Below are 64,549 nucleotides of genomic sequence, written 5' to 3' on the forward strand. Positions count from 1 at the left end.
TTTTTTTAAAAAGAAAAACATATCTTATTTGTCAGTATGGGAAGTTTGAGATAAGGACGAGTGAGGGGTTAAAATTCAGTGGCCATTGATATTGTAATGCCAAGAACCACATAATCCAATGGTTACCGTTCCTCTAAGATGAGGTTTGCTAGCTCTTTTTGTCCGTTAGATATGAAGCCTTATCACTATATATACAGGGGTTCCTAATAACCTCTTAGTAACGAATTATTTCTGAAATGGCTTCTTCAGTAATGTCCTCAGCAGCTGTTGCCACCCGCGGCAATGGTGCACAAGCCAGCATGGTTGCACCCTTCACTGGCCTCAAGTCCGCCGCCTCTTTCCCTGTTTCAAGGAAGCAAAACCTTGACATTACCTCCATTGCTAGCAATGGTGGAAGAGTCAGATGCATGCAGGTTTGTATATACTCAAATTAAACAACAAAATTCATTGACCAAAATGTTATACTCGCTAATTTGTTTGATTAACTATTTATGTATAGGTGTGGCCACCAATTAACATGAAGAAATACGAGACTCTTTCATACCTTCCTGATTTATCCGACGAGCAATTGCTCAAGGAAATTGAGTACCTATTGAAAAATGGATGGGTTCCTTGCTTGGAATTCGAGACTGAGGTTAACATTGATCTCCTCTGTTTTTAAAATTTACTAGTTAGTACTACTAAGTGTTAATATGTTGTGTTGTGGGATATATATGTGCAGCACGGATTTGTGTACCGTGAGAACCACAAGTCACCAGGATACTACGATGGCAGATACTGGACCATGTGGAAGTTGCCCATGTTTGGGTGCACTGATGCAACCCAGGTGTTGGCTGAGGTGCAGGAGGCAAAGAAGGCTTACCCACAGGCATGGGTCCGTATCATTGGATTCGACAACGTTCGTCAAGTGCAGTGTATCAGTTTCATTGCTTACAAGCCCGAAGGCTACTAAATTCTCCATTTTTTTTAATGTATAAATGTCAACAGTGAGAAACTGTTGGCATTTTCCGTTTTCCTTTATTTTGCTTCTTCTTTCTATTCAGTGTATGTTCTTGGATTCCACTTGAATTTATCATGAGAACTAATAATAGTAATAATCATTTGTTTCTTTACTAATTTGCATTTTCAGATATGATTTCTGGTGTATATCATCATTTTCATTCCAGCGATATTAATTTCCCCCATTCAAGTTACTTATGAAATAGAAGTCCTCTGCTCCGTCTACTTTATTTGTCCGCAAGTCTTGTGGCTACTATATAACACGAAATGGATAGAGAAGATTCATTATTAAGCCCATCCTAACTAGTTTTGCATTGAGTCATATAGTGGATTGATTTGGGTAAAACCTAATGTTAGCGGCAACTTAGAGTAAAACTGTTAGCGTCTGTACATTATCTTTTCACTAATAGCATAAAATAATGCATAGTTAAAGAGAAATCATGGTACTTACGATTGGTAATCTATAAAAATGACAAGTAATATGCTATGAACAATATCTGCAAGATTTTATTATGCTATGAATTTCTTTTCCTTTATTGATTGTCATATATGTCTATATGTCATGATCGATCGACGTAACATACCAACTACAATTATTATAAGACAAGTTTTTCACTATATATGGAAGTATATCGAATTTTTTTCTGACCACAATTGAAGGATGTGGAGATAAAAGGATCATGTCCAAACCCTTTTTCGATTGAAGAACAAAATCTCAAATTAAAACGATGAAATCATAAACATTTCAATTTTCAATTAATATAATAGAGTTTCATATCCAACTATTCCATTTTTTAAAAATGAATAATATAATTACCTAACCAGTCAAACTTATACACGACACTTTTTTTAAACATAGCGAGTGTTTCTGAAATTTGTCTTGTATTATTCAAACTATCGCTAGCTAAGCTTAATAATTAAGTCTCACACTATGGTCATTTATGAAATTTTCTCTATTTTTAACCCTCCATGATAATGATAATCCTTTGCTAGCCATATAAGGCCCATAATGGCAATGGGTTCATGGTGTTGACATGTGTGGACCTGCTAAAAAATAGATAGACTTAAAAAAGTTTTGTTGTTTCCTTTTGTTGCCTTCTACTAAGTTAACGTGAAATATCATGGCCCAAAATATTGCTAGGTTTCCCTCTCTATAGGTAATATCACATTTCTCCTAAAAGAGAAACGATCCACCAAAATTGTAGTACATGTATGCTGGTCGTAATAAAACTTCTTGTTAATTAATTACTTTCTTCTTTTTTATTTGTTTGTCCTATTTTGACTTGTCACACAGTTTAAGAAAGTAAAGAATCTTTATATCTATATCTATATTTGCAACTAGCATTACACTAAAAAAGATCTTTAGAAGTAATTAATTAACGGTAATAACTTAATTGTCGCTAAATATGTTCTTTTAGAGACAATTACATTTTAGCACTCTTTATGTAAATGCCGTTAAAATCTATAGTGACATTAAGTCTAATGATAATGTTGGTAAAGGATTTAGCAACATTCTTTGTTAATATGTATATTTATTATCGCTAAAAATTGTATTTACTATAGTGTATAATTATTTAGCTTGCTTCTAAATTAAATCATTACATCTTACTTATTACTTAAATTTTGAATATTCTACTTGATCGGAATCTTGCTTATAGCTTTGATCACTTCTAACATAAACAAAAATATAGTGTAATTTCTTCTCTTTCAACCTTCCCTACTCCTTGTATTATAAAATATAGGAATCAAATATAAGTAACGCACCTCACTTCATCTTCTTGTTTTCAAATTTTCAAATTTCACAATTTAATGAAGGTTGTAGATCTATAAATATCTTTCGAATGACTTGATCGTTTGATAATTCTTCTAACAACTAAACACCACTTTTAAGTAACTATATAGGTATTTTTTTTTACTCTATTAATGCACTAAAGTTAATTAAACATTAGTTTTAAGTAAAAACATATTTTTAAAAATGTACTATTGATACAGAAAAGATAATTAGTCACCGCTTTTAAATTACTACTCCCTGATCTCATCGATCTTTTCTATCCATGCCAACTTTTTGTTGCCAAGGATTGTTGGAAGAGAAATCTTATAGGATTTCATTAATTACTACAAAAATAACAAAACCAAACCCCAAAATTTTACAAATTAAAGGTACAGTACACAAGTGTACTGTATTAATTTAATTAATATAATACAGTAGTACAACACACGCAGTAATTTAAAAAAACAAACAAATAGGTAGATAGTCAGAAATAAAAACACGCATAAATATACACATAAACAGAGAGTACTGACTTTCATCCTTCATAAAAACGGAGGAATTCTTCGTAGCTATTGGGGTGCCATATCCATTTCATCAACTCATCATCCCAATTTTTTCTGTCAGTACCCAATGATGGTTCCCCATCACCTAATTTGAACTCTTCTGGACAATCAATTTCCATATATTTCATAAAAGATGGTTCAATTATAGGCAGCACCACTGGAGGATCAAAAACATCCTTATCATCAATACCATGATAAAATTTCATTGCCAACGCCATCTCTTCATCTTCAGGGAAAAAGTCCGAAAACATAGCATTGAAATCAATACTAACATTATTTTCGTAACTATTTTCAGCTAATTCTTCGAGTTGAATTATTAGCCCCTGGTCTTCATAATCCTTGATCACGTCTAAAGAAGGGATTTCCTTCTCAGTATTTTTGTTCTCTAGTTTCTCCTCCTCTACACCGCCCTCGTTATGAAGAGACCCCATAGAGAGAAGATGAAAAAAAGGGACAAAGAAAGCAAGGAAGAAAAAGAGAAGATTATTTTGTGCTTCGAATGAGAAGGGAAGTAAGTGATTATATAGTGAGGGAAGGTACGTTATCCTTTTTGGCTTATATGGGTGCATGCATGACTCAGCACATATACAAATTGTGTAGGTGAAGGAGAAATGAGAGAGGGGATTACAAGATGAAAAATCGAACCTTCACCAACAAGGTGAAAATCAGGTGATCAACCAACTGAACTCTTGAGATTTCCTTTAGGAAGGTGTGCTTGTATTTTTTTCTCATACAAATTTAAAATGGAGATTAATTAAAACAGATCAATTAAATATACTGAGTTTTTCAACAAATATTAAATCTGGTAACCTGATAATGCATAAAATTTCAAGATCTAACTACAACAGAGTTATGTGGGATTAGCTAGTAACCTGATAAATAAGATAAATTGTTTGTTATTACCAGAACTCGACCTAGTGCTTAATGAAAGTGAGTTAAAACGTCTAAGGATCAATTTCCAACGGAAGGCAAAAACATTAGGTGGTTTATTCTCATATGTCCAAACATTGGCAGATAGAGTTAGTACTTGTGCTAGTGAGAGGTTAGGTGTGGACAAGCTGACTTGAACATCATAGTTATTGACAGTGAAAGTTATTTTATAATTACAGTATCGGAGTGTGTATATATATATATATTGTATAGTTTAATTGTTAGAGGAATTGAAAAAGGATTCAATTTTTCTTTTTTTAAAAAAGTTTTAAGAAAACCATACCAGAACCGAAAACAGCTCATAGTATTTAAGCTTGTAACACCTAGAGAAGAAAAGGTAGAGAAGTATCCAAAAAAATGCCGACCACTTTTTAAGCACCTTGATGTACTTTGCAATGTGAAAGCTTTGCTTTTAAAATTTGGTGTTTTGCTACCTATTTTAGGTTTTGAGGTTTCTACTAAGTATGGTGTCGGTTTTGTTTTAGTCTTTAGATACAAGCTAAGAGTTAACGGTTTGTTTTTATTTGAGAATATGATGTCGTACGTAGTTCACTTTGATGGTTCTCTCATCTATTGCCATGGCGTCAGTCTTTTTGGTTTTTCTTTCTCCTATGAAATAGTACAAGGTGATAATATGGTAATACCAGTCTTAATGTAGAATTATGTGTGTTGTAAATAATGAAGTTGTAATTGTAACTGTGTTGGAACATTAATTACTAGAGTTTTTTTTTTTTTTCACAATGAAACAGGAAACTAAATTCAGGGGAAGTTTATGGAAGCAATTTTGTTTACGGAAAGAATGATCAAGTCTTTTAAAGTTTGGCACTCCTGAAAAAGTATTAAGAACCCTAATTTCTTTTGCGCGGTAAAACACTTAAATTAACTTATGTTTCCCTTGTTAGAAAAATGGAACTAGCTTTACGTTCTTCGTTGATTTGGAGAAAAGGAACCTAAATCAACAGAGGTTTATTGAGTAAATGTAACTTAGCCAAGACATTCAGTGATGTGAAGGCAATAATGTCTTATGATTTAGAGATCTCTACAAAGACAAATATAAATAAATATGGAAATATCACCGCAGATGGGTGGAGAACAATCCAGTCTGTACAATGTTACATATTTTCAAATTGTCAAAAACTGTGAAAACCGGTTCAAGTGCATTTACAGAAGACAATAAGAAAAATTGATCAAAATTTCTTAAGATAGGCATCCGAGCATAACAAACATCCAAAAAAAATTTAAAAAAAGTTCCCTCTATGCTTATTAATATCCAAAATTTGTCTTCCTTTTTTTCTAGTAATTTTTTTTCCTTATAGAACATGTTTTATAGTCAAATGTCCATATTGATTATTCAGCTGACGAAGTTTTTGTTATTTACAGTTCATTAAGGATGATTCAAACCGTATCAACCAGATGAGAGTTTTGGCAATCAATTCTGGCACTTGAGTCTTTTGGCCTAGTAGTCTTGCCCTTGCACATGACCTTCCTTTACAACTCGATGATGACGAATTAGGTGAAGCTGAAGTAGATGCACTAATTGGTAATGATGATAAACAGGTTAATTGCTTGCCATAGTTTGCAAAGCACACATCATGAATTAATGGATTCACCGCTCAGCTAGGTGGTGGCCCATTAAAGAAAGGAGGGGATCGGATGATGATGCAGTTATACCACTCTGTTAGACCACATAGGAGCATGAATTATTAATTTCACCAAGAGGATTAATTTTAAAGAGAAATTTACTTCATTACACCGTCATTGGATATAAGTTAAAACACAGGAGCGTACATTTGAAGCACAGTGTATGGACACTGGCAGGACAGGTGTAGAAAGAATAGACAAGGTAAGTTGGACAGTTGGTAAGCAAACAGGTAACCTAAACACTCAAGTTTTCGGGTAGAGCACATTTAGTAAATTGATGAAATTTGATATGAAGAAGACAGTTATAAACATTTAAGGTAATGACAACAAATGACTGAATTCCTATTGAGGAGTAGGGTTTTTTATATATCGTGTGATTTACACATCAATAATTACTATATTTCGTTTTTCATATGATTTACACAGATTTACTCCACTCAATGTATTGATGTTTACCCTAAATCCCAGCATTTTTTTTAATTAAGTGCCCTACACCCCTGCATTACTCTGAGGCAATGTCAAACTAATGAAGTTCTATAAACTGATCCCTGTTCTAAGAAAAAAAGTATTAAGTAGAAACTAAAGCCTAATTATGGAAAAGATAATTACACAACAAGGTTACCTTTATACATAAGTCTCTGCGACAGTCGTTAATTGATAACGTGATAAACACAGTAACAACTCTACTAAAATAGGTTAAACTGCATTGATCATTCAAAAAATCTTTGTACTGTACTTATATTGATTAACTTAAGCATCATCACTGCTTTGCATAAACCACGGTAGGCAGTGCAACACCACTGATCAACTACCCTGAGACTAACTTCCTTGAGCTGCTAGAGACTAGATTTGTGACCTTATTAAGGCTTCATCATTTGAGATTTCTGATATACACAATAGTGTTCTTGCGCATGTAAGATTACATCTAGCTTGAAATCAACAACATTTAGTAGATGAAAATTTTGATTTTCACATTGACAATTATTTATTATTGCAACTTTATAGCAGAGATTCCAAATGTAACCAAAATTCTCCTTCTACATTTTTTTTTTTATATAGAAATGGCTAATTCATATTCTCTACCAGTATGGTATATCATATCATTCAATCTCAGATATATTAAGTAGTACCTCTTTGATAATGAGATCCAAAAATACCTCTGATCCGGCTTTTGAATCCAAGGCCTCAGCTTGATTACTGTTCCTCCATTAAAAAAGCCCCAAATTAAATACAGAATGTTAACGTCTACAAAAAAAAAATTGACCTGAGAGAAAGAGAAATCACCTGAAAGGAAACTCGGCGAGGTTTGGGACAATTCATCGCCAGAATCAGAGTTTAATCGGCCTGACAACCCAATTCAATCGACAGCACGGTAAAAAAAAATTGCTCCATGATTATTGACGATGGTCGGTGGCCATGGAAAAGGAGTAGCTAATATATATATTTTAACAAAGTTTTGGCTAAACCTGATTCCCTAATCCCTTAGGAATATATTTTGGGTAAACTAATCCCTAGGAATAAACTCCTCGTTTGGAAGAATATTTTTTATTTATTTTTTTTTTTTTTTTGGGTTAACTAATCCCTAGGAATAAACTCCTCGTTTGGAAGATTTTTTTTTAAAGTTTCATTTACATAAGTTGTACTCCAATTAAATAATGGAAAAAGCCATTAATTTTAATATATAAGCATTATTTAGGATAACATTAATTCATTTGATTTTTTTTCCCTACTTATAAGTGCCGCTAGATATAATTAATCTAACTCACTTGGAATTAAGGTGCAGTTATAATAATTTTTTATTATGAATTTCAAATTAATTTTTTATATTTAGTACTCTTTCAGTAAATTAGAATTCTAGAAGGATCTGAAAATCAAATTAATTTGGGGTTAAACTAATCCCAATCTTATATTTCTCCGCCAACCTGACGAGCGACCAAACACATCTGAATTCTCATCTCTTAAATTTTCTCGTCAAAGTTTTACAATCCCAAACACTTCTCTTCTCGTGAAGTGTTATATGTTACGCTGGGTTGGGTTGAAATTTGATTTGAGTGCTCATCAGATCAAATTTTGAATTCCTCGCCCATTTTCAGGTGTGGATGGTTTTTTGGGGAAACAGAACAGAAGGTCAATTTCAGAGAGAAGCGAGAGGGCTCTGTAATTTCTTGATCTTGATAACATGGAGGCCAGGCGCTGTGCAAGAGAGGTATAATTTTTTGATCTTGATTTATCATTCTTAATATTAACATAGGGTTTAGGGTTCATGTTTTCTTGATTTTTGGGGTATTGGTCTATGGTGCAAACTGCAATTTATTGAATTGGGTTATAGATTACATGTTTTCTTAACTTGCTAAATTATGTGCTATATGTTCTTTTGAGATTATCATGTCATATGTCAATCGTCCACGGAAAGTGCTACATGTTAGAGGTGTTCTAGATTAGAAATTCCGTGCTACATGTTAGAGGTGTTCTAGATTAGAAATTATGGCTAAGAGGACTCCTTGAGAATTCCATTGGTAATTTTACAAGATGTATTAGGATAAGGTATAGAAATAGGGTTTCAACATAAATTTGAATGTTAAAGGAAATCCTTAGTTGAAGTAAGTGCCCTGGATTTGGATTTAGGATATCTGTAATGGAAAATAACTTCCGCCAATAAGTAAGTGAAGTCATTTCCGCTCTTCTGGTGGAAAATCATGAGTAGAGAAAATATTTTCTAGACTTCAAGATGAGTAAAAAATAAAGAAAACATTATTGGAGGGAAATGTGTTTTCAGCCATACTGAACACACCACCTCAATAATCCATTGGCAGATTTAACAAACGTGTAGTTGGAGAATAAAAAAACATAGAAGATCAGAAAGAAACACGTTACTTCCACATGGAATATCACGCCCATTTGGGAACATTCCTCTATTAAAGTAGACGACAAAGGTAAAATGTGTATACAAGTCTCAACTATCAATGCTTCCAAAAACTAGAACAATCTTTACGAAGACGACAAAACAAGCTTAGGGTAGAAGGTACATTCGCAAAGATGACGTACATAAAGTGTGAATGCACTTTGGACCACTGGTAGCAGTTTAAGGGCATTTCAAGATTGATCATTCCTTTTTCTGTCAATTAGTGGTCAATACATTAATGACACATTTTCCCAAAATCCAGGTATAAACTTATGTATGGATTTAAGAAATTGAAATGACTGTCAGCAAAATTGGCTTTTTCCATCTTATGTCATCTTGAATAGCTATTAATTTTGCTCGTCAATAACTATTTTGTTCCTGAAAAGGCGAAAAGGACATTTTGGTACGTATGTTCTTGAAAAGGTGAAATCATCATCATTTTGTTCCCAAGGGTGTGGCCTAGTGGTTAAGGAATTGGTTGAGAACCCTAAGGTCTCAATAACGCCGGGTGATTCTTCCCATCTGTTCTAGCCTTGGTGGACATAGTTACGTGGTACTCCTTACTGGTGGAAGGTGACATGTATTCCGTGGAATTAATCGAGGCGCACGAAAACTAGCCCGTAAATCACGGTTATCAAAAACAAAAAAAGGTACATTCGCAAAGAGATGACCTACATAAAATAATTTTAACAAAAAAACTGCTAACTAACGAGAATATACATACCAAATGTCCTTTCACCTTTTCAGGAACCAATGTTGTACATAAATCTCCAACTTACTTTACGAGAATATGTGTACCAAATGTTCTTTCTGAACTGAATGATAATTGACGAGCATAATTAATAGCTATACAATTTGATGTAAGATGGACATTTGTCACTTGCACATTCTCGTAAAGTATGTTGGATATATTCGGATAAGGTAAGTTGAAAATATTAGTACGTCATTATTCAGATTCTGAAAATGTGAAAGGACATTCGGTACATATATTGTCGTGAAGTAAGTTGAAGATTTATGTACGTAAATTCTCGTAAAGTAAGCATTTACCTAGTTAAAAATGTTTTGTGTACGTCATCTTTGTGAATGTATGTTCTACCGTAAGCTTGTGATGTCATCTTCGTAAAGATTGTTATAACTTTTGGAAGCGGTGACAGTTGAAACTTGTATGCATATTTACCTTTGTTGTCTATTATAATGGAGGAATGTTCCCAAATGGGCGTGATATCCCATTTGGGAAATGTCTATTATGCTCTTGTTTCCTTTTTTCTAAGGTTGTTGGAAACGTGTTGATGCCTCATTGCCTAATTTTCCTTGCTTAACTGTCAATGTTCTTAGCTTGTTCTGTACTTTGTAATGTAGCATGGCTTCTCATGGCTTCTTCCTACTTTTCCTTTTCAAAATGAGAGATGATTTTAATAGCTAACAATAATAAATAAATAGAAACAAAAGCGATGGAGTTAATGCGAGAATTTTGTTTTGGCTTTGCAGTGAAGGGATTTAGTTTCCTTACTTAACTATCAGCCTTCTCTTTGATTATGAGACAATTGCATACTCATATTGGAAGGTGGAATGTTGGGTTCATAAGATTATAAGCTCCAAAATTTACTGCATGTTATCAGTAATGTAGACATTCTTGAGAAAGATGACTTGGTCCCTCAAGGATGCTTTGAGTATTAGTGCTTTTCCCTTACTTACACTAGGGCAAAGGGAGAAGAGTTTATTTTAGCGTACAAGTTATTGAAATTTGGATGTTATAGCCATAATATTGATGTGATTTACATTGTATAATTTTTCGACATTTGTTGGCAAAGTCTTATAAGGTTAATTCTCGAGGGCTTGAAATCTTCCCCAAAAGTTGTTGTAGTCTATTTTTGTCATGGTTATGGGATTCATGCACTTTTTTTGTTGAAGGTCTGTGGCTTGCAAAAGCATTTGAAGTCTCAGACAAGTTATCTTCTTATAAAAGAATTTGTAATAACTATCATTAACTGTTGGCATTCCAGGGAAATTAGCATCTTTTTTGTAGTGGAGTTGTTGCAATGGATTACCCCGGTGGGCTTTCAGAAGGCCTTCCTTCATGGTTACATACCAAGTTTTGACTCGCTGGTTGATGACGTCATTGAGCATTACTCAAAATTTAAAGGTATGACTCAATTAGATAACCTACTTCATCGTCTTCATCATTAAATTGATTCTTCTGAAAGGGTCAAGACACAATTAATATGTAGAAATTAGATTGAAAATATCTTACATGTGAAGGTGTGAACCATGTGAGCTGAAGTTTTTATTTCATTATTTTTCTATAAATTAAGTAGATGGCTCAGTTGATGCTGATGGTAAGCTGAAGATGTTTTAGGCCTGCCTGATAAAGGGCTTCAACCATCTCTAAGACCGGAGGACAGTTGTTTCTGCTGGATTAGTGAAGGCTGATGTTACTTTTGGAACCTTTCTGTAAATGTGAAGTAGCATCTTATCGGGGGTGAATGTATAAGTAAAATGAAATAATCTTTCTTTTGGGATGGAGACTTGTTTGAATGGTGAAATAAGGGCCAGTTAATATTGGTCATCTGATCGTGCTTGTGCCAGGAATGCCACTGTTATCTATCTCAAATTCTCAATTGTATTAAGTGATGTTGAATAGCTTCTAGTAGGACTATCTTGATTGGTTGAGCATAATAATTAGATGCACAGATACACCTCACCCAATTTCTCATATATGATGTAAACCTGTTTCTTCTGTGTGCAGACTGCCTATGATGTCATCTCTTACAAACATAAACCCCGTTTACAGACCGCCCTGGAGTTGCTGAATGCCACCAAAGAAGTAGAGGGACTACTAGCTAGAAAAGGTGCGTCACCTGTTTCAACTTTTTCTTTGAATTAGCGTAAAAGTTCATTGCCGTGTTAACTGTTTAAAGGTTGATATGTGAATATTTTCCATTTATGGGAGTTGCTCCACAGTCAGAATGTGTTGAATTCGGTCATATGCTGATTTTATCATGTTTTGCTCTTGTAGTTTAGGAAACACTTGGCCTCATTTAGCTTAATAAAGAGTCACGAGAACTGTCCATTACTGTGCACACAAGTTGATTAAGCATCCCGTTTAAGTAAATACACAATTTTTTTGACACTATAGATGTACAAAAGTTAATAAGTATCATTTTAAAATAATTATACAATTTTTTTTTACCTTATTGATGCACAAAAGTTAATTAAGTACTGCTTTTAAGAAGTTGTATAAATTTTTTGACACGATTGTTGCTAAAACCTTAATTAAACACCCCAATCTCTTTGATGTTTTCTATTGTTCATTCCTTACTTTTTTTGTTGCCTCTAGATCTTCATAACCCTTTTAGAGTTGCAATTTACTCGACGAGATTTGAGATAAGCTACTTGAGATATAAGAGCTGGGCATTCGGTAATTCGGTTCGGTTTTGATTTTTGAAATTGTTGTACCGAATACCGAACTGAATTAATTTGGTTCGGTTTGTGCTTTTTAAATTCGACTTGTTTTTTGTAATTCGGTTTTGAAATCACTGGGTGGCGCTCGCTGGAGGCTTAACTTGGAATTGAAATTTGGAAGAGAAGGCTAGAAGGCAAAAGCAGAAGGTGCGGCAGAAATTGGAAAAACAAAAATGAAAACCTAATGCTAACTTACCCTTCGGGGTGGCCCAATAGTTTGGGCTTGAGACTTTCATGTTAGAGGTCTCAAGTTCGAAACCCCTTGCCAGCGAAAGCAAGGGGTTTACCTTCTGGGTCGAGCTCGTCGCACCGGGCTTGCCTAGTGTGGGTTACCTCTCCTATGTGGTTTGCAAACTATTGCATAGAAGTGAGGGTTTTACCCTGTGCGCACCTAAATGGTAGCGGCTGCGGGTTTTCCTTGTCATAAAAAAAAAAAAAAACCTAATGCTAACTTACTACTCCCTCTGTCCCTATTTAGTTGTCCACTTTAGAAATGACACACATATTAAGGNCAAAAGCAGAAGGTGCGGCAGAAATTAGAAAAACAAAAATGAAAACCTAATGCTAACTTACCCTTCGGGGTGGCCCAATGGTTTGGGCTTGAGACTTTCATGTTGGAGGTCTCAAGTTCGAAATCCCTTGTCAGCGAAAGCAAGGGGTTTACCTTCTGGGTCAAGCTCGTCGCACCGGGCTTGCCTAGTGTGGGTTACCTCTCCTATGTGGTTTGCGAGCTATTGCATAGGAGCGGGGGTTTTACCCTGTGCGCACCCAAAGGGTAGTGGCAACGGGTTTCTCTTGTCATCAAAAAAAAAAAACCTAATGCTAACTTACTAGTTGCTAAGGGTAAAAAAGGAAATAAACTGAAAAGACTTAATAGTATTAATAACTATATAATATCTATTATATTAATAACTATATAATACCAAAAATATGAAAGCATATTATTGAAACCGAATCGTAATATAAAAAATACAAAAATATGTTACCGAGATCGAAATATCAAATTTTTTTTGGTTTGGTTCGGTATTTATGCGGGCTGGGCATAAATACTGAAAACCCGAAATACCGAATCGAATCGATTTTTTTTTTGTATTCCGGTTTTCTGCAACATGTTTTTGTATTTTCGGCATTTCGGACTGGTTTTCCATAATATATTTTCATATTTTTGGTATTTCGATTTAACTGAAATATACACACTAATATATATGCAATAATTAATAAATATTATATAGTTATTAATACTATTAAACCTTTTAAGTTAATTCCTTTTTTGCCCTTACCATTAGGTTTTCATTTTTGTTTTTCCAATTTCCGCCGCACCTTTTGCTTCTGCCTTTTAGCCTTCTCTTCCAAATTCCAAGTTTAAGCCTCCATCGTCAACCAGGGCAACAACTAGCGATCACGATCAGTGATTTCAAAATCGAATTTAATAAACCCAACTGAATTACAAAAAGTAAATTGAATTTAAAAAAATTAAATCAAATTAATTCGATTTGATGTTTGGTACGATAGTTTCAAAAATCAAAATAAAAATACCGAATTGACAGCCCAGCCCTATTGTTTGTGCACAAAAGTCAATTAAGCACCACTTTTAAGTATCTGCCTAATTTTTCTTTGCACTATTGATGTTTTCTATTGTTCCTGCCTTTTTTTGTTGCCTCTAGATCTTCATAACCCTTTTAGAGTTGCAATTTACTCGACGAGATTTGAGATAAGCATCTTGAGATATAAGAGCTGGGCATTCGGTAATTTGGTTTGGTTTTGATTTTTGGAATTATTGTACCAAACTTAATTAATTTGGTTTGGTTCGTGTTTTTTAAACTCGATTTGTTTTTTGTAATTCAGTTTTGAAATCACTGGTCGTGGTTGCTAGTTGCAGCCCTGGTCGGTGGTCGCTGGGGGCTTAACTTGGAATTGAAATTCAGAAGAGAAGGCTAGAAGACAAAAGCAGAAGGTGCGACATAAATTGGAAAAACAAAAATGAAAACCTAATGCTAACTTACTAGTTGCTGAGGGTAAAAAAGAAAATAAACTTAAAAGGCTTAATAGTAGTAATAATTACATATTATTTATTATAGTATGTATATTAGTGTGTATATTTTGGTTAAACCAAAATATCAAAAATATGAAAAAAATATTATCAAAAACCGAACTGCAATATCAAAAATACAAAAATATGTTATCGAAATTGAAATATCGAAAAATTTTGGTTCGGTTCGGTAACATGTTTTTGTATTTTCGGTATTTCAGATCGGTTTTCGATAATACGTTTTCATATTTTTGGTATTTCAGTTTAATGGAAATATATACACTAATATATATACAATAATTAATAAATATTATGTAATTATTAATACTACTAAGATTTTAAGTTTATTTCCTTTTTTGCCCTTAGCAATTAGTAAGTGAGGATTATGTTTTCATTTTTGTTTTTCCAATTTCCGCCTTCTGCTTTTGCCTTATAGCTTTCTCTTCCAAATTCCAATTCCAAGTTTAAGCCTCTAGCGATCCCCGACCAGGTAAACAACCAGCGACCACGACCAGTGATTTTAAAATCGAATTTCATAAATCGAATCAAAGTACAAAAACTAAATTGAATTTAAAAAATTGAAACAAATTAATTCGATTTGGTGTTTGGTACAACAATTCCAAAAATCAAAATAAAAGAACCGAACTAAACGCCCAACCCTAGTTGTTTGTGCACAAAAGTCAATTAAGCACCACTTTTAAGTAACTGCGCAATTTTTTTTGCACTATTGGTGCACACAAGTTATAATTAAGCATCACTTTTAAGTAAAAACATATTTATTTTTTACACAATTGGTGCACACAAGTAAATTTAGCGCTCTTTTAAGTAATTACACAAGTTTTTTTTTTGACTATTTTGATACACAAAAGTTAAATAAAACACTGATTTTAAGTGCACAGTTTTTTTCTCTCATAATATTGGTGCACAAATGTTAATTAAGCACCACTTTGAAGTGACTACACAATTCTTTTTGACACTACTGTTGCACAAAAGTTAATTAAGCACTTTTTTTAATTAGTGAACTACCCAATTATTTTTTCACATTGGTACATAGAAATTAATTGAGCATCGCTTTTGAATAACTACATAATATTTGACATTGTTGATGGACAAATGTTAATTAAGCTTTTTCTAAAAAATAGCTACACAATTCTTTTGGGCCGAAATCTCAGATAAAAAAACTTTTACATTAATACATCACATACAGAAACAGAAAAGAGAAAAATAAAATTGGTAGAAAAATACCAAGATCAAGAACAACATAATTGAATTTCCCAGCGATGTGAGACTTAACAAACGAAAAGAAAAATACATATACATTAATCCACAAGCTGGGGGATTTATCTATTTTTTTTTATAATAGCGAAGGTACTCTTCGTAAGTGTAAGGTGACCAAATCCACTCCATAAGTTCAAAATCCCAATTAGCTTTAGTAGCTAATGATGATCCTTCATCTGGAGGAGGAATTTCCATCAATTTTTCTAATTCCATTAATGATTGAACGGTTGAAAACAACATCACAGGAGGATCAGTAATTTCCTTCTCATCATGAACATAAGGAGTAACTTCTATCACCTTTTCTTCATCTTCAGGTAAAAAATCAGAAAACATGGCATTAAAATCTATGCCAGCACTTTCATAACTAGTTTCACCTAATTTCTCCAAATCTATGATCAACCCCAGATCTTCATAGTCTTTTACATCTAAAGGAGGAATTTCACCTGAACTTTTTTCCAATTTCTTCTCCGTCTCCTCCTCAACATTTATAATTTCTACTTGCACCTCCTTAGCACTGCCCTCGTTACGAAGAGACCCCATAACAATAGAGAGAAGAGAAGAAGAAAAAATGGAGAAAGCAAAGCAAAGGAAGAAAAAGAGAAGATTATTTTGTGCTTTGATGGAGTGATGAAGTGAGTGATATATAGTGAGGGAAGCAACTTTACTGTTTTTGGATTATATGCTAGAATGCAAGGTGGTTTCTTCTCCCACTGTATTAAAAATGTGATTATATGTAACTGTTACAAGAACCAAGTATTGTGCATTAAATTTAAACGAGAGTTGTCTACAGTATAGTACTACTACTAAACAGTAACATAGTTTAGATAATTAAATTTACAATTATTAGTATATATAATTTAAATCTTAAATATATTAAGATAATTTAATAATTTTTTGAAGAAAAGTAGTTTTTTTTCTCAAACAAGGACAAAAAGGTCATTAATCAGTTGCTAGAAAGAAAACAAGCCCGTAGAATTGTATCTTGTAACGCCAAGATAAGAAACGGTCAAGAAATCTTAAAAAAAAACCGACCACATTTTTTGCACTTGGATGAACTTTACAACGTGAAAGTTTGCTTTTTAGTTTTGGTGTTTTGCTAGTTAGAGGTTGAAGTTGCCTGCATGCATAAACATGTGGCATCAATGAAGGTTCAAGAATCATTAAAGAAGAATTATAACAAGGGAGATATGCATAGCATTGTAAAAGTAGGTTAGTGTTATGAAGTAGAACTTTGATTATATATATATTAGATAATTTAATAATTTTTTGAAGAAACTTAATTTTTTTCTCAAACAAGGATAAAAAAGTCATTGATCAGTTGCTAGAAAGAAAACAAGCCTGTAGTATTGTATCTTGTAACGCCAAGATAAGAAACGACCAAGAAATCTCCAAAAAATACTGACCACATTTTTTGCACTTGGATGAACTTTGCAATGTGAAAGTTTGCTTTTTCTATTTTTAGGTGTTTTGCTAGTTAGAGGTTGAAGTTGCCTGCATGCATAAACATGTGGCATCAATGAAGGTTCAAGAATCATTAAAGTATGTGTTAATTTTGTTTTATACTTAATATTTAAGTTAGAGATAATTACAGTTAGTTTGTATTGAGAATAAGTAGTTCAGTTTGGTGGTTCTCTTTTAGCATGACACCAGTATTTTTTTTTGGTTTATATCTCTGAAATAGTACGAGGAGATAAATTGATTGTGTGCAATGTCAGTGTTAATATAGAATTACTTATGTGTGTTAATCTAGAATTATTTATGTGTGTTCAAGAGTTATAAAAGTATATGTTAATTTTATTTTATACTTATTATTTAAGTTAGAGATAATTACAGTTTGTTTGTATTGAGAATAAGTAGTTCAATTTGATGGTTCTTTTTTGGCATGACGTTGATTTTTTTGATTTTATTTTCCTCAAACAGTACAAAGAGATAAATTGATAATGTGCAATGTCAGTGTTAATGTGCAATATCAGTGTTAATGTGCAATGTCTGTGTTAATGTAGAATTATTTATGTGTGTTGTAAATAATGAAGCTGTAATTGTAACCGTTGAAAAATTAATTATAGAATTTTTTTTTTTCACAATGAAATAGACAAATCTTCTTGAAGCAGTAAGAACCCTAGATATTTTCTTTCTCCTAGTTCGTTTCATTTTCATTCCCAAGCAGCCTCAATATAGAACTTAGCTTCTATTTCTTTGATAGAATTAATATGGAATTATCTGGTAACTTGATCTGTTTTTTAATTACATGCTTTTGATTTAAATTATAGATTTTTTTCCCTTGTGTTTTAATTCTTTAATTTGCTAAGTAGTAAAGTTAATCACATAAATATGTCATTTTCTTTAATTATATATATTCGTTTGAATAATTAAGCAGTAAACCTTCAGATATTTTTTACTTGAGTTTAGTGTACAATTTTTGTTAAAATGTTATATATATTGGATAATTTAATCATTTTTTGAAGAAAAATATTTTTTTTTTACTCAAACAAGGATAAAAGGTCATTAATCAATTGCTGAAAAGAAAACAAGCATGTAGTATTGTATCTTGTAACGCCAAGATAAGAAATTGTCAAGAAGTCTCTAAAAAATACCGATCACATTTTTTTTGCACTTGAATGAACTTTACAATCTGAAAGTTAGCGTTTTATTTTTTGGTGTTTTGCTAGTTAGAGGTTGAAGCTTCTACATACATAAACATGTGGCATCAATGAAGGTTCAAGAGTTATAAATGAATGTGTTAATTTTGTTTTATAGTTAACATTTAAGTTAGAGATAATTACAGTTTGTTGTATTGAGAATAAGTAGTTTAATTTGGTGGTTCGCTTCTAGCATGACATCCATTTTTTTGGTTTTATATCTCTGAAATAGTACAAGGAGATGAATTGATAGCGTGCAATGTCAGTGTTAATATAGAATTATTTACGTGTGTTAATGTAGAATTATTTATGTGTGTTCAAGAGTTATAATAGTATGTGTTAATTTTATTTTATACTTAACATTTAAGTTAAGAGATAATTACAGATTGTTTATATTTGAATAAGTAGTTCAATTGGTGGTTTTTTTTTTGCATGACGTCAACTTTTTTGATTTTTTTTTCTCTCAAACAGTACAAAGAGATAAATTGATAATGTGCAATGTCAGTGTTAATGTAAAATTATTTGTGTGTTGTATGTAACTTTTCTAAAAAATAATATATTTTATGTTATTAACTTAACTATTCAACAGATAAATTAAAGCACACATTTTTTTTAAAAAAAAAGTTTTCAAAATTGTCTAATTTGAACATTTTTTAATCCCCTCCTCAATGTTGATAATTTCTACTTGCACCTCCTTAGCACCGCCCTCGTTACGAAGAGACCCCATAACAATAGAGAGAAGAGAAGAAGAAAAAGTGGAGAATGCAAAGTAAAGGAAGAAAAAGAGAAGATTATTTTGTGCTTTGATGGAGTGATGAAGTGAGTGATATATAGTGAGGGAAGCAACTTTACTGTTTTTGGATTATATGCCAGCATGCATGATTCAGCACATAATCACACTCTATTAGCAAAGTGGTTTTTTCTCCCAGTGTATTAAAAATGTGATTACATGTAATTAATACAAGAACAATTATTGTGCATTAAATTTAATGGAGAGTTGTCTACAGTATAGTAGTACTACTACTACACAGTAACATAGTTTAGATATTTAAACTTGCAATTATTAGTATATATAATTTAAATCTTAAATATATTAGATAATTTAATAATTTTTTGAAGAAAAACAATTTTTTTCTCAAACAAGGATAAAAAGGTCATTGATCAGTTGCTAGAACGTAAACAAACCTGCAGTATTGTATCTTGTAATGCCAAGATAAGAAATGGCCAAGAAATCTCCAAGAAAATACCGACCACATTTTTTGCACTTGGATGAACTTCACAATGTGAAAGTTTGCTGTTTTATTTTTTGGTGTTTTGCTAGTTAGATGTTAGAAGTTGCCTGCATGCATAAACATGTGGTATCAATGAAGGTTCAAGAATCATTAAAGTATGTGTTAATTTTGTTTTATGCTTAATATTTAAGTTAGAGATAATTACAGTTAGTTTGTATTGAGCATTTGTTTTATATCTCTGAAATAGTATGAGGAGATAAATTGATTGTGTGCAATGTCAGTGTTGATATAGAATTATTTGTGTGTTAATGTAGAATTACTTATGTGTTCAGGAGTTATAAAAGTATATGTTAATCAATTGCTGGAAAGAAAACAAACATGTAGTATTGTATCTTGTAATGCCAAGATAAGAAACTGCCAAGAAGTCTCTAAAAAAAACCGATCACATTTTTTTGCATTTGAATGAACTTTACAATGTGAAAGTTTGATTTTTATTTTTTGGTGTTTTGCTAGTCAGGTTGAAGCTTCTGCATGTATAAACATGTGGCTTCAATGAAGGTTCGAAGAATTATAAAAGTATGTGTTAATTTTATTTTATACGTAACACTTAAGTTAAGAGATAATTACAGTTTGTTTGTATTGAGAATAAGTAGTTCAATTAAACTTGGACCAATGTCCATTTATTAATTGATAAAAAGAAAGTTCCAGCTTGTGCTGCAGAAAGCCCAAGAGAATTTGGTGGTTCTTTTTTTGCATGATGTCAATTTTTTTGATTTTATTTCTCTCAAACAGTACAAGGAGATAGATTGATAATGTGAATGTCAGTGTTAATGTAGAATTATTTGTGTGTTGTATATAACTTTTTTGAAATAATATATTTTTAGGTTATTCACTTAACTATTCAATAGATAAATTAAAGCACACAATTTATTTTTTAAAAAAACAAAACTATCTAATTTGAACACTTTATTGAGGTTGAGGGAACAAAGCCTACTTCATCAATTATCTAAATGAAAAATTCCAACAAATTTAAGACATATTATGTATTAAATTTTCAATTATTAGTATATATAATTTTAATCATAAATATATTAGATAATTTAATCATTTTTTGAAGAAAAATAATTTTTTTTTCCTCAAACAAGGATAAAAAGATCATTAATCAATTGTTGAAAAAAAAAAAAAAAACAAGCAAGTAGTATTGTATCTTGAAACGCCAAGATAAGAAACTGTCAAGAGGTCTCCAAAATATACCAATCACATTTTTTGAACTTCGATGAACTTTATGTGCTTTTTATTTTTTGGTGTTTTCCTAGTTAGAGGTTGAAGCTTCTGCATGTATAAACATGTGGCATCAATAAAGGTTCAAGAGTTATAAAAGTATGTGTTAATTTTATTTTATACTTAACATTTAAGTTAGAGATAATTATAGTTTGTTTGTATCGAGTCAATTTGATAGTTCTTTTTTGGCATGACATCAATCTTTTTGATTTTATTTCTCTTAAACAATACAAGGAGATAAATTGATAACATGCAATATTGGTGTTAATGTGCAATGTCAGTGTTAATGTAGAATTATTTATGTGTGTTGTATATAACTTTTTTAAAAAATAATTTATTTTATGTTATTAACTTGACTGTCCAATAGATAAATTAAAGCACACAATTTTTTTATTAGAAAAAATTCAAAATTGTCTAATTTGAATACTTTATTGAAGTTGAGGGAACAAAGCCTACTTCATCAATTATCTAAACGAAACATTCCAACAAATTTAACATATATTATGTATTAAATTTATAATTATTGGTATATATAATTTAACTCTTAAATATATTAGATAATTTAATCATTTTTTGAAGAATTTTTTTTTTTCCTTAAACAAGGATAAAAAGGCCATTAATTAATTATCAAAAAGAAAACAAGCACGTAGTATTGTATCTTGTAACACCAAGATAAGAAACTGCCAAGAAGTCTCCAGAAAGAACCGACCACATTTTTTGCACTTGAATGAACTTTGCAATGTGAAAGTTTGCTTTTTATATTTTGGTGTTTTGCTAGTTAGAAGTTTGAAGCTTATGCATGCATGTGGCATCAATGAAGGTTGAAGAGTTATAAAAATATGTGTTAATTTATTTTTATAGTTAACATTTAAGTTAGAGATAATTATAATTTATTTGTATTGAGAATAAATAGTTCAATTTGGTAGTTCTCTTTTGGCATGATGTCATCTTTTTTTTGGTTTTATTTCTCTCAAACAATCCAAGGAGATAAATTGATAATGTGCAATATTAGTGTTAATGTAGAATTATTTATTGTGTATTGTAAATAATAATGTTGTAAGTGTGACTATTGGAAAATACTTACAGGTAATTAATCAATTGTTGGAAAGAAAATAAGCATGTAGTATTGTATCTTGTAACGTCAAGATAAGAAACTATCAAGAAGGCTCCAAAAAATACAGATCATATTTTTTGCACTTGGATGAACTTTACAATGTGAAAGTTTTTATTTTTTGGTGTTTTTCTAGTTAGAGGTTGAAGCTTTTGCATGCATAAACATGTGGCATCAATGTAATTTCAAGAGCTATAAAAGTATGTGTTAATCTTGTTTTATACTTAAAATTTAAGTTAGAGATAATTACAGTTTGTTTGTATTGAGAATAAGTACTTCAATTTGGTAGTTTTTTTTTTTGGCATAATGTCAATTTTTTTGGTTTTATTTCTCTCAAACATACAAGGAGATAAATTGATAATGCGTAATGTTAGTGTTAATGTGCAATGTCAGTGTTAATGTAGAATTATTTCTGTGTTGTAAATTATGAAACTTTAATTGTGACTGTTGAAAAATTAATTATAGAAGTTTTTTTTTTTTTTTTCCACAATGAAATAGATAAATCTTTTTGAAGCATTAAGAACCCTAGCTATTTTCTTTCTCTTGGTCCTTTCAGTTTCATTCCCAATCAGCCTCAACATAGAACTTAGCTTCTGATTCTTTGACAGAATTAATATGGAATTAGCTAGTAACCTGATCCATTTTTAGCTAGTTACATGCTTCTGATTTAAATTATAGATTTTTTTTCCTTGTGTTCTCGTTCTTTTAATTTGCTAAGTAGTTAAGTTAATCATATAAAATATATTCGTCTTAATAATCAAGCAGTAAACCTTCAGACATTTTTTAATTTAGGTTAATGTAGACAATTTTTGTTATATTTTATGTTATTAACTTAACTATCCAATAAATAAATTAAAGAACACAATTTAAAAATAATAATAATTCAAAATAGTCTAATTTGAACACATTATTGAAGTTGGGGGAATAAAGCCTACTTCATCAATTATCTAAATGAAAAATCCCAACAAATTTAAGAGACATATTATTTATTAAATTTGCAATTTTAGTATATATAATTTAAATTTTAAATATATTAGATAAATTAATCTTTTTTTGAAGAAATATAATTCACTTTTTTTTAAAAAAGATAAAAAGGTCATTAATCAATTGCCGGAAAGAAAACAAGCTTGTAGTATTATATCTTGTAACGCCAAGAAGAGAAACAATAAAGAAGTCTCTAAAAAATAACGATCACATTTTTTGCATCTGGATGAACTTTGCATTGTGAAAGTTTGCTTTTTATTTTTTGATGTTTTGCCAGCTAGAAGATGAAGCTTTTGCATGCATAAACATGTAGCATCAATGAAGGTTCAAGAGTTATAAAAGTATGTGTTAATTTTGTTTTATACTTAACATTTAAGTTGGAGATAATTATAATTTATTTGTATTTTAACTATTTAAGTAGTTCAGTTTGGTGGTTCTTTTTTGACTTGATGTCACTTTTTTTCTTTTATATCTTTGAAATAGTACAAGCAGATAAACTAATAATGTACAATGTCAGTGCTAATGTAGAATTATTTATGTGTATTGTAAATAATAAAGTTGTAATTGTGACGGTTGGAAAATCACTTACAGAATTTATTGTTTTTACAATAAAATTACTTAACCAAGATATTCAGTGCACAAAAGTTAATTAAGCACTTCATTTAATTAGTTAACTACACAATATTTTTTCACGTTGGTGCAATAAAATTAATTATGCATCGCCTTTGAATAACTACATAATTTTTGACATTGTTAATGCACAAACGTTAATTAAACTTTTTTTTTAAGAAAATAACTATACAATTCTTTTGGCGCGGTAATATCTCAAATAAAGGAACTTTTAAATTGTACATCACTCACGTACAAAAAAGAGAAAAATAAAATTGATAGAAAAATAATAAGATTATTTTGTGCAGTGGTCAAGTAAGTGCATATATATATATAGTGAGGGAAGCAACGTTAGTGTTTTTGGATTATATGCATGCATGCATCACTCAGCACATACACTACTAAAAAGCTGATTTTTATTTTTCCCTGATATTATAAATCTGATTTTACAAGAAACGATTATTAAGCATTAAATTTAATGAAGAGTTGTCTCAAGTATAGTATACTACTAAACAGTAAGATAATTTAGATAACCAGAATTAGTTGAGTTTGATTTCACAATAACTACAACATAGCTAGTAACCTGATCAGTTGTTGCAATTGAACATCTTAACCTTTAATAAAATAATTTAATTGCACGCTTTTATTTAAATTTAAATTTTTTTTTGCTTGTATTCTCATTCTTCTGTTCAGTAGTTAAGTTTAGCACTAACATAGAGTCATTTTCTTTAATTATATATGTTTGTCTTAATAAGTCGTAAACTTCCAGACATTTTTTTCTTGAGGTTGATACATATAATTTATAAACAAGATAATATATTTTAATAACATAACTATCCAATAGATAAATTAAAACACACACAATTTTTTTCTTCAAAATCTCGAAATTTAATTAGAATAATGCCTACTTCATTAATTATCTAAAAGGGAAATCCCAACAAATTTAAGAGATGGATTATGTATTAAATTTACAATATTAGTATATATAATTTAATCTTAAATATATTTGATAATTTATTCATTAGAGGAAGAAAAATATGTTTTTTTAAATAAAAAGGATAAAAAGGCCATTAATCATTTGTTGGAAAGGAAAACTAGTCCGTAGTATTGTATTTTGTAACGCCAAGATGAGAAATGGTAAAGAAGTCTCCAAAAAATATCGATCACTTTTTTTATACTTGGATGAACTTTACAATGTGAAACTTTGATTTTTTACTTTTTTGTTTTTTTGTTAGTTTAGAGGTAGCTTATGCATGCATAAGCATGTGGCACCAATGAAGGTTCTAGAGTATGCATTAATTTTGTTTTATACTTAAACGTACAAGTTAGAGATAATTATAGTTTGTTTGTATTGAAAATAAATAGTTCAATTTGTTGGTTTTTTATTGACATGGCATTAGTCTTTTTGGTTTTATTTTTCTGAATTAGTATTAGTGTGCAATGTCAGTGTTACACTGATAGTGTGCAATGTCAGTGCTAATGTAAAATTAATTATGTGTGTTGTAAATAATGAAGTTGCAATTGTGATGGTTGGAAAACTAATTACAAAAGTTTTTTCTTTTCACAATGAAATTGACTAATCTTGTTGAAACATTAAGATCCCTAACTAATTTATTTTCCTAGGGTCGTTTCATTTTTCGCTCCCAAGCAGCCTCAACATAGAACTTAGCTTCCGATTTTTCGATAGAATTAACTTATGTCTCCCTCTTCTTCATTGATTTAGGGAAAAAAAAATTTAAATTTCAAAGAAAAATCTATATATTAATTGTGCAAATAAAACTTAACCTTCTTCATTGATAATTTGAAGAAAAGGAAACTTATATGTTAATTGGGTAAATAACACTTAATCAAGATACTCATCAGTGCCATGAAAATGATAATATTTTACAATCTGGAGATCTGTGCGAAATCTGTGCGAAGATGCACACGAAAACCCTAAACAGATGGGTGGAGAAGAAACCATTCTGCACAATATTACATATTTTCAAATTGTCAAAAGTGGTGAAAATCCACTTGATTACATTTACAGAAGGTAATAAACAGAACAAAACACTTATATCAACCTCCTTACATTAAAAACAAAATAAAAAACACTTACATAAGGCATATATACATAACAAATATATACAAGATTTTTTTTTTTTTTAAGAACTCCCTAGATTGCTAATTAATGTACAGCTCTTCCTTTTTGTCTTCTTGTTTTACTTATAAAACTTTGGAAAACTTTATTCCTAATAGGACAGATTTTACAGTCAAACTTTCATACTGATGACTCAGATGAGAGTTTTGAGGAATCAAAGCCCTCAATTCTAGGTGGTGCTTGAGTATTTTGTCCAAGTAATTTTGGCCTTGTAGATGCACTGATTGTTGTTGATGATGATAAACTGTTGAATTGTTTTCCATAATTTACAAAGCGAACATCATGAATCAATGGATTCATCGGTCGGCTAGGCGGTGAACCATTAAAGAAAGGAGGAGATGCTGATGCTGATAGCATTGCAGCTATAACATCCTGTAACATCACGTAAGTACACAAACAATTAAACATAAATTATTTACACCATCAGTGCAATAATGTAACTTAAATCTTTCGATTAATACCTCTGCTGTGGCTTTTGAATCCATGATCTCAGCTTGATTACTGTTAAACAAATGAAAATCAGAATGTTAACCATTTAACAATCTAGCTACAAAAAAAAAGCTGAAAAAGAGAAAGCAAAATCACCTGAAGGGACGCTGTATAACCCATTTAGAGTTGCGATTTTCTCGACGCTGTTCGGGAAAAACAGCTCGAGACGTAGGATTATTGCCGTAATTCATCGTCACAAATTTAACCTGCCGGAAACCTGTTCAATCGGCGGGGAGAACGGTGGTAGGAGCTGATGGGAAATGGAGAACTGAAGAAGGAAACATAAGAAATCTGACCCTATTAAATAATGGAAAAACCACTCCCTCCGTCGTTACTTTTCTTTTTAGTCCGCTTAAAAATAAGTCATTTTACTATAATTACAAATAGTTTAATTTAAAAAAAAATTAATTATTCTTAATGAAATGATTTATAACACAAATATCTAAAAATTGTTTAGATTAAAATTTTAAAACATCTTTCTTTTTTTTTTAAATATTATGTCAAGTCAAATGATGCCACATAAAATGAAACGAAAGATGTATTAGTAAGTAAATAAATATTAATTCATATCCATTTTTGGAATAACATTAATCCATTTGTTTTACTTATAAGTGAAGTTAGAGTTGATCTAACTTATTTAGAACTAAGATGTAGTTATTATTGTTTGAGAAAGTGTATTAGCTTTGTTTGGTATATATATATATATATATATATATATATATATATATTGCCGATGAATTAATTATAAATATTCTATTATGTATTGAGGTGTGCATTACTAATAACATGAATTTTCATGCTTTATTAATAATAAAAGAGTGTCAATTATCAGCACATACATTAAATTGATTAATGACATAACTATAAAGTAGAGTGTGGAGCTAGGGTGACTGTAAATATATGTAGGACTTCTATTTCTAATTTATCAGACCAAATAGTATATAAAGAAATAATGTCAGCGTAATTAATATCATCATTACTAATATAATGTGTTAAGAGTTATTCTTATTCATTCTATCAAACAATCCCGTTTCTTGTGGCAATAATGATTTTTATTAAGAAAAATGGAACACATAATTTGTTACTCATTCCGATTTAAATATCAAATGTGAGGTTTTTTTTTTTTTTTTTTGGATTTTCTATATTACATTCCTCTTCATGTGAATCTTGTATGAAATTTTTATTTTTTTTAAAAGCCAATTACAATTTTAAAGCGATAACAATTTAATGAGTACAACCCTACAGTTACCCATATATTTTTACTTCTCTACTTATGTGTTTGAGTAAAATATTATTTTTCGGACCCGTGTTAATTTTTCATTATTCAATTTGATGATTAATTCAAATTACCAAAATTAGAATTCGCGAAGGAAGTGATTTCTTATGAGCGGAAATCCCGAGGTATGTCTCCTAATTCCTTGGCCAATCACTTGTCAATTTGGCCTGAAATAAAGAATAGAAGAGAGTAGTACATCTGATTTCTGTTTTTTTGGGGAAACAGAAGGTTGATTTCAGTGAGAAGTGGGAGGGCTTCGTAATGGGGAATCAGGTGAAATTTCAGAAGAATTGCAGAAGAAATATGGACAATGTGGACGCCAGGCGTTGTGCTGTAGAGGCATTTAAACATATTCAACTTTCAATTTAAAGGTATAATTTCTTCATCTCGGTTTCTCATCTTTAATTTCATATATGGATAGAATTTGATGCAAACGGCAAGTGACTCAAGTATTTGTGTATATAAATTAACTTGGACACATATATTGATTTCGAAAATACCTTAACTTGTAAAAATTAGGTCTCTCCGTCTCATATTTCTCAATATTTAAGGTATTAGGTCCTGGAATTCCCTAGGTACCACCAGTTACAACGAACCTAGGTGGTGGATGCAGTGTTATGAAGTAATCACCAACTTTCCAAACAGTTTCTTTAGCACATAGCTTAGAAGTTGGAGTTGATAACATTATACTAACGTCTTGGTTTTCATGACCTCCAAGTTGCATAGTAAAAAATGTCATGGGCGTGCTGTGATCAAATTCACCAGAACTGTTGTGCACGACTCCGTTTGGGCATTTGGTGTTCCCAAGATCAGCTAAGTATACGCCTCCACCTCCCGGGAGAACACTGAGAATCATGTGCATGTCTAGTGCGGGAGGGGGTACATCATCATCATTATTATGAGTAGTTGTGGGGAGGACAGTGGGATAGTTGGAAGTGAAAGTGGTTGATGATCGAGAAAAGGCAACTAAGGGAAACAAACAAAGGGTAGTTGAAAGCAAGAGGAAGCTCAAAATAAATAAAAGAAAGAATACATACACTAGACTCCTAAAAACTTGTCTCCACTGTGTCAGTTTAACACTCCAACTTACAAAATGATCATCTAGAAACCTCTAAATCTATGTGTCACATCACGTCGGGTGTCCACAAGACACAATAGGGACTAGTTGGAGTGTTTAGTTGCAATTGACACCAGTTGAGGTGCCTTGATATGCACTCTCAAAGTTGGAGTGTTTACTTGCCAACTGAGGCCAAGTATGAATGTATGTTTATGTAGTATGGTTCTTGATCAATAACTGGAAACAATCTCTTTATGTTCTCAAGGTAAGGGTAAGGATACATATACACCACACTCCTCCCTAGACCCACTTGTGGGATTACACTTAGATTGATGTTGTTGTTGGTTCTTACTCAATAGACTGCAAATTTGTGTAATGTGTTACCTTTAGGGTGCGTTTAATATGGAGTTCTATGTCATGGAATGTTTTACCCTAAAAAATAATTTGTTTGAATCATTTTCTACTGTATGATTGAATATAGAGTCTGGTGATATATGGTAATTTTGCAAAGTGTATAAGATACGGCATGGGAATAGTGTTTCGACATAAATTTGAATATTGAAGGTTGATATAGAAAAAAACCATTAATTGAAGTAAGAGACGTGGAGTAAGATTTAGGATATTTGTAAAGGAAAATTACTTCCGCCAATAAGTGAGTGAAGTCATTTCCACTCTTCTGGTGGAAAATCGTGTGCAGAGAGAATATTTTCCACACTTAAAGATAAGTAAACAAAAAGGAATTTTTGTTTGGAGGGAAGTGCTTTCAGCCATTTTAAACACACTGCCTCTTATAACCAGTTGGCAGATTTAACAAGTGTGCAGTTGGAGATTTTATGTATACAAATCTTAACTTATACGAAGGCGATAGAACAAGCTTACAGTGGAAGGTACGTTCGCAAAGATGACGTACATAAAACTACATAAAACAATTTTAACCAAATAAATGCTTACTTTACAAGAATATACAAGCAACATACCTCATTTCACCCTTTCAGGAACGGAATGATGACATACATAAATCTCCAACTTATGTTACGATAATATACGTACCAGATATCCTTTCACCTTTTCAGGAACCGAATGATGATTGATGAGCAGAATTAATAGTTATTCGATCTTATGTAGATGGAAAAAGCCAATTTTGCTGACGGTCTTTCTGGTTTGTTAAATCCATAAATAAGTTTTTGCCTGGATTTTGGGAAAATGTGCCATTAATGTATTGACCACTAATTGACAGAAAAGGGAATGATCAGTCTTGAAATGCCCTTGAACTGCTAACAGTGGTCCAAAGTGAATTCACACTTTATGTACGTCATCTATGCGAATGTACCTTCTACCGTAAGCTTGTTATAGCTTTTGGAAGCATTGACAGTTGAGACTGCATATTCTACCTCTGTCGTTTACTGTATTGGAGGAATGTGCCAACATGGGTGTGATACCCTATGTGGAAGTAACGTGTTTCTTACTTATCTTTTCTGCTTTTTTTAGTGATTTCTTCTTCCATCTATGCATCAGGTGCCACATGTTGGATTGAAGATGGCGGAGATAAAGCTTATGCTCTTATTTCCTTTTTTCTAATGTTGTTGGAAATGTGTTGATGCCTTATTGTCTAATTTTCCTTGCTAAACCGTCAATGTTGTTAGCTTGTTCTATACTTTGTAGTGTAGCAAGTTATGACTTCTTCCTACTTTTCCTTTTCAAAATGAGCTCATAAAAATAAATAGAAACAAAAATAGATGGAGCTAATGCGAGAATTTCGTATTGGTTGAACAGTTTAAGTAAACTGAAATTCAGCATAGGAATGACAGGATTACATAAGAAGAATTGAATTGGGATTTAGTTTCCTTATTTAGCTATCAACATTCTATTTTGATTTTGAGACAGTTTCGTACTCATATGGGAAGGTAAAATGCTTGGTTCATAAGATTATAAGCTCCAAAATTTATTACATATTATCAGTAATAGCGAGAAGGTTTGCAGGTTGCAAAAGCATTTAAAGTCTCAGACAAGTTATCTTTTTGTAACAAAATTTGTAATAACTATCCTTATCTGTAGGCATTGCATGGAAATTAGCATCTTTTGGTTATGGAGTCATTGCAATGGATTACCCCAGATTTGAGCTTTCAGAAGGTCTTCATGGTTACATACTGAGTTTTGACAAGCTGGTTGATGACGTCATTGAGCATTACTCGAAAGTTAAAGGTATGACTCAATTGGATAACCTTCTTCATTGTCTTCATCATTAAATGGATTCTTCTTAATGACATGACGTCAGTCTTTTTTATTTTATTTTATAGAGAGTAGAAGAAAAAAACAGAGAAAACAAAGCAAAGGAAGACAAAGAAAAGATTTTTTGTGCTTCAATTGAGTGGTGAAGTGAGTGTAGTATAAATAGTGAGGGAAGAAACTTGGTATTTTTGGATTATATGCCTGCATGTATATCTTTCCTTGTTTTCCTATAGAGCAGCTGATACTAATGGTCAAATGAAGATGCTTTAGATCTGTCTGATAAAGGGGCTTCGAGCCTTCGACCGTGTCTTAAACCCGAGGACCGCTGTTAGCTTTTGTGTTCTGCTGAATTTGTGTAGTCTGATGCTACTTTTGGAACCCTTCTGTAAATGTGAAGCACCATCTTAGTACTGTTCATTTATGAAATTCTTAAGGCTTACAGAACAAAAGTAGTAACAAATTCTGACCAACAAAAACTTGTGGCAGAGCTGTATGAAACTAACAACCTAATTTATATTAAAAATTTCTTAGAATATTAGTGAAGTGTGTCCTCTTCATTATATACCAAACAATCACTCCCACAGCTCATTTTCTTAGTCCTACTTTGACGGGGACAGAGTATAAGGGTATAGTCAAAACTGTATTATTGTCAAGAAAAATTTGTTCCGAATTGGATATTAAGGTACCTGTTATCAACTTTTAGGTTTTATAATCTAATGTTACTAGTGAAGCATATAACTTTAAAATGAACAAAAAGTGATAGGGAGAAGCTTTCTGTCCATTTACAGTAAGTAGAGAGTATCGGGGGTTAACCTACAAGTGAAATAAAATGATCTTTCTTTTGGGAAGGAGACTTGTATGAATGGCAAAATGAGGGCCAGTTAATGTTGGTCATCTGAGTGACCTAATTAAGTAATGTCCGTGAGCTGTGAAGCATAGGGTATGACTGACCTTATTTGATCCTCCTGGTTGTTATTATCCTCATTGAATCTTTATCTGTCGACTGCAGAGTGCTATATCCATGTTTCATGCTGGAAAAATCTGCGTCCTATATTAGATAAAAATGTAAAATATTATCTAATGTAAAGCAAGTTGCTAGTTCTCCGTGTAAATGTTGGTATTCTGACTAGCATCAAGCCCGAAATGTCGAACATGATGACTTGGTATTGAATGTCATTGCATTTTCTTATTCTTCTTGACACTCTACTGGAGAAAAAATTGATAGATAATAGTTGGTTGCAGAAAAGCCAAAGTTCTGTAATCTACCAAGCTTCCTATTTGGGGAATCCATGGGTGGAGCAATAGCTTTGAAGGTGCACCAGAAGCAACCTGATGCTTGGAACGGTACTGTTCTTGTTGCACCTCTGTGCAAAGTATACCTCTGGAAATGCTTCTCAATTCTTACTGATGCCTCTGATTTTGATAGAGTGATGAGTGGTTTGTCATATAGATTGCAGATAGCATAGTTCCACCATGGTTAGTTACACAAATTTTAGTTGGCGTCGCAAAGTTTCTTCCAACAAAGAAGCAACGTAGTTCGAACACAGGATTTAGGAGAGTCGGCAGTCAGAGATGCAAAGAAGAAAGAATATGTACGTATCTCTTTGTTTTTTGTAATAAATCAGCTCGGAAAAGTAATAGGTTTTAGGAGATCAGGAAAGTGATGGTTACAGAATATTAGAGGCTAATAGTGCTTGTGTCAAGAATGCTTCCGTTACCTATCTCAATTGCATTAAGTGATGTTGAGCATCATAATTAGATACGCAGATACACCCTGCCCAATTTCTCATATAAGAGATAACCTATTTCTTCGGTGTGCAGGCTGCCTATAATGTATAACATAAGCCCTGTTCACTGACCGCTCTGGAGTTACTGAATGCTACAAAAGAGATAGAGGGACTACTAAAAAAGGTGTGTCCGTGTTTCAATTGTTTTTTTGAATTCGTGTAAAACTTCATCACCGTGTTAACTGTTTAAAGTTTGATATGTGAATATTTACCCTTCGGGGTGGCCCAGTGGTTTGGGCTTGGAACTTCCATACTGGAGGTCTCAAGTTCAAAATCCCTTGCTAGCGAAAGCAAGGGGTTTGCCTTCTGGATTGAGCTCGTTGCACCGAACTTGCCTAGTGTGGGTTACCTGTCCTGTGTGGTTTGCGAACTATTGCATAGGAGCAGGGTTTTACCTTGTGTGCACCCAAAGGCTAACGGCTGCGGGTTTCCCTTGTCATAAAAAAAAGGGTTGATATGTCAGCATTCCCTTGTCGTAGAAATGCTAACATGAAGATAAATATGTATGTGTTCATGCATAATTAGAAAGATTAGAAATTATTACATTTGACATGGTTGCAAGTAGCATATATAGAGAAGTTGTGACCATGTCTTAGACCACCAAATGCACCCTCTTTAGATATGATAATATAATGATTGAAGGTGATTAAGTGGAGGTAGACTTAAAATCACTTCGAGGGAAGCACCATGGGGTTTATATTTTATAATATTACCCAATGAAAATAAAAAGATCTATATACCAACTAGTTGAATAAAATTAGTTTCTGCATAACAATAAGTCTCCACATGACAAGAGGGACCATCAAGGTACATCAAAAGTGTAGATACATGTTTCTATCACTATATAAAATGAGTTCTTAGATACGTTTACCAAAACAAGAGGGATAATATTGACATCTTCAAGTCGTGTTTGCATCTGGACCTCCACATTTGCCAGCTGATGCTTACAGAGAGCTTGTTCTTTCGAAAAGGATAAAAAGGTCATTTTAGTTTACCAGATCAGAAAATAGCACATAGTATTTAAACATGTAACCCCTAAGAGTAGAAAAGGATAAAAAGGCCTTTTTTTACATTGTTGGTGCACAAAAGTTAATTAAGCACTGTTTTTAGATAATTGTATAATTTTTTCGATATGGTTGGTGTGCACAAAAGTTCATTATGCACCATTTTAAAATAAAATACAAATTTTTTGACACTATTAATGCACAAAAGTTAATTAAACACAAATTTTCAATAGCTACATAATTTTTTTTGACACGATTGTTGCACAAAACTTAATTAAACACTGCTTTTAAATAGCTACATTATTTTTTTTGACATGATTGTTGCACAAAAGTTAATTAAACACTGATTTTAAATATCTAATTTAGAGGTTAAATTCCTACATGCTCAATAAATGTGTCTTGAATGAAAGTTTTAGAGTACTAAAAGTGTGTCAGTTTTGTTTTATACTTAACATACAAGTTAAGAGATTATTACAATTTATTTATATTTGAGGATGAAGTTGAAAGTAGTTCAGTTTTGTGGTTCTCTATTAACATTACGTCAATCTTTTTTATTTTATTTTAGAGAGTAGAAGAAAAAAAGGGAGAAAACAAAGCAAAGGAAAAAAAAGAAAAGATTGTTTTGTGCTTCAATTCATGAGGGGTGAAGTGAGTGTATAAATAGTGGGGGAAGCAACTTAGTATTTTTGGATTATATGCCTACATGCATGACTCAACACATAATCACACACAATTAACAAGGTGGTGTTTTTCCCATTGTATTAAAAATAGTTCAATTATTTTTTCAAACAGGTCAGTAATTTGCTTGAAGGGAAACCAACACATGGTAATTGGTATTGAATCTTGTACGCCAAGATGATAAAATGAAAACAAAAAATACCAACCACTTTTTCACCTAGATTAATTTTACAATGAGAAAGTTTGCTTTTTATTTTTTGGTGTTTTGCTAATTTAGAGGTTAAAGATTATGCACGCACAGTACACCTGAAAATTTCAATTAACTTCTCTTCATCTTCAGGAAAAAAGTCAAAAAACATAAAATTTAAATTCATACCAGCATTTTCGTAATTAGTATTCCCTAGTTCGCCCAAATCGTTTATAAATCCGAGTTCTTCGTAATTCTTTATATCCAATAGTGGAATTTCCAACTGAAGTACTTTTTTCCAATTTCTCTTCATTTCCTCCTCAACATATTTAATCTCTACTTTCACCTTTTAAATAACCATATAAGTTTTGACACGACTATTGCACAAAAGTTAATTAAACACTGCTTTTAGATAGCTACATTATTTTTTTGACACAATTATTGCACAAAAGTTAAATTTAATATTGCTTTTAAATAACTAATTTAGAGGTTAAAAGCCTACATGCTCAATAAATGTGTCTTGATTGAAGGTTTTAGAGTACTAAAAGTGTGTTAGTTTTGTTTTATACTTAACATACAAGTTAAGAGATTATTACAATTTGTTTATAGTTGAGGATGAAGTTGAAAGTAGTTAAATTTTGTGGTTCTCTATTAACAATTCGTCAATCTTTTTTTTTAAATTTTATAGAGAGTAGAAGAAAAAACAAAAGGGAGAAAACAAAGCAAAGGAAAAAAAAAAGATTGTTTTGTGCTTCAATTGAGTGGTGAAGTGAGTGTATAAATAGTGAGGAAAGCAACTTAGTATTTTTGAATTATATGCCTACATGCATGACTCTGCACATAATCACACACTATTAACAAGGTGGTTTTTTTTCCCATTGTATTAAAAATAGTTCAATGATTTTTTCAAAAAGGTCATTAAATTTGTTTGAAGGGAAACCAACACATGGTAAATGGCATTGAATCTTGTAACGCCAAGATGATAAAATGCAAACAAAAAACCAACCACTTTTTCACCTAGATTAATTTTACAATGTAAATGTTTGCCTTTTATTTTTTGGTGTTTTGCTCATTTAAAGGTTAAAGATTCTGCACGCACAATACACATGAATATTTCAATTAACTTTTCTTCATCTTCAGGAAAAAAGTCAAAAAAAACATAAAATTAAAATTCATACCAATATTTTCATAATTAGTATACCCTAGTTTGCCCAAATAGTTTATAAATCCGAGTTCTTCGTAATTCTTTATATCCAATAGCGGAATTTTCAACTGAAGTACTTTTTCCCAATTTTCTCTTCATTTCCTCCTTAACATATTCAATCTCTACTTTCATCTTTTAAATAACTATATAATTTTTGACATGATTATTGCACAAAAGTTAATTAAACACTGCTTTTAAATAGCTACATTATTTTTTGACACAATTATTGCACAAAAGTTAATTTAATATTGCTTTTAAATAGCTAATTTAGAGGTTAAAAGCCTACATGCTCAATAAATGTGTCTTGAATGAAGGTATTAGAGTACTAAAAGTGTGTGTCAGTTTTGTTTAATACTTAACATACAATTTAAAAGATTATTACAATTTGTATATATTTGAGGATGAAGTTGAAAGTCGTTCAGTTTTGTGGTTCTCTAATAACAATTCGTCAATCTTTTTTATTTTATTTTATAGAGAGTAGAAGAAAAAAAAGGGAGAAACAAAGCAAAGGAAAAAAAAAGGATTGTTTTGTGCTTCAATTGAGTGGTAAAGTGAGTGTATAAATAGTGAGGAAAGCAACTTAATATTTTTGAATTATATGCATGCATGCATGACTTAGCACATAATTACACACTATTAACAAGGTGATTTTTTTCCCACTTTATTAAAAATAGTTAAAAAAAAATTCAAACAGGTCATTAAATTTGCTTGAAGGGAAACCAACACAAGGTAATTGTTATTGAATCTTGTAGCGCCAACATGATAAAATGAAAACAAAAAATACCAACCACTGTTTTCACCTGGATTAACTTTACAATGTGAAAGCTTCCTTTTTATTTTTTGGTGTTTTGCTAATTTAGAGGTTAATAATTTTGCACGCACAATACACTTGAAAGAATGATTTCAATTAACTTATCTTCATCTTCATGAAAAAGGTCAAAAAACATACAATTAAAATTAATACCAGCATTTTCATAACTAGTATCCCCTAGTTCGCCCAAATAAATTATAAATCTGAATTCCTCATAATTCTTTATACACAATAGCTAAATTTCCTCTTTCGAGTTTCCAACTGAAGTACTTTGCTTCAATTTTCTCTTCATTTCTTCCTCAACATTTTCAATCTCTACTTTCACCTTTTAAATAACCATATAATTTTTGACACGATTGTTGCACAAAAGTTAATCAAAGTTGCTTTCAAATAGCTACATTATTTTTTTGACACATTTATTGCACAAAAGTTATTTCAATACTGCTTTTAAATAGCTAATTTAGATGTTAAAAGCCTACATGCTCAATAAATGTGACTTGAATAAAGGTTTTAGAGTACTGAAAGTGTGTGTCAGTTTTGTTTTATACTTAACATACAAGTTAAGATATTATTATAGTTTGTTTATATTTGAGGATGAAGTTGAAAGTAGTTCAGTTATGTGGTTCTCTGTTAACATTACGTCAATCTTTTTTATTTTATTTTATAGAAAGTAGAAGAAAATAAGGGAGAAAACAAAGCAAAGAAAGAAAAGAAAAGATTGTTTTGTGATTCAATTGAGTGGTGAAGTGAGTGTATAAATAGTGAGGGAAGCAACTTAGTATTTTTGGATTATATGCCTGCATGCATGACTCAGCACATAATAACACACAATTAACGAGGTGGTTTTTTTTTCCACTATATTAAAAATAGTTAATTTTTTTTTTCAAACAGGTCATTAAATTTGCTTGAAGGGAAACCAACGCATGGTAATTGGTATTGAATCTTGTAACACCAAGATGATAAAATACAAACAAAAAATACCAACCACTTTTTCACTTAGATTAACTTTACAATGTGAAAGTTTGCTTTTTATTTTTTGGTGTTTTGCTAATTTAGAGGTTAAAGATTCTGCACGCACAATACAACTGAAAGAGTGATTTCAATTAACTTCTCTTCATCTTCAGGAAAAAAAGTCAAAAAACAAAGAATTAAAATTCATACCAGTATTTTCATAACTAGTATCCCCTAGTTCGTCAAATCGTTTATAAATTCGAGTTCCTCGTAATTCTTTATATCCAATAGCGGAATTTCCTCTTTCTAGTTTTCAATTGAAGTTCTTTTTTCCAATCTTCCTCGACATTTTCAATCTCTACTTTCATCTTTTAAATAACTATATAATTTTTGACACAATTTTTGCACAAAAGTTAATTAAACACGCTTTCAAATAGCTACATTATTTTTAAACACAATTATTGCACAAAATTTAATTTTAATACTGCTTTTAAATAGCTAATTTAGAGGTTAAAAGCCTACATGTTCGATAAATGTGTCTTGAATGAAGGTTTTAGAGTACTAAAAGTGTGTGTCAGTTTTGTTTTATATTTAACATACAAGTTAAGAGATTATTACAATTTGTTTATACTTGAGGATGAAGTTGAAAGTAGTTCAGCTTTTTGGTTCTCTATTAACAATTCGTCAATCTTTTTTATTTTATTTTATAGAGAGTAGAAGAAAAAAAGGGAGAAAACAAAGCAAAGGAAGAAAAAAAGATTGTTTTGTGCTTCGAGTGGTGAAGTGAGTGTATAAATAGTTAGGAAAGCAACTTAGTATTTTTGAATTATATGCATGCATGCCTAACTTAGCACATAATTACACACTATTAACATGGTGGTTTTTTTCTCACTTTATTAAAAATAGTTAAAAATAATAATCCAATAGGTTATTAAATTTGCTTGAAGGGAAACCAACACAAGGTAATTGTTATTGAATCTTGTAGCGCCAACATGATAAAATGCAAACAAAAAATACCAACCACTGTTTTTTCACATGGATTAACTTTACAATGTGAAAGTTTCCTTTTTATTTTTTGGTGTTTTGCTACTTAAGAGGTTAATGATTCTGCACGCACAATACACTTGAAAGTATGATTTTCCATTAACTTATCTTCATCTTCAGGAAAAAGGTCAAAAAATATAAAATTAAAATTCATACCAGCATTTTCATAACTAGTATCCCCTAGTTCGCCCAAATCGATTATAAATCTGAATTCCTCATAATTCTTTATACACAATAGCTAAATTTCCTCTTTCGAGTTTCCAATTGAAATACTTTATTTCATTTTTCTCTTCATTTCCTCCTCAACATTTTCAATCTCTACTTTCACCTTTTAAATAACTATATAATTTTTGACACGATTGTTGCACAAAAGTTAATTAAAACTGCTTTTAAATAGCTACATTATTTTTTTGACACAATTATTGCACAAAAGTTAATTTAATACTGCTTTTAAATAGCTAATTTAGAGGTTAAAAGCCTACATGGTCAATAAATGTGACTTGAATGAAGGTTTTGGAGTACTGAAAGTGTGTGTCAGTTTTGTTTTATACTTAACATACAAGTTAAGATATTACTACACTTTGTTTATATTTGAGGATAAAGTTGAAAGTAGTTCAGTTATGTGGTTCTCTATTAACATTACGTCAATCTTTTTTATTTTATTTTATAGAAAGTAGAAGAAAAAAAGGGAGAAAACAAAGCAAAGAAAGAAAAAGAAAAGATTGTTTTGTGCTTCAATTGAGTGGTATAGTGAGTGTATAAATAGTGAGGGAAGCAACTTAGTATTTTTGGATTATATGCCTGCATGCATGACTCAGCACATAATCACACACAATTAACAAGGTGGTTTTTCTCCCACTATATGAAAAATAGTTTTAAAAAAAATTCAAACAGGTCATTAAATTTGCTTGAAGGGAAACCAACACATGGTAATTGGTGTTGAATCTTGTAACACCAAGATGATAAAATACAAACAAAAAATACCAACCACTTTTTCACTTGATTAACTTTACAATGTTAAAGTTTGCTTTTTATTTTTTGGTGTTTTGCTAATTTAGAAGTTAGAGATTCTGCACGCACAATACAACTGATAGAGTGATTTCTATTAACTTCTCTTCATCTTCAGGAAAAAAAGTCAAAAAACATAGAATTAAAATTCATACCAGTATTTTCATAACTAGTATCCCTTAGTTCGTCAAATCATTTATAAATTCAAGTTCCTCGTAATTCTTTATATCCAATAGCGGAATTTCCTCTTTTGAGTTTCCAACTGAAGTTCTTTTTTCCAATCCTCCTTGACATTTTGAATCTCTACTTTCATCTTTTAAATAACTATATAATTTTTGACACAATTTTTGCACAAAAGTTAATTAAACACTGCTTTCAAATAGCTACATTATTTTTTTGACACAATTATTGCACATAACCTAATTTTAATAATGCTTTTAAATAGCTAATTTAGAGGTTAAAAGCCTACATGTTTGATATATGTGTCTTGAATGAAGGTTTTAGAGTACTAAAAGTGTGTGTCAGTTTTGTTTTCTACTTAACATACAAGTTAAGAGATTATTACAATTTATTTATATTTCAGGATGAAGTTGAAAGTAGTTTAGTTTTATGGTTCTCTATTAACAATTCGTCAATATTTTTTATTTTATTTTATAGAGAGTAAAAGAAAAAAAGAGAAAACAAAGCAAAGGAAAAAGAAAGATTGTTTTGTGCTTCAATTGAGTGGTGAAGTGAGTGTATAAATAGCGAGGAAAGCAACTTAGTATTTTTGAATTATATGCATGCATGCCTGACTTAGCACATAATTACACACAATTAACATGATGGTTTTTTTCCCACTTTATTAAATATAGTTAAAAACAATAATCAAATAGGTCATTAAATTTGCTTGAAGGGAAACCAACACATGGTAATTGGTGTTGAATCTTGTAACACCAAGATGATAAAATACAAACAAAAAATACCAACCACTTTTTCACTTAGATTAACTTTACAATGTTAAAGTTTGCTTTTTATTTTTTGGTGTTTTGCTAATTTAGAAGTTAGAGATTTTGCACGCACAATACAACTGATAGAGTGATTTCAATTAACTTATCTTCATCTTCATGAAAAAGGTCAAAAAACATAAAATTAAAATTCATACCAGCATTTTCATAACTACTATCCCCTAGTTCGCCCAAATCGATTATAAATCTGAATTTCTCATAATTCTTTATACACAATAGCGAAATTTCCTCTTTCGAGTTTTCAACTGAAGTACTTTTTTTCAATTTTCTCTTCATTTCCTCCTCAACATTTTCAATCTCTACTTTCACCTTTTAAATAACTATATTATTTTTGACACGATTGTTGCATAAAAGTTAATTAAAACTGCTTTTAAATAGCTACATTATTTTTTTGACACAATTATTGCACAAAAGTTAAATTTAATATTGCTTTTAAATAACTAATTTAGAGGTTAAAAGCTTACATGTTTGATATATGTGTCTTGAATGAAGGTTTTAGAGTACTAAAAGTGTGTGTCAGTTTTGTTTTCTACTTAACATACAAGTTAAGAGATTATTACAATTTATTTATATTTCAGGATGAAGTTGAAAGTAGTTTAGTTTTATGGTTCTCTATTAACAATTCGTCAATATTTTTTATTTTATTTTATAGAGAGTAAAAGAAAAAAAAGAGAAAACAAAGCAAAGGAAAAAGAAAGATTGTTTTGTGCTTCAATTGAGTGGTGAAGTGAGTGTATAAATAGTGAGGAAAGCAACTTAGTATTTTTGAATTATATGCATGCATGCCTGACTTAGCACATAATTACACACTATTAACATGATGGTTTTTTTCCCACTTTATTAAATATAGTTAAAAACAATAGTCAAATAGGTCATTAAATTTGCTTGAAGGAAACCAACACATGGTAATTGGTGTTGAATCTTGTAACACCAAGATGATAAAATACAAACAAAAAATAAAGTTTGCTTTTTATTTTTTGGTGTTTTGCTAATTTAGAAGTTAGAGATTTTGCACGCACAATACAATTGATAGAGTGATTTCAATTAATTTATCTTCATCTTCACGAAAAAGGTCAAAAAACATAAAATTAAAATTCATACCAGCATTTTCAAAACTAGTATCCCCTAGTTCGCCCAAATCGATTATAAATCTGAATTTCTCATAATTCTTTATACACAATAGCGAAATTTCCTCTTTCGAGTTTTCAACTGAAGTACTTTTTTTCAATTTTCTCTTCATTTCCTCCTCAACATTTTCAATCTCTACTTTCACCTTTTAAATAACTATATTATTTTTGACACGATTGTTGCACAAAAGTTAATTAAAACTGCTTTTAAATAGCTACATTATTTTTTTGACACAATTATTGCACAAAAGTTAATTTAATACTGCTTTTAAATAGCTAATTTAGAGATTAAAAGCCTACATGCTCAATAAATGTGACTTGAATGAAGGTTTTAGAGTACTGAAAGTGTGTGTCAGTTTTGTTTTATACTTAACATACAAGTTAAGATATTATTACAGTTTGTTTATATTTGAGGATGAAGTTAAAAGTAGTTCAGTTATGTGGTTCTCTATTAACATTACGTCAATCTTTTTTATTTTATTTTATAGAAAGTAGGAGAAAAAAAGGGAGAAAACAAAGCAAGAAAGAAAAAGAAAAGATTGTTTTGTGCTTCAATTGAGTGGTATAGTGAGTGTATAAATAGTGAGGGAAGCAACTTAGTATTTTTGGATTATATGTCTGCATGCATGACTCAACACATAATCACACACAATTAACAAGGTGGTTTTTCTCCCACTATATGAAAAATAGTTTAAAAAAAAATTCAAACAGGTCATTAAATTTGCTTGAAGGGAAACCAACACATGGTAATTGGTGTTTAATCTTGTAACGCCAAGATGATAAAATACAAACAAAAAATACCAACCACTTTTTCACTTAGATAAACTTTACAATGTGAAAGTTTGCTTTTTTATTTTTTGGTGTTTTGCTAATTTAGTGGTTAAAGAATATGCACGCACAATACAACTGAAAGAGTGATTTCAATTAACTTCTCTTCTTCTTCAGGAAAAAAAGTCAAAAAACATAAAATTAAATTTCATACCAGTATTTTCATAACTAGTATCCCCTAGTTCGTCAAATCGTTTATAAACTCGAGTTCCTCGTAATTCTTTATATCCAATAGCGGAATTTCCTCATTCTAGTTTCCAACTGAAGTACTTTTTTCCAATTTTCTCATTTCCTCCTCGATATTTTCAATCTCTACTTTCATCTTTTAAATAACTATAATTTTTGACACAATTTTTGCACAAAATTTAATTAAACACTGCTTTCAAATAGCTACATTATTTTTTGACATAATTATTGTACAAAAGTTAATTTTAATACTGCTTTTAAATAGCTAATTTAGAGGATAAAAGCCAACATGTTCGATAAATGTGTCTTGAATGAAGGTTTTAGAGTACTAAAAGTGTGTGTCAGTTTTGTTTTATACTTAACATACAAGTTAAGAGATTATTACAGTTTGTTTATATTTGAGGATGAAGTTGAAAGTAGTTTAGGTTTGTGGTTGTCTATTAATATTACGTCAATCTTTTTTATTTTATTTTATCGGGATTAGAAGAAAAAAAGGGAAAAAAAGAAAAGAGTGTTTTGTGCTTTAATTGAGTGGTGAAGTGAGTGAATAAATAGTGAGGGAAGCAATAGTATTTTTGGATTATATGCCTGCATGCATGACTCAGTACATAATCAGACACTATTAACAAGGTGATTTTTTTTTCACTGTATAAAAAATAGTTTAATATTTTTTCAAACAGGTCATTCAATTTGCTTGGAGGGAAATCAACACATGGAAATTGGTATTGATCTTGTAACGCCAACATGATAAAATGCAAATAAAAAATACCAATCACTTTTTTTCACTTGAATTAACTTTACAATGTGAAAGTTTGCTTTTTATTTTTTGGTGTTTTGCTAATTTAGAGGTTAACGATTCTGCACGCACAATACACTTGGTTTCAATTAACTTCTCTTCATCTTCGGGAATAAAGTCAAAACACATAAAATTAAAATTCATACCAACTTTTTCTTTAACTAGTATCCCCTAGTTCACCCAAATCGTTTATAAATCTGATTTCCTTGTAATTCTTTATATCCAATAGCGGAATTTCCTCATTCGAATTTCCAATTAAAACACGTTATTTCAATTTTCTCTTCATTTCCTCCTCAACATTTTCAATCTCTACTTACCTTTTAAATAACTATATTATTTTTTACACGATTGTTGCACAAAAGTTAATTAAACACTGCTTTTAAATAGTTGCATTATTTTTTTGACACAATTATTGCACAAAAGTTAATTTTATATTACTTTTAAATAGCTAATTTAGAGGTTAAATGCCTGCATGCTTGATAAATGTGTCTTGAATGAAGGTTTTAACGTACTAAAAGTCTGTGTCAGTTTTATTTTATACTTAACATACAAGTTAAAGAGATTATTACAGTTTGTTTATATTTGAGGATGAAGTTGAAAGTAGTTCAGTTTTGTGGTTCTCTATTAAAATTTTGTCAATCTTTTTTATTTTATTTTATAGAGAGTAGAAGAAAAAAAACATAGAAAACAAAGCAAAAGAAGGAAAAGAAAAGATTGTTTTGTGCTTCAATTGAGTGGTAAGGTGAGTGAATAAATAGTAAGGGAAGCAAGTTAGTATTTTGGGATTATATGCCTGCATGCATGACTCAACACATAATCACACACTGTTAAAAAGCTTATTTTTTCCCAACTATATTTAAAATAGTTCAATTTTTTTTTCAAACAGGTCATTAAATTTGCTTGAAGGGAAACCAACACATGGTTATTGGTATTGAATCTTGTAACGCCAAAATGATAAAATGCAAACAAAAAATACCAACCAATTTTTTTTCCCTATATAAACTCTACAATGTGAAAGTATACTTTTTATTTTTTGGTGTTTTGCTAATTTAGAGGTTAAAGATTTTGCACGCACAATACACCTGAAAGAATGATTTCAATTAACTTATCTTCATCTTCAGGAGAAAAGTCAAAAAACATAAAATTAAAATTCATACCATCATTTTCATAACTAGTTTCCCCTAGTTCGCCCAAATCGTTTATAAATCCGAGTTCCTCGCAATTCTTTATATCCAATAGCGGAATCTCCTCTTTCGAGTTTTCAACTGAAGTACTTTTTTTAAAACTTTCTCTTCATTTCCTCCTTAACATTTTCAATCTCTACTTTCACCTTTTAAATAAATATATAATTTTTTACACAATTGTTGCACAAAAGTTGATTAAACACTGCTTTTAAATAGCTACATTATTTTTTGACACAAGTATTTCACAAAAGTTAATTTAATAGTGCTTTTAAATAGCTAATTTAGAGGTTAAAAGCCTACATGCTCAATAAATATGTCTTGAATGAAGGTTTTAGAGTACTAAAAGTGTGTGTCAGATTTGTTTTATACTTAATATACAAGTAGAGATTATTATAGTTTGTTTATATTTGAGTATGAAATTTAAAGTAGTTCAGTTTTGTGGTTCTTTATTAACATTACCTCAATCTTTTTTTTTTCTTTTATAGAGAGTAGAAGAAAAAAAGGGAGAAAACAAAGCAAAGGAAGAAAAATAAAAGATTGTTTTGTGCTTCAATTAAGTGGTGAAGTGAGTGTATAAATAGTGAGGGAAGCAACTTTGTATTTTTGGATTATATGCCTACATACATGACTCAGAACATAATCACCACTTTTTCACCTGGATTAACTTTATAATGTGAAAGTTTGCTTTTTAATTTTTGGTATTTTGCTAATTCAGAGGTTAAAGATTATGCACGCAAAATACACCTGAAAGAATTATTTTAATTAACTTATCTTCATCATCAGGAAAAAAGTCAAAAAACATAGAATTAAAATTCATACCAGCATTTTCATAACTAATATCCCCTAGTTCGTCCAAATAGTTTATAAATTTGAGTTCCTCATAATTCTTTATATCCAATAGCGGAATTTCCTCTTTCGAGTTTTCAACTGAAGTACTCTCTTTTCAATTTTCTCTTCATTTCCTCCTCAACATATTCAATCTCTACTTTCACCTTTTAAATAACTATGTAATTTTTTATATGATTGTTGCACAAAAGTTAATTAAACACTGCTTTTAATTACCTACATTATTTTTTTGGCACAACTATTGCACAAAAGTTAATTTAATACAGTTTTTAAATAGATAATTTAGAGGTTAAAAGCCTACATGCTGAAAAACTGTGTCTTGAATGAAGGTTTTAGAATACTAAAAGTGTGTCAATTTTGTTTTATATTTAACGTATAAGTTTAGAGATTATTACGGTTTGTTTGTATTTGAGGATGAAGTTGAAAGTAGTTAATTTTGTGGTTCTCTACTAACATTACATCAATCGTTTTTATTTTATTTTTTAGAGAGAAGAAAAAAAAGGAGAAAACATAGCAAAGGAAGAAAAAGAAAAGATTGTTTTGTGCTTCAATTGAGTGGTGAAGTGAGTGAATAAATAGTAAGGGAGCAACTTAGTATTTTTGGATTATATGCCTGCATGCGTGACTCAGTACATAATCACACACTGTTAACAAGGTGATTTTTTTTCCCACTGTATTAAAAATTGTTCTATTTTTTTTCAAACCGGTCATTCAATTTGCTTGAAGGGAAACCAACACCTGGAAATTGGTATTGAATCTTGTAACTCCAAGATGATAAAATGCAAACATAAAGTACCAATAACTTTTTTTCACCTAGATTAACTTTACAATGTGAAAGTTTGCTTTTTACTTTTTGGTGTTTTCCTAATTAAGAGGTTATCGATTATGCACACACAATTCACCTGAAAGAATGGTTTCAATTAACTTCTCTTCATCTTCAGGAAAAAAGTCAAAAAACATAAAATTAAAATTCATACTAACATTTTCATATTTAGTATCCCCTAGTTCGCCCAAATCATTTATAAATTCAAGTTCCTCGTAATTCTTTATATCCAAAAGCGGAATTTCCTCTTACGAGTTTCCAATTGAAATACTTTATTTCAATTTTCTCTTCATTTCCTCCTGAACATTTTCAATCTCTACTTACCTTTTAAATAACTATATAATTTTTGACACGATGGTTGCACAAAAGTTAATCAAACACTGCTTTTAATTACCTACATTATTTTTTTGACACAATTATTGCACATAAGTTAATTTAATACAACTTTTAAATAGCTAATTTAGAGGTTAAATGCCTACATACTAAAAAACTGTGTCTTGAATGAAGGTTTTAGAATACTAAAAGTGTGTGTCAGTTTTTGTTTTATACTTAACATACAAGTTAAGAGATTATTACAGTTTGTTTATATTTGAGGATGAAGTTGAAAGTAATTCAGTTTTGTAGTTCTCTATTAACATTACGTCAATTTTTATTTTTTTTAATTTTATAGAGAGTATAAGAAAAAGAGGGAGAAAACAAAGGAAGGAAGAAAAAGAAAAGATTGTTTTATGCTTCAATTGAGTGATGAAGTGAGTGAATAAATAGTGAGTAAATCAACTTAGTATTTTTGAATTATATGCCTGCATGCATGACTCAGCACATAATCACACACTATTAAAAAGGTTGTTTTTTTTCACTGTATTAAAAATAGTTCAATTTTTTTTTTTAAATAGGTCATTAAATTAGCTTGAAGGGAAACCAACACATGATAATTGTTATTGAATCTTGTAACGCCAAGATGATAAAATGCAAACAAAAAATACCAACCAATTTTTTTCACCTATATTAACTTTACAATGTGAAAGTTTGCTTTTTATTTTTTGGTGTTTTGCTAATTTAAAGGTTAAAGATTCTGCATGCACAATACACTTGAAAGAATGATTTCAATTAACTTCTCTTCATCTTCAGGAAAAAAGTCAAAAAACATAAAATTAATATTCATACCAGCATTTTCATAACAAGTTTACCCTAGTTCTCCCCAATCGTTTATAATTTCGAGTTCCTCGTAATTCTTTATATCCAATAGCAGAATTTCCTTTTTTGAGTTTCCAGCTGAAGTACTTTTTTTAAATTTTCTCTCATTTCCTCCTCAACATTTTCAATCTCTACTTTCACCTTTTAAATAACTATATAATTTTTGACACAATTGTTGCACAAAAGTGATTAAACACTGCTTTTAAATAGCTACATTATTTTTTGACACAAGTATTTCACAAAAGTTAATTTAATACTGATTTAAAATAGCTAATTTGGAGGTTAAAAGCCTACATGCTCAATAAATGTGTCTTCAATGAAGATTTTAGAGTACTAAAAATGTGTGTCAGTTTTGTTTTATCCTTAATATACAAGTAGAGATTATTACTGTTTGTTTATATTTGAGGATGAAATTTAAAGTAGTTCAATTTTGTGGTTCTTTATTAACATTATGTCAATCTTTTTTTTTTTTTTTTTAGAGAGTAGAAGAAAAAAAGGGAGAAAACAAAGCAAAGGAAGAATAAGAAAATATTGTTTTGTGCTTCAATTAAGTGTTGAAGTGAGTGTATAAATAGTGAGGGAAGCTACTTAGTGTTTTGGATTATATGCCTCCATGCATTATTCAACACATAATCACACACTATTAACAAGGTGGATTTTTTTCCACTGTATTAAAAATAGTTAAATTTTATTTTCAAACAGGTCATTATATTTGCTTCAAAGGCAACCAACACATCGTAATTGGTATTGAATCTTGTAATGCCAAGATGATAAAATTAAAAGATAAAATACCAATCAGTTTTTCACCTGGATTAACTTTACAATGTGAAAGTTTGCTTTTTATTTTTTGGTATTTTGCTAATTTAGAGGTTAAAGATTCTGCACGTACAATACACCTAAAAGATTTATTTCAATTAACTTATCTTCATCTTCAGGAAAAAAGTCATAAAACATAGAATTAAAATTCATACCAGCATTTTCATAACTAGTATCCCCTAGTTCGATCGTTTATAAATCTGAGTTCCTCATAATTCTTTATATCCAATAGCGGAATTTCCTCTTTCGAGTTTCCAACTAAAGCACTTTTTTTAAATCTTCTCTTCATTTCCTCCTCAACATATTCAATCTCTACTTTCACCTTTTAAATAACTATCTAATTTTTGACATGATTGTTGCACAAAAGTTAATTAAACACTGCTTTTAATTATCTACATTATTTTATTTGGCACAATTATTGCACAAAAGTTAATTTAATACAGCTTTTAAATAGCTAATTTAGAGGTTAAAAGTCTACATGCTCAAAAAATGTGTCTTGAATGAATGTTTTAAAATACTAAAATTGTGTGTCAATTTTATTTTATACTTAACATACAAGTTAAGAGATTATTACAATTTGTTTATATTTGAGGAAAGTAGTTAAATTTTGTGGTTCTCTATTAACATTACATAAAAAAAAATATTTAATTTTATAGAGAGTAGAAGAAAAAAAGGGAGAAAACAAAGCAAAGGAAGAAAAAGAAAAGATTGTTTTGTGCTTCAATTGAGTGGTGAAGTGAGTGAATAAATAGTGAGGGAAGCAACTTAGTATTTTTGGATTATATGCCTGCATGCATGACTCTATGCATAATCACACACTATTAACAAAGTGATTTTTTTCCCACTATATTAAAAATAGTTCAATTTTTTTTTTCAAACAGGTCATTCAATTTGCTTGAAGGCAAACCAACACATGGAAATTGGTATTGAATCTTGTAACGCCAAGATGATAAAATGCAAACGAAAAATACAATCACTTTTTTCACCTAGATTAACTTTACAATGTGAAATCTTACTTTTTATTTTTTGGTATTTTTCTAATTTAGAGGTTAACGATTCTGCGCGCACAATACACCTGAAAGAGTGAGTTCAATTAACTTCTCTTCATCTTCAGGAAAAAAGTCAAAACACATAAAATTAAAATTCATACCAACTTTTTCTTTAACTAGTATCCCCTAGTTCGCCCAAATCGTTTATAAATCTAAGTTCCTTGTAATTCTTTATATCCAATAGCGGAATTTCCTCATTCGAATTTCCAATTAAAATACGTTATTTCAATTTTCTCTTCATTTCCTCCTCAACATTTTCAATCTCTACTTACCTTTTAAATAACTATATTATTTTTGACACGATTGTTGCACAAAAGTTAATCAAACACTGCTTTTAAATAGCTGCATTATTTTTTTGACACAATTATTGCACATAAGTTAATTTAATACAACTTTTAAATAGCTAATTTAGAGGCTAAAAGCCTACATGCTCAAAAACTATGTCTTGAATGAAGGTTTTAGAATACTAAAAATGTGTGTCAGTTTTGTTTTATACTTAACATACAAGTTAAGAGATTATTACAGTTTGTTTATATTTGAGGATGAAGTTGAAAGTATTTCAGTTTTGTGGTTCTCTATTAGCATTACGTCAATCTTTTATATTTTATTTTATAGAGAATAGAAGAAAAAAAGGGAGAAAACAAAGCAAAGGAAGAAAAAGAAAAGATTGTTTTGTGCTTCAATTGAGTGGTGAAGTGAGTGAATATATAGTGAGGGAGGCAATTTAGTATTTTTTGATTATATGCATGTATGCATGACTCAGCACATAATCACACACGATTAACAAGGTGGTTTTTTCCCTCTATATTAAAAATAGTTCAATTTTTTTTTTCAAACAGGTCATTCAATTTGCTTGAAGGGAAACCAACACATGAAAATTGGTATTCAATCTTGTAATGCGAAGATGATAAAATGCAAACAAAAAATATCAATCACTTTTTTTCACCTAGATTAACTTTACAATGTGAGAGTTTGCTTTTTATTTTTTGGTATTTTGCTAATTTAGAGCTTAACGATTCTGCACGCACAATACACCCGAAAGAATGATTCCAATTAACTTCTCTTCATCTTCATGAAAAAGGTCAAAAAAACATAAAACTAAAATTCATACCAACATTTTCATAACTAATTGACCCTAGTACGCCCAAATCGTTTATAAATCTGATTTTCTCGTAATTCTTTATATCCAATTGCGGAATTTCCTCTTTCGAGTTTCCAACTGAAGTACTTTTTTCCAATTTTCTCTTCATTTCCTCCTCAACATATGCAATTTTTACTTTCACCTTTTAAATAACTATATAATTTTTGGCACGATTGTTGCACAAAACTTAATTAAACACTGTTTTTAATTAGCTACATTATTTTTTTGCCACAATTATTGCACAAAAGTTAATTTAATACAGCTTTAATTTTAAATAGCTAATTTAGAGGTTAAAAGCCTACATGCTCAAAAACCGTGTCTTGAATGAAGGTTTTAGAATACTAAAAGTGTGTCAGTTTTGTTTTATACTTAACATACAAGTTAAGAGATTATTACAGTTTGTTTATATTTGAGGATGAAGTTGAAAGTAGTTCAATTTTGTGGTTCTCTATTAACATTACGTCAATCTTTTTTATTTTATTTTATAGAGAGTAGAAGAAAAAAGGGAGAAAACAAAGCAAAGGAAGAAAAAGAAAAGATAGTTTTGTGCTTTAATTGAGTGGTGAAGTGAGTGTATATATAGTGAGGGAAGCAACTTAGTATTTTTGGATAATATACATGCATGCATGGCTCAACACATAATCACACACTATTAACAAGATGGTTTTTTTCCCTAGTGTATTAAAAATGTGATTACATGTGTATTACTACTACTGTTAAACAGTAAGCTGGTTTAGATAATTAAAATTGGAATAAGGTATAGTTTAATAGTGTCTAAATAATATATTTTGATAAATTTAAGAAACTGATTGTTTATGTTGTCTTATTTTATATTTATAATATAATATTAGTGTATATAAGTTAAATTATAAATATATTGGATAGTTTAATTGTTAGTTTAGTTATTAGACGAAGAAAAAGAGTAAAATTTATTTTTTCAAACATGTCATTAAATTTTCCTGTAGGAAACCATAGCATGCAGGGGCGGACCTAGGTGGACCGAACCGCCTCGATTAAAAAATCACATAGTATATATAAGGTTAAAATTGTTTTTTATGAGTATATATATTAAAATGAACCCCCTCAACACAACTGTGAAGCGTTGTTCAATGATCAAGGGGGTTCAGAATGACTCCAAGGTTCCAGGTTCGATTCTTGATAAATGCCCACTTCTTATATTTAATTTTAGCTTAAATTTTGTCTTTCCCCACACCTTTTAGTTATGAGTTATAATTTTGTCTTTTCCCAAAGCCCAGCCCACAACTTTCAAAAGGTTGTTTGATTTGATTTTACAAAGGTTAAAATCCCTACCAAAATCACTAAAACTTATACGAAAATGAGTTGAAGTTTGATGAGAATAAATAAAAGTTGATATTCTCTATGTTTCAATTTATGTGACATTTTCTAAATTTCAAGATTCAAACAAATCTTTTATTGACCTATGAATTTTTCATATATCTTTTAAATATTTTAAATTTTCAATTATTTTTACTTATAGTACTTTTTATGTAGTTAATAAATAGATACATTTTATTTTGAAATTTTAAAAAATTCATGCGCAAATTTTCGGTCAAACTATATTATTTAACTCTCAAAAAATGAAAAGTGTCACATAAATTGAGACAAAGAGAGTATTAATTAATATAAAATTTATTTATTTTCATAAATAATATATATATAAATTATGTAAAAAATTCTATATCATTTTACAAAGGATATAATATAGAATAAGAATAGGCTCCTAGTAATAAATAAGTTTAAAACGTTAAAACAACAAAACTAATAGCGAGATTGGCTAAATTTACAAAAATAGTTATTATGAGGAGTACTTTTTATCAGAATGGGTTTTCACAAAAAAAAATATTTTGTAGAATAACATTCTGTGTTTGGCTAATAAATTCAAATTTTTTTCTCATCTATATTAGAGATCAAATTTGTATTTGGCCAAAATTTTCAAAAGTGCTTTTGGAGAAAGTTATGTTTCAGTTTTTGAAAAGAAGTTTTACTACAACTCAAAAATAACTATTGTTTTTTTTTTTTCTAAAACCACAATAGATTTTAAAAAGGCTCAATGAAGAAAGACACAAGTAGGAAGAAATATTAAATGGAACATGACAAAACGCGTTAAAATTAATCATGTCTTTCTCCGCTACACTTCTTTTAATCAACATTTTCGCATTTTTACTTTTTATATTCGAACCCCCTGAATAAAAATTCTGCGTCCGTCACTGATCGCATGGTAATTAAAATTAAATCTTATAACGCTAAGATGAGAAAATGCAAACGAAAAATACCAACCACTTTTTTTTCCACCTGAATGAACTTTACAATGTGAAAGTTTGCTTTTTATTTTTTGATATTTTGCTAATGTAGAGGTTAAAGATTCTGCATGCACAATATACCTGAAAGAGTGATTCCAATTAACTTCTCTTCATCTTGAGGAAAAAAGTCAAAAAACATAAAATTAAAATTCATACCAGCATTTTCATAACTAGTATTCCCTAGTTCGCCCAAATCGTTTATAAATTCGAGTTCCTCGTAATTCTATATATCCAATAGAGAAATTTTCTCTTTCGAGTTTCCAACGGAAGTATTTTTTTTCCAATTTTCTCTTCATTTCCACCTCAACATTTTCAATCTCTACTTTCACCTTTTAAATAACTATATAACTTTTGACACGATTGTTGCACAAAAGTCAATTAAACGCTGCTTTTAAATAGCTACATTATTTTTTTTGACACAAGTATTGCACAAAAGTTAATTTAATATTGTTTTTAAATAGTTAATTTAGAGGTTAATGTCCTGCATGCTTAATAAATGTGTCTTGAATGAAGGTTCTAGAGTACTAAAAGTGTGTGTCAGTTTTGTTTTATACTTAGCATATAAGTTAAGAGATTATTACAGTTTGTTTCTATTTGAGGATTAAGTTGAAAGTAGTTTAATTTGTGGTTCTCTATTGTAACACCCCAGAAAATTTTTGAGCTAAGACTAGAACTGTTCTTCATAGTGAGTGAGATTTTTGCAAGGAATTTAAAATTTCTTGAGTATTAAGGTCACTAGATGTTGCACCTTGAGTTCCAAGAAGAACCTAAGAGAAAAGCATTCAAGTCATTCCTAGTTTTTCTTAAGTTTTGGGTCAACTTCAAACAACCATAACTCCTAGTACAGGATTAGTTAGGTGAGCTACAAGATAGAAAATTAAAGCCCTTCGAGTCCTCTTTCCAACGCCACTGATTTTTCTCAATTTCGAATTCTGAGTAAGAAGTTATGACTGATTTACTAACGTCGCGCAAACCTGGCAGCGGCTCCGCGATGCGGAGCCAATACGGACCTCACTGCTTGGTGAAAAATTATTCCAACTCCCAGCTCGTTTTAATTATTTCTTTAAGGGTATTTTAGTCCTAAAAACCTTTAGGAGGTCATCTAAATTGCCCTAAACGAGTAGAAAATCAGGTTTCAAATCAAACCCTCTCATCCACTCCAAAGATTCTACGCTTAAGGGATTCAAGAAACGCTAAGGCTAGGGTTCATCTTTCAAGATTTTTCCTTCAAGTTCTTCAAGAAGATGGTTCTTCCAGGTATGTAAGCTTCCATAGTGTTGGGTTTGTTCACCCACACGCCAATCATGTTAATTTCAACGTTAAGTTCGTTCTAGAAAGTTGAAAGTATGATGTTCTTGAATTATGTTCTTGAAATTGGCTTTAGTTGAGTTCTTGATGAAATCATGTCGATTATAGAGTTGTTTTGAGTTAGGTTCTTAGGTGCATATGCTGGGTATTTGAATCTAAAGAGTTATTGAGAGAATTATTCGATTTTAGGAGAATTGGGGCTGTAAAACTGAGAAGGAAAAAGTTGAGCGTGATCTGGCACGCAAGTCCGCGTCGCGGANTAGAGTTGTTTTGAGTTAGGTTCTTAGGTGCATATGCTGGGTATTTGAATCTAAAGAGTTATTGAGAGAATTATTCAATTTTAGGCGAATTGGGGCTATAAAACTGAGAAGGAAAAAGTTGAGCGTGATCTGGCACGCAAGTCGCGTCGCGGACTTGCTCCCCCAGTGACCAAAAATTTTCTCCGCATCGCAGGTAAGACGTGGACTCCCCTGTCTCAAAATTTAATTTCGCGAGTATTATTTTAAACCATCTCCACGTCGCGGACTTGTTCCGAGACGGTGATTTCGTGACTTTTCTCATGTTTATCTATCAACAATCATTCTTAAACATCATGAGACCTTTCCTATCACAAATCACAACCTTGAATCCATAATTCAAATTCAAGGTAGAGTTAAAAGTTAGGTCTTGAGAGTTCTTCCGAACATTTTGAGAAGGTCCATTTTAGTCCTTTTGATGAGTCTTCTACAAATTCTAATAACTTGTTACAAGACTCGAGCAAGTGAGTATGAGTGAGAAGAATATATTCATGAGTCCACTTTATCATTACAAGATCCTTCACATCATGAACCATAGCTCTTGAATTCATAATTCACATTTAAGAGAGAGTTAAGAGTAGAGTTCAAGAAAGCCTTTGAGTTCAATTGTGAATCCTTGATATCAACTATCGAATTGAACTAAGTTTTGAGAAAGTAATTCAGAGAATGAGAAGAGTCGTATACCTAGTTCCTTATTGATATTTTGACCCTTGAGTCAAGTCGTTCATGCCCATAACTTCTGCATGAACTCCATCAGTTTAGTATCTTTGAAATGAGTAGTATCTTCAAGTTCTAAGTCTTGAGTATCGAGTTCCTAACCCTTCCGAGATTATAATCCTAATCATGGGACTTTTACCTATCACCCATGAAGTCTATGAGTTAAGTTGTTCAAGCCCATAATTCTGCATGAACATTATAAGTCGAACAATCTAGAGATAAGAAGTAGCTTTGAGTCCTTGAGTTGAGTAGTTCATGCTCATAATTCCGCATAAACCCTCTAAGTTGAGCATTCTTGAAATTAGTAGTATCATTGAAGTTCTTGAGTTCCAAGTATTTAAGTTCTGTCTATGGTTATTAAAAGCCCTGCATTAAGTCGTTCAAGTCCATAATTTGGCGTGAACCATTTTTTTTAAGAAGTCTTTTACAAATGTTTAAACTTTGTTTTAAGACTTAAGCTTTGAAGTTGAGTAAAGAGTAAGAGTAAAGTTCTTTTTTCTTCAAAGAAGTATATGGGAACTAAGTATTCCCAAGAAGTTTGAAAATGTTTTCACATTTTGAGAAAGAAAAGGGAACATCGATTCGAGGAGAGCTTTTAAGCTAAGTTTAGAGTAATTATCTCAAACCAAAGAAAGAAGTTTGTTTTTAAGACATATGAGCTAAGTATATTTTTAGGAATAGTATTGAGCACCGATATGGGGATGCGAGTTCATATTAACTCAAGTGTCTGTAAACCATGTAGCCATCATGGGCATTAATGGATCATACTTTTTAGATGATCACATAAGTTAAGCTAATGAATCCACTAAGTTAAGCGTTCTATATGACGGCAAAGTATAGGACAGTTCTGACAGCGTAGGCAAGACGATGTATCACCACTTAGGCTCATAGTGGTGGCTGTCGATTAGAGAAACTCCTACAACAATAATTGCATGGTTTCTTAAGGAGTTCTTCTTAGTATGAATGGGGGTATGGGACTTCATTTATGCATTGCACAAGTAGACTTTGAGAGGGAGCATGGTATGTCTTTTATGAATTTATGATTATGAGTTGACATCATGTTTTAAACAATTTTTCTTTTCTTTATATTGCACTTGTTTTAAACTGCTTTATAATGAAATGAGTTTAGTTAAGTATTCATGAGTTGAGTATTTCAAGTCGAGTATCATATCTTTGAAGTCTAGTATCTAATCTCTGAGTTGAGTATCTTATCCTTGAGTACTTCTGAGTTGAGTAAGTTTGAGTAGCTTTGAGTATTTCTTGAGTTGAGTAAGTTTGAGAAGAGGTAAGTATGTTTCTTTTTTATCAAGTTTCAAGCTTATGTTTATGTTTTAGAATTCCCCTTACATGCTCGTACATTCCACATACTGAGTCATTTGGCCTGCATCTTTTCATGATGCAAACACAGGTATTCAGGATCATCAACAGGAGCTTCGTTGATACATCCGAGAGTTCGAGTTAGCTATGGTGAGCTTCCTTGCTTCCGGAGGATTTCATTTACTTTTCAGTTTAGTCAGGATGTCATGGGTCTTGTCTCAACTTCCATCTTTATCAGTTAGGGAAGGAACTTAGTATTTTAGGATTATATGCCTGCATGCATGACTTCACTTATAATCACACACTATAAACAGGGTTGGTTTTTCCCACTGTATTAAAAATGTGTTTACATGTGTATTACTATTACTACTATTAAATAGTAAGCTACTTTAGATAATTAAGATGGAATAAGGTATAGTTTTATAGTGTCTAAATAAAATATTTTGATAAATTTAACAAACTGATTGTGTATGTTGTCTTATATTATATTTATAATATAATATTGGTGTATATAAGTTAAATTATAAATATATTGGGTAGTTCAATTGTTAGTTTAGTTATTAGACGAAGAAAAAGAGTTGTTTTTTATTTTTTGGTGTTTTTCTAATTTAGAGGTTAAAGATTCTGCACGCACAATACATATGTCTTTGATAAAGGTTCTAGAGTACTAAAAGTGTGTGTCCGTTTTGTTTTATAATTAACTAAAAGTTAAGAGATAATTAAAGTTTATTTGTATTTGAATGAAGTTGCAAGTAGTTCAGTTTGGTGGTTCTCTATTGGTATGGCGCCAGTCTTTTTTATTTTTCTCCTATGAAATGAAACAGTACAAGGAGATAAACTGATAGTTTTATATTCTTTCTATCCTTATTTATGTGACACTTTTCGTTTTTCAAGAGTCAGACTGTTTAAGTTTGATTGAGAATTTAAGTTTAACCGAGAATTTGAGCACGAAATCTTCAAATTTTTTTAAATGAAATTTATATATTTATAAACTATGTAAAAAGTACTATAAGTCACAAAAATGATAATTCAAAATGTTTAAAAGCTCTATGAAAAACTTACGGAAAAAAATAAACTTGTTTGAATTTCGAAATTCAAAAATTACCACATCAACTGAGACGGAGGGAGTAATATAATTTTGACTCTTTGAACATACATTAATAAGAAGAGTTTTTTTCGGAGGAAACTAAATTCAAGGGATAATAAGGAGTATAATTGTGACTCTTTGAACATTAATAAGGAATGTTGATCAACTCTCTTAGAAATAGGCGAATCTGGGAAGAAGCATTAACAACCGTATTTTCTTTTTCCTGAGTTGTTTCTTTTTTGGTCACGGATATCCCTGGCATAGCACTTAGCTTCCGATTCTTCCATAGAATTAAGTTACATCTCCCTTCTTTCTTTAATTTAGAGAAAAGGAACCTAAATCACGAAGAGAAACCTATCTGCTATGGGCAAATTAGTGAAACTTAACTAAGACATTAGTGCCGTCTTTATTGATTTAGAGAAAAGAAACCTAAATCATGAAGAGAAACATGTATACTAATTGGGCAAATTAGTGATTAATTGAGACATCTAGTGCTGCGAAGGCGATAATATCTTACTATGTGAAGATCTTTGCAGAGATGAACAACGAAAACCCCAAGCAGATGGGTGGAGAAGAATCCATTTTTTACAATCTGACATATTTTCAAATTGTCAAAATTTGTGAAAACCCATTCCAGTGCATTTACAGAAGGCAATTAAAAAAATTGATCAACTATCAACCCGACCCCTTACATTAAAAAAAAAAATGCTTAAGATGCATAATAAATACACAAGAAAATTCAAAAAATTCCCTCTATTGCTAATTAATGTCCAAAATTTTTGTCTTTTTATTTTCTAGTAATTTTTGTTTTCCTTATTGAACATCATGTTTTACTTTCAAATGATTATTCAGCTGATGAAGGAGTTCCTGTTATTTACAGTTCATTAAAGAATTAGATTCAAGCCATAGCAACGAGATGAGAGTTTTGGCAATCAAAGCCTTCCACTCTAGCTGGTGCTTCAGTTTTTGCCTAAGTAATCTTGCCCTTGCACATGACCTTCCTTTACAACTCGATGATGGCGAAGGTGAAGATTTGTAGGTATACCATTCTGTTAGACCACATATGAACATGAATAATTGAAGAGAAATTTACTCCATTAGTGCAATTCACTGCACCGTCATTGAATGTAAGTTAAATCTCTTTAAACTTTCATTATGTCACAGAAGCATCCATTTGAAGCAGTGGTAGGAAAAAAAAAACACCGGCAGGATCGGTGTAGAAAGGACAGAAAAGGTAAGTAGTACAGTTGGTAAGTAAACAGGTGATCTATATATACACTCAAGTTCTCTACATTAATGAAGTTTGATATTAAGAAGACAGTTATAAACATTTAAGGTAATGACAACAAATAGCTGAATGCCTATTGAGGACAAAAGGCGTAGGGTTTTTTTTATATATCGTGTATTACACATCAATAACTACTATATTTTGATTTTCCTATGATTTATTCCACTCCATGTATTGATGCTTACCCTAGATCGCAGCATTACTCCGGAGACAGTGCCAAATTAACTTTAGCAGTACTGTTGTTCTCACTAAACCCATACATGATCATTCAGATCTCTGGTATATAATATTGGTCTCGTACATGTAAGACTGTATCTAGCTTGAAATTAACAACCTTGAGCAGATGAAAATATTGACTTCCACATTGACAATTACTTATAATTGCAACTGTATCCCTTATATAACATATGGGTCATCTATCGAAAACTATTATTTTATCTCTATGAAGTAGGGGTAAAACAAGGTCCGGTACACTACCCTATTTGTGGGATTAGATATATACATATAGTATTCCTCATATAACATAGCAGAGGTTACCAAAACCCTCATTTCTTCTACATTTCCCTTCCCACATGGAAATGGCAATTTAAATTTTACACGTTGATATCATTCAATTCCTGAAAATTTAGGTGATAATCCCTGTTAATGAAAAGCAACTAAAGCAAAAAACAGAGAGTTTCAAATCCATAAAGATTTAAATGCAATTTGCTCAGTCCAGAAATATAAAGAAGTAGTACCTTTTAGAGATAAGATTCAAAATATATCTGCGTCGATTTTTTATTAAATATGAGTATTTTATTTTTCTATATTTCTCATGTTCATTTAACTAATCCGATCCATCCTATATTAGGCCAACTAATGAGTAAAATTTCTCAATTTGATAAAGAAAATAAGACATTTCAATTCTGATCTCTAAAGTTTTCTCAGGCTCGATCTAATGGTGATAAGAAAAAAAATAAACTTTGAACCTAACTCATAGCATGAGGATTGTACAAGATCAAGGACCTTAATTGCCCACATCAATGTGGGACTTTAACAGACAGAAATAAAAATAGACATACATATATAAATCCACATGCTGGTGGATTTTATCATAGATCATAAAAGAGGAGGTATTCATCAAAAGTGAGTTCCCATATCCACTCCATCAGCTCGAAGTCAAAATCAGCTCCAGTGGTGAATGATATGATCTCTTCTGGTGGAGGAATTTCCATCCATTTTTCTAATTCCATTAATGATGTAAAAGTTGAAGACAGCGCGCCTACAGGATAAACATAAGGAGTAATTTCCATTAACTTCTCTTCATCTTCAAGAAAAACGCTTGAAAACATAAAATTAAAATTCATACCAGCATTTTCGTTACTAGAATCTCCTAGTTCCCCCATATCGACTATCAATCCGAGTTCCTCATAATCCTTGATCTCCAATGGCGGAATTTCCTCTTTCGAATTTCCATCTGAAATACTTTTCTTCAACTTGCTCTTCATTTCCTCCTCAACATTTTCTATCTCTACTTTCACCACCTTAACATTTTTAATCTCTACTCTCACCTCCTCAACACCGCCCTCGTTAATAACAGACCCCATAATAATAGAGAGAAGAAGAAAAAAAAAGGAGAAAACAAAGCAAAGGAAGAAAAAGAGAAGATTGTTTTGTGCTTTAATTGAGTGGTTAAGTGAGTATAAATAGTGAGGGAAGCAACATAGTATTTTTGGATTATATGCCTGCATGTATGACTCAGCACAAAATAACACACTATTAGCAAGGTGGTTTTTTTTCCACTGTATTAAAAACGTGATTACATGTAACCGTTGGAACAACCAACACTACAAGAAAAAGGTGAATTATCTAGGGAATTTCATGGGGATTCGTATGAAAATTTGCAGGAAAATAAGTTTCCTGCGAATTTTCATACTAATTCCTAGAAAAAATCCATATAATTCACACTTTTCTTGTAGTGCAAGTATTATACATTAAATATAATGAAGTGTTGTCTTACCACTACTATTAAACAGTAAGCTAGTTTAGATAATTAAGAATGGAATAAGGCATAGTTTAAATAGTGTTTGAATGAAATATCCTGACAAATTTATGAGACTGATTATATATGTTGCCTTAGTTTATATTTTTATAATATCAATGTATATAAATTAAATTCTAAAAATATTGTATAGTTTAATTGTTAGACGAAGAAGATTTTTTTTTTTTTTTGAAACAGGTCATTAAATTTGCCTGAAGGAAAACCAACACATGGTAATTGATATTGAATCTTGTAACGCCAAGATAAGAAAATGCAATCAAAATATACCAACCACTTATTTGGCACCTGGATGAACTTTACAATGTGGAAATTTTTTTTTTTGTTGTTGTTTTTTACTAATTTTAAGGTTAAAGATTACGCACACACTATATATGGGTTATGAAGACCGAGAAGCAACAAAAAAGAGCTAATAAATGCAATTTTTAAATAGCTACATAATTATTTTTGACACGATTGTTGCATAAATTAATTAAACATTGTTTTTAGACTAGTTACATAATTTTTTTACACAATTGTTGCACAAACGCTAATTAAACACCCCTAATATCATTAATCTTTCCTATTCATGATTTACTTTTTTTTTGTTGCCTCTCTTTCTTCATAAGCCGTATAGAGTGACAATCTACTCAACAAGGTTTGGGACAAAAAACTTGAGACGTAGGATTAATGCACAATTCATTATTACAAATTAAGTTACTTATTTAAGTTGTACATCATAACATAGATGGGAAAAAAAAAAATTGAAAGACGATGATAAAAAGGAATCTACTTTGAACCTAATTCATGACATGAGGATCGCCCAAGACTAAGGATCTTAATTGCCCACATCAATGTGGGACTCTAACAGACAGAAATAAAACTAGACATACATAAATGTACAAGCTAAGGGATTTTATCCTTGATGATAGAAGCGGAGGTACTCATCAAGGTTCCCAGATCCACTCCATCAGTTCGAAGTCAATGATGATCCCTCCCCTCCTAATCTGATCTCTTCTGGAGGAGGAATTTCCATCCATTTTTCTAATTCAATTAATGATGAAACAGTTGAAGACATCAATCCTGCATGATCCTCATAAGTAGTTTCCATTAACTTTTCTTCATCTTCAGGAAAAAAGTCAGAAAGCATAGAATTAAAATCCATACCAACACTTTCGTAACTGGAATCCCCTAGTTCCTCCAAATCGATTATCAATCTCATAATCCTTGATATCAAATGACGGAATTTCCTCTTTCGAGTTTCCATCTAAAGTACTTTTCTCCAACTTTTTCTTCATTTCCTCAACAGTTTCTATCTCTACTCTCACCTCCTCAACACCGCCCTCGTTAATAACAGACCCCATAACAATAGAGAGAAGAAAGAAAATTAAAACGGAGAAAGCAAAGCAAAGGAAGAAAAAAAAGAAGATTGGTGCTTCAATTGAGTGGTGGAGTGTATATATATTGAGGGAAGCAGCGTTGGTGTTTTGGATTATATGCACAGCAAGGTGGTTTTCTCTCCCACTTTATTAAAAATGTGACTATATCTAACCGTTACAATAATGAATTATTATGCATTAAATTTAATGAAGTGTTGGAATAAGGCCTAGTTTAATAGTGTCAAAATGAAATATCCTGACAAATTTGTGAGACTAATAATGTATGTTGTCTTATTTTATATTTATAGTATCAGTGTATATAAGTTAAATTCTAAATATATTGGTGGTAGTTTAATTGTTAGACCAAAAAAAAGAGTTCAATTATTTTCAAACAGTTTATTTAATTTGCCTGAATGGAAACCAGCACATGGTAATTATTGGTATTGAATCTTGTAACGTCAAGATGAGAAAAGGCAAACAAAAAATACAAATTTTATTTATTTTTTGCATCTGGATGAACTTTACATTGTGAAAGTTTGTTTGTTTTTTATTATATTTGGTGTTTTGCTAATTTAAATGATAAACACTCCGCATGCACTATATGTATCCTCAATGAAGGCTCTAGAATACTAAAAATGTGTGCCCAATTTTGTTTTATACTTAATACACAAGTTAAGACATAATTACAATTCGTTTATATTTGAGGATGGAATTATAAGTAGCTCAGTTTGATGATTCTCTATTGGCATGGTGTCAATCTTTTTTATTCTTCTCCTATGAAACAATACAAGGAGATAAATTGATAGCGTGAGTGTGTGACAATGACAATGCTATTGTAGAGTTCAATTTTTTTTTTCAAACGGGTCATTAAATTTGCCTGAAGGGAAATCGACAACCATGGTAATTGGTATTGAATCTTGTAAAGACAAGATGAAAAAAAGCAAACAAAAAATACCAACCACTTTTTTGGCACCTGAATGAACGTTACAAATTTGTAAGTTTTTTTTTTTTTGGTTTTTTGGTGTTTTACTAATTTAAAGGGTTAAAGATTTTACATGCATTATACATGTGTCTTGAATGAAGGTTCTAGAATATTAGTGTGTGTCAGTTTTGTTTTATACTTGCATAAAAGTTAAGAGATAATTACAATTTATTTGTATTTAGGAAGAAGTTGCAAGTAGTTCAATTTGGTGGTTCTCTATTGGCATTGCGTGAGTTTTCTTATTTTTCTCCTATTGAAATGAAACAGTACACGGATAATTTTTTATAATATAATTGTGATTGTTTGAACAATAATTAGAAGAGTTGTTTCCACGATGAAACTAAATTTAAGGGAAGTTTATGAAAGCAATTTTATTTAAGGAATGCTGATCAACTCTTTTGGAAATAGTTGAATCCGGGAATAAGCATTAAGAACCCTATTTTTTTCGTGGTCACTTAGCTTTCAATTTTGAAAGAATCAAGTTACGTCTCCCTTCTTTCATTAATTTAGAGAAAAGGAACCTAAATCACGAAAAATAATATTGCTAATTGAGCAAATTAATGAAACTTAACCAAGCTATTTAGTGCCGTTTTTATTGATTTAGAGAAAAGAAACCTAAATCACGAAGAGAAACTTATCTAATAATCGGCAAATTAATGAAACTAACTAAAACATTTGGTGCTGCAAAGATGATAATATATTACTATGTAAAAATCACCGCAGAAATGGATACGAAAACCCTAAGCAGATGGATGGAGAAGAATACATTTTGTACCATCTTACATATTTTCAAATAGTCAAAAATTGTGAAAACCCATTCCGGTGCATTTATAGAAGACAATAAACAAAACTGATCAACCATCAACCCAACTCCTTACATAAAAAAAAAAAAATGCTTAAGATGCATAAAAAAATACACAGGAAAATTCAAAATCTTCTCTTTATTGCTAATTAATTTCTAATATTTTGTCTTCTTTTTTTCTTTTTTCTAGTAAAATATTTTCCCTTATTGGACATGTTTTTATAGTCAAATGATCATTCAGCAGATAAAGTTCTTGTTATTTACCGTTCATTAAGGAAAATTCAAGCCATAACCAACCATAATTTGCTTTAATTGTTGATGATGATAAATAGGTTAATTGTTTTTCAGAATCACTACAACAAANAGTAATTTATTAATCCAAAACCAATCCGAAAAACCAAAAAACCAATCCAAATAAAATTTCGGTTTGGTTTGGTTTGGTTATTCGGTTTAATCCGAATAGTGCACACCCCTAATTGTGATTGTTTGAACAATAATTAGAAGAGTTGTTTTCACGATGAAACTAAATTTAAGGGAAGTTTATGAAAGCAATTTTATTTAAGGAATGCTGATCAACTCTTTTGGAAATAGTTGAATCCGGGAATAAGCATTAAGAACCCTATTTTTTCGTGGTCACTTAGCTTTCAATTTTCAAAGAATCAAGTTGCGTCTCCCTTCTTTCATTAATTTAGAGAAAGGGAACCTAAATCACGAAAAATAATATTGCTAATTGAGCAAATTA

General features: G+C 30.8%; 2 protein-coding genes, 1 long non-coding RNA gene and 1 pseudogene across 9 annotated transcripts in view; 3 read left to right on the top strand and 1 right to left on the bottom strand.

The window, feature by feature from the left end:
* The window catches only part of LOC125846863 (ribulose bisphosphate carboxylase small subunit, chloroplastic 3), an 8,686-nt gene extending 7,570 nt beyond the window's left edge, over positions 1-1,116 (top strand). For 2 of the 4 annotated variants that reach the window (XM_049526543.1, XM_049526542.1), the window contains exon 4: positions 839-1,116. In XM_049526543.1, coding sequence (XP_049382500.1) covers positions 839-952 — 114 coding nt within the window. In that variant the 3' untranslated portion in view covers positions 953-1,116. Of the gene's footprint in view, positions 1-190; positions 414-499; positions 635-721 lie in introns of those variants that run through there. The other 2 variants (XM_049526544.1, XM_049526545.1) reach the window with 2 other exon arrangements.
* Positions 1,117-7,971: 6,855 nt separating this feature from the next.
* On the top strand, positions 7,972-23,394 carry LOC125846867 (uncharacterized). Of its 4 annotated transcripts, XR_007444408.1 has the most exons (5): positions 7,972-8,110; positions 10,810-10,949; positions 11,553-11,655; positions 18,245-18,291; positions 23,147-23,394. It is a non-coding gene; the product is annotated as an uncharacterized LOC125846867 (long non-coding RNA). The 4 variants fall into 4 exon arrangements; XR_007444411.1 differs by lacking the exons at positions 18,245-18,291; positions 23,147-23,394 and adding an exon at positions 21,975-22,134; XR_007444410.1 differs by lacking the exons at positions 18,245-18,291; positions 23,147-23,394 and adding an exon at positions 20,763-20,875.
* A 2,297-nt stretch (positions 23,395-25,691) lies between these two features.
* Positions 25,692-26,251, bottom strand: LOC125847451 (uncharacterized). Its single transcript, XM_049527069.1, has 3 exons — positions 26,157-26,251; positions 26,033-26,072; positions 25,692-25,943 (listed from the first exon to the last, which is right to left on the bottom strand). The coding sequence occupies exons 1-3, from the start codon at positions 26,249-26,251 to the stop codon at positions 25,692-25,694; spliced, it is 387 nt and encodes a 128-aa protein (XP_049383026.1).
* Positions 26,252-27,597: 1,346 nt separating this feature from the next.
* On the top strand, positions 27,598-32,526 carry LOC125847452 (caffeoylshikimate esterase-like; annotated as a pseudogene).
* Positions 32,527-64,549: the final 32,023 nt, after the last annotated feature.

This window comes from Solanum stenotomum, chromosome 12 (genome assembly GCF_019186545.1).
Source record: "Solanum stenotomum isolate F172 chromosome 12, ASM1918654v1, whole genome shotgun sequence".
NCBI classification, from domain to species: Eukaryota; Viridiplantae; Streptophyta; class Magnoliopsida; order Solanales; family Solanaceae; genus Solanum; species Solanum stenotomum.

Excerpts from the sequence above, each read along its gene's own strand:
- LOC125847451 (XM_049527069.1), bottom strand. The coding sequence starts at position 26,251 with ATGAATTACGGCAATAATCCTACGTCTCGAGCTGTTTTTCCCGAACAG. Across the intron at positions 26,073-26,156 it reads GTTATACAGCGTCCCTTCAG|TAATCAAGCTGAGATCATGG; the intron begins GTGATTTTGCTT and ends TTTGTTTAACAG. Across the intron at positions 25,944-26,032 it reads ATTCAAAAGCCACAGCAGAG|GATGTTATAGCTGCAATGCT; the intron begins GTATTAATCGAA and ends GTGATGTTACAG.